General features: G+C 39.8%; 2 protein-coding genes and 1 long non-coding RNA gene across 4 annotated transcripts; 1 reads left to right on the top strand and 2 right to left on the bottom strand.

The window, feature by feature from the left end:
- Window positions 1-240: 240 nt before the first annotated feature.
- On the bottom strand, window positions 241-19,704 carry LOC120306823 (pulmonary surfactant-associated protein D-like). 2 transcript variants are annotated; one of them, XM_039340739.1, is made up of 8 exons: window positions 19,557-19,704; window positions 13,123-13,322; window positions 8,919-9,035; window positions 7,334-7,441; window positions 6,424-6,540; window positions 3,150-3,266; window positions 2,496-2,579; window positions 241-905 (listed from the first exon to the last, which is right to left on the bottom strand). In XM_039340739.1, the coding sequence occupies exons 2-8, from the start codon at window positions 13,310-13,312 to the stop codon at window positions 529-531; spliced, it is 1,110 nt and encodes a 369-aa protein (XP_039196673.1). In that variant the 5' UTR covers window positions 13,313-13,322; window positions 19,557-19,704; the 3' UTR covers window positions 241-528. The 2 variants fall into 2 exon arrangements, with proteins under 2 accessions (XP_039196673.1, XP_039196674.1); XM_039340740.1 differs by lacking the exon at window positions 19,557-19,704 and adding an exon at window positions 15,226-15,303.
- A 401-nt stretch (window positions 19,705-20,105) lies between these two features.
- Window positions 20,106-23,857, top strand: LOC120306769. Its single transcript, XR_005556382.1, has 3 exons — window positions 20,106-20,558; window positions 21,975-22,112; window positions 23,674-23,857. It is a non-coding gene; the product is annotated as an uncharacterized LOC120306769 (long non-coding RNA).
- A 9,894-nt stretch (window positions 23,858-33,751) lies between these two features.
- LOC120306824 (phospholipase A2 inhibitor A4/A5) lies at window positions 33,752-37,881 on the bottom strand. The gene is made up of 4 exons (XM_039340741.1): window positions 37,752-37,881; window positions 37,366-37,455; window positions 35,871-35,954; window positions 33,752-34,262 (listed from the first exon to the last, which is right to left on the bottom strand). Exons 1-4 carry the CDS (start codon window positions 37,864-37,866, stop codon window positions 33,919-33,921), a joined length of 633 nt encoding a protein of 210 aa, XP_039196675.1. The 5' UTR covers window positions 37,867-37,881; the 3' UTR covers window positions 33,752-33,918.
- Window positions 37,882-71,618: the final 33,737 nt, after the last annotated feature.

Raw genomic sequence — 71,618 nt, forward strand, 5'->3', positions numbered from 1 at the left:
GACAGTTAGAATAATTAACCAGTGGAATAATTACCAGTGGAACAGCTAGCCTTCAGAAGTTGTGGGTGCTTCATCACTGGAGGTTTTTAAGACCAGGCTGGACAGCCACTTCTCTGAAATGGTATAGGGTCTCCTGCTTGAGCAGGGGGCTGGACTAGAAGACCTCCAAAGTCCCTTCCAGCTGTAGTCTGATTAATTAATTAACAATCATGAGGTGGAAAGTACCCTGTACCTGTGAACTGTGCTTGATGGTTACTTTAATGTTATACATGAAATCAACAGTTCCCCCTCACTAGGATTTAGGGAGGATTAGCTAAAGTCATGATTTATTTAATGCCTAAAGATAAAAAGCAAGCATGGTATTAAAACTTCACAGCCTCCCTGGATCTAAATTGGAGGGTCTTCAAATTCGGCTCTTTTACGGCTCACACTGGCTGAGGAATTCTGGGATTTGAAGTTCACGAGTCATAAAAGGGCCGAGCTTGAAGACCCCCCCCCCCCGATCTAAACAGTGTCCTGACAGATGGTCTAAAATTCGCAGACCAGTAGCCTTTTCTCTCCGCAGGATTTGTCATTCCATTTTCCATTGGAGAACATTTCCACACAATTCTCCTTGCCCTGGTTATTATTGGGCTCCCCTTGCAACCAGTTGGAGTAAGTGATGGGCTGATCATTCAGGTACTTAAATGTCCCTTCGGTCTTTAAGTCAGTTATGCCAAGGAAGATCCCTTTGTTGTACATCACTGCAATCTTTTGGATGGCATCGTTCTCCGCAACGTTCCTCGGGGTCGCGAGCAGCCCTCCGGCCTGCGCACACTTGAGTCTCAAGTCCTCGAAGTTGCCTTCGTAGCTGTTGGTTATGAACACTTTGTTGCCCACGCTGCGTCCCCCTGGGAACATGGCAACTAGAATGAACAAAAAAAAAGGGGGTGCATTCTTAGGTCAGAGTCAACACCAGTCATTGTGTAGTAAATGATTACACTGATGTAAATTGAGGCAAGGTCAACCTGCTATAGGAAGAGAGTGACGGCTCATCAAATACTGCTGTTAGCAATATGTCATTTTCCCAATCATCCTAGTGTTGGAAAATCCCTGGTGGTTTGTCCAGAAATACGATGGACCCATAGTTATTATATGGATATCCTGCCCATCATGGCTAGAGGCACCTCTACATGGCTTACAACCAATTAAAGGCAGCAAATGCAGAGAATACATTAAAACAATAAATATTAACATTGACATCAACTTAAAATTAAACAAACATGGCAAGGATGGGAGATACATCCAAACCATACCAAAAACTGCAGAACGTTTTATCAAAATAAATAAAATAAAATCTAAGAGAGATTGGCCACTGAGCAGTGTGAAATAAAAATAAAAAAAAATAAAATAAAATTAGCTTTTTTTTTTAACTGTGTGTAAATCTTTGTAAATACTAGGATTATTTTCCCGGAAAGCAGCTTTGCAGTCTCCTTACAAATTCATTTCGTTCACTGTGGTTATACATTAGGGTAAGTACACATAGAGTATCTGTGGAGGTTCTCAGTCATCCCAGGTCCTAGTTGTCCCAAAGGTCAACCAGGAGGCAACTGGACTTTCTTGTTTTTCTTTTGAAGACATTTCGCTTCTCATCCAAGAAACTTCTTCAGCTCTGCCTGGATAGTGGGGAAGTCCTGTAGTACAGACTACAGGAACCATTTGCGCTTCAGTTTGAGATGCAGACAACACAGACTCTTCCCTAACAGCCTGCGCCTGTCTTCAATGGGGAAGGGACCCAGAGCAGAAAACATCCTGCAGCCAAGAAGACCTCACACCCATTTTCACCATTCAGGTGACCCTGAGGACGCAGGTAAACCTCCGAGTGGCCTCAATGATTCTCTAAAAGAAGGCAAATGACCAGCTGTCTGCAAGGAATATCAATCTTTCCATTCCCCACCATCCAGTCAGAGCTGAAGAAGCTTCTTGGATGAGAAGCGAAACGTCTTCAAAGAAAAACAAGAAAGTCCAGTTGCCTCGTGAAAAAGCATCTTTGGGATGCACATACAATATATGCACTAATAGGGATAAATGTAAAAACCTGGCAGGGCCTTGGAGATAATGCAGTTCTCCTAGTTGTGTTGTTTTACTTTGCCCATTTTTTTCTTCTACTTGCTGAAAATGCAAGAGACTCTCTTGAAGGGCATCCTTGCTCCGCGAAACAACCTGGAAGCTTCTCGTGAACTTTCTTTGAAACCAAGTGTCCCTTTCACTCTGAAAACAACCCCAGTAATTAAAGCGGTCGAGCATCTTCAACTCAGTGAACAATTTTCAAGTATGGGGCAGCAGTACCTTCCCAACTACTAGCACCTGCTGTCAAGCTTTCTACCACAGTCTGGGGCTTATGGGTGCTGCTGCAGTGCACCTGCCGATATGCCTGGTTCGCCTAACCCATCAGCTCTTTACTGGGAGATCAAACTCCTCCAGAGGGATTTGTGTATTCTGCACATCATTTTTACCTTTCTGGTACTTGGCAAAGCTGGCTTGCAGAGCTTTCAGCTGTCCTTCCAGGCTGCTAACTTTGGTCTTCAAAAGATTGACCTCTAAGAGAGAACAAGATGATCACAGTCTGCAAGACGTTGGACCGTAGCATCATGAATAGGAAGACACTGGCATAAAACCAACATAGGAGAAGAGCAGGCAGAACTGAGAGGTGGAGTTAAATGCATCAGCAGCAGAGTCATTACATTGCCACAAATGGTCTAAGTCCAATGGCTATTGAATTCCATTGACCTTTAGCTGGTGCCAATTTAGCATTGAATTTTAGTTTACTAGATTCTTGGGCATAAGTCTTTTTTGAACTTCAGTTCAGCATATGGACCTGATCCTTTGCACCTGACAGCCGTTGACTCATCCAAACACTGACTTCCTTTCCCATGTGCCTTTTCCTTGCTGAAAATATGTGTGGACCCCGCCACCCCATTACCAACTAATACATTGACCAAAGGTTGATGGAAACATCCGATGGGTTGATCAGAAATATTAACCGCATCCCTGCTAAAAAGGGCACCGGAAGGAAGTCACAATGACATGAAAAGGACAGACTTGAGATGTTCTCCTGAAGGTGGTTAATTGAAACTTCACAACAAGGAAGCAACATTCAACTCACTCACCTGAGAGGCCACTATCACCCTTTGTTCCCTTTTCACCCATGGTACCCCTCTCTCCTTTGGGTCCAGGAGAGCCAGGGTTTCCCTTTGGCCCTAGAGGACCTGGTGGTCCTTGCAGTCCTGTTGGGAGAGAGCAGATCAGCAAGTTATTGAAGGTGGGATACATTTTTTTAAAAAAAAACAAATTTTATTGGGTTTTTTAATTCTTAAGACAAAGTACTCAGGACACACCGTGGTGGTGGGGTAATCAAACATCCAAAAAGAAAACATATATATATATATATATATATATATATATATATATATATATATATATATAGATATATATATATATATGTTTTCTGAGGTTTTCGCGGGTATTTGTATATAGGTCTTTGGTTGTTCGGGTTTTCTCCCGCGTAAAATTGGAAGTGTCTTGGCGACGTTTCAATGAAGTCCCATTCGTCATCTTCAGGCTGGTGTTTTCAGCTTCGTGCTTCGTGCTTTGCTCCTCGAAGCAGGAGAAGCCAAGCCTCAGAAAACATATATATATAACCATCATGGTGATGGTTATATATGGCCCTGATGATGTTTGGAGTTTCCAAACGAAAGCTTGGCAGCTTTTAGTAAAGTATATTTTTATATTTATACTCTCCTGGTGTTCGTGTTTTATTTGTACCATAGACATGCCCAGGAGTCGTATTTTTATGCAAATTTTGGGATGTAAGATTAGCAACTTGTTAACATCATCAGAGCAAAGGGCTAAATGAGAAGGGGGAGTATGTGCATAAATTTACATAACAGTTAAAAAAAACTATATATATATATATATATATAGTTTTTGGGTTATTCGGGTTTTCTCCTGCGTAAAATTGGAAGTGTCTTGGCAGTTTATACGCAGGAGAAAACCTGAATAACTAAAGAACTACATACAAACACCCACAAAAGCCTCAGAAAACACACACACACACACACACACACACACACACACACACACACATATATATATAGTACAATTAATACATCAAATATTCCCTCTCTTTTCCCCTCAAATAGCATAGTATATTTAAAATAATCCAATTCTAGCTTAAATTTATTCAACCTGAACCTTTTAAAGCTTTATGAATTTAAAATACCGTAATCAAAATAACTTTAAATAAAAACATTATCAATTCAGGTTTCCCTTCCAAATATATTCCAGTTCCTTAATTTTAACATACATCTTATTTATTTCTTCTTCCAGTAATATCCCCTATTTAAAATAAAATATTGATCTATCCTGTACATACCTAATCCCTCAATTAATCAATCTCTTTAAGCTGACAGAATAATGTCAGATCTCAAATCATTTCAATCCATTGGACAGACTTCAAATTACATCCAGTTAATTATCACAACTACTGACATCCATGTCATCAAACAAACACATCATCTTGTTAAATTAACTCAATTAATGATTAATTCAATCCAAATCTAAAACATCTCTTCAATTTTCTTCATTCCATTGCATAATAATTTTCATACAAATAAATCTATCATTCTAAAAAATACATTCTTCTTCTAAATTACCTTTAATCCATTATATAATTAAAGTGACAAAATAATATTAAGCTTTAAATCATTTCAGTTCGTTAAGCAAATTTCAAATTTCATCCAATTGATTATCATGCCTTACCACATCTATATTATCATACAAAAACATCACCCACTAATTTAAAACACTCAATTGATTATTGAAACAATCCAGATCTTAAAAAACCATAAGGTGAGATACATTTCTAAAGAACACATGATGGGGGTGGAAGCGTAACTTTCTTTGGACTAAGTCTTCTTTGAGTCAAGCTCAATTCTTATTGCATCTTTCTCAACAAAGATATTGATGTAGTTTCTCCGCCACCTGCTGGGATGGTTTCCAACTTCTCAGTTCAGTCTGCGGACTAGGGATGTCCTGGTGGATGCTATCCAACTGCTAATTGGCCCTGACTTGGCTTAGCTTTTTGAGATCAGCCAATCTGCTGCCATCTGCTACAACTCGAAAATATAGTCCTCTTCAATCTCCAACTCAACCCCTGATGAATGCATGGGCACCTTAAGGTAGCTCCTTGACTTCTTAGAATTGGTTTGCTGTGGCCAAATTAGGTGGAATTCAATTAAGGGGTTTTTTTGATGGTTCCACCTCTAACTTGGCCAATTTGCTTAAAACAAAAATAAATAAATAAACAAGCAGGTGTCCAATCAGAAAAAGAGCAAAGAGAAGGAGCTGAAGCCAACCTCATTCTTAGATGAGAGCTCATTTCCCAGGCTGCAGGATTAGGGTCACAAAGCACCAATGGGGCTCCAGCATCTGGTATCTCACAGGAAAACTAATTATGGACCAAACTGCATATGGCAGCAGACCCTCAAGCACTGTTATTGCTCTGGGTTTCCTAGACCTGATCTGCAAAACTGCAGAGGATTGTGAGATGGAGCACAAAGATGTAGGGAGCTCCTTGCTAACTGGTCCTAGACTGGACGTGTTTAGGGGCTGGGTGGAAGACCATGAAGGAAGACCAGGATTGCAGACTAGAGAGTTGGGACGGGGAGAAAAAAAACTTGTCAAGAAGCAGCCAAGGACAAGTGCTTCTACAATCTGGTCAAGAAACCTGGATGACAATCACTAGGCATTTGGTTTGTCTCCCTACCCCATTCTTGATTAAAATGAATGAATGAATGAATGAATGAATGAATGAATGAATGAATGAAACCTCCCTTTTTACAACCCTGTAATCTCTTAATTTTGGGGTAGAGTTGTGGCATTCATGTCTGGAGAAATACATTTTCTTTCTTTCTTTCTTTCTTTCTTTCTTTCTTTCTTTCTTTCTTTCTTTCTTTCTTTCTTTTCTTTCTTTCTTTCTCCCTCCCTCTCCCTCCCTTCCTCCCTCCTTCCTTCCCCCCTTTCTTTCTTTCTTTCTTTCTTTCTTTCTTTCTTTCTTTCTTTCTTTCTTTCTTTCTTTCTTTTCTTCTTAGCTAAAACATCTATTTCTCTTTCCTGGTTTTGCAAGAATGGAAAAACTTTCCCAAGACTTTGCTTCCTGCCCCTGTTTGCTCCTTCTACCCTCCCCTTTTTTGTTCTCTAACTTCTTCTTTCCTTTTATCTTCACTTCAAAGCCCCCTCCCCTCTTGTCTCCTGCCACTTTCAGAAGCCGAGAGTAGGACAAACAACCTATTTGCCAATCAAATCAACCCAAGGGTCCTGCAAAAAGATGTTTTTCAGCCAAAGCAATGCTTGAAGTTCAATGTGGCACAACTCTTGACTTACCTTGGACACCCCGGTCTCCTTTTGCTCCCTTTTCGCCCATTGATCCTTTGGCCCCAGCTGGTCCAGGGGCACCTATTTTGCCTTGGGGTCCTGGAGGACCAAGGGCTCCTTTGAGACCTACAGCAATATTGAAGATGGGAAAAAAAACATTCAAAACAAGACAGGTGCTTTGCAAAAATAAAGATGACAAAACAAGAACGTCATTTTTGGTTTTGAGTTTTGCTTTGTTAATGCCCAATAAAAGACTAGGGCAGGTAGCCTCCTAATCTAATCCATTTTTTTTTTCATAAAATGAATCTGATACTTCTCAATTCATGCCCCCCAGATTCATCATGGCATTGCAACAAAACCGATCAGAACCGTAGAAAAACAGAAACTCTACAATTTCTTGCATCTGACGTTGATGTGAGCTGCCTCCTAGCAAATCTTCTGTTTTCTTAGTGTTTTGTGCCGGCCCCCCCACAAATTCTTGGATGCTTGATCTAGCTCTCTATTTGTTTAAGAATTTATTTATTACAATTACAAGCCTATGCAAATTCAAATCTAGGCTCGGGATCCGATAGCTGTAGATGCATAGGAGAGAAAGCATAGTGCTATTTTTATTTTTATTTTTGCCAGATATACCAACCCCCGAAGAAGGTTTGAAGACAGAATTTGGAAAACCGCTTTGACCTTGCTCAGTAGCTTCGATAAACTCACGGATCTTTCCAACCTCCTTGAAAAGGAGATCCCTTTGGGACATTACAGATGGACTGCCAATGATCTCTTAATTGATGTTTGAAAGAATACAGCCCCCCCCCTCATCGATCCATCGAACACCTTGTTACACTCTTCTTTGATCATTATTTTTTAATCCAATTCTGGAGCATCAGTAGAAGGAACTCAGTCTCTCTTAATTAAACACACTTACCCATTTCTCCTTTGACACCTTTCTCACCTTGTGGGCCAATGTTACCTTTCGGTCCAGAAGGGCCCACATTTCCAGAAGGACCTTGCAAACCCTGAATCCCACGTGGTCCTGGTCAAAGGAAATAAATGTTAGAAAAGAGAGAGCAATGTATTAGGGAGAACAGTGATCTATTGTGTCCAACCCAGAGCTACAGGATATAGAATGACATGATAGCAGGGTTCCAATATCTCAGGGGCTGCCCCAAAGAAGAGGGAGTCAAGCTATTTTCCACAGCACCTGAAAGCAGGATGAGAAGCAAGGGATGGAAACTGATCAAGGAGAGAAGTAACCTGGAATTAAGGAGAAATTTCCTGATGGGGAGAACAATCAACCAGTGGAACAACTTGTTCCAGCATTGAAAGCTTTTAAGAAGAGATTAGACAACCATTTGTCTGAAATGGTATAGGGTTTCTTGCCTGAGTAAGGGGTTGGACTAGAAGACCCCCCAAGGTCTCTTCCAACTCTGTTATTCTATTCTATTCTATTCTATTCTATTCTATTCTATTCTATTCTATTCTATTCTATTCTATTCTATTCTATTCTGTTTGACTCTACTCTACTCTACTCTACTCTGTTCTATTATCCTATCCTATCCTATCCTATCCTATCCTGTCCTGTCCTGTCCTGTCCTGTCCTGTCCTGTCCTATTCTATTCTATTCTATTCTATTCTATTCTATTCTATTCTATTCTATTCTACAGTAAACTACAGTATTGGAGATGCAGACCAGACATATCTCTGAGCAATGAAGCTGGCTGTCAGTAAGCCTTGATTAGATAGCTCAATGGTACATGATGATACAGGTCGTGTACTGTCAATTTACAAACATTTGTTTAACCATGGTTCAAGGTTATGATGGCACCAATAAAAGGGAGTCATGACCTGTCCTCAAAGGTACAACCATCGTACCACCCACATCATCACATGGTCATGATTTGGGGTGCAGCATTCTGTGGTCAGCTGATTGCAATTTGTGACCTTCCAGCTGGCTTCTGACAAGCAAAGTCAATGAGGGAAGTTGGATTCACTTTAACAAATGTGGCAAAAAAAAAAGTTTGTCAAATTGGGTGTGTTGGATGCCTCATTTAACAACTGGGAAAACTGGAAACCATAAAAGTGACGTCAAGAACAAAACTTGGGCAGCTACATGCCTCTTCATTTCAACTTTCCATTAGAGTAAGGGAGGGGGAATGTGTTGCTTTAGAATGGGTTAGATGGAGAAACGAATCCTCTACGATTCCACTAAAGACTATGACATCCTGAAAGCTTTCCAAGGACACCGCAGCAGGTGTGGAGAAGAAGCAGACGGTTCCCATAACAAAGTGAAATTGTTTACATGAACTACATGAGAGGAGGGGGGGTTGGGCCAGAGAAATTATTGTTTAATTCTATGAGCTGGTGTCTGGCAACCTCAAAGTTAGTTTTGCTTTGACTTTACCATGCTGTGCATTCAATAAACAGTAAAAATTTTCAGAAACAGAATGAACCTGGACTTTTATTTGGATCCCCAAGCTGGATATTGACACGTGACCTCGGATGCATCTTACCTATTTGTCCAGCATCGCCTTTTGTTCCAGGATTCCCCTGAGACCCTTTTTGTCCTGCTGGTCCAGCTGGCCCCATCTTCCCTGGAGGACCCAGGCTTCCTTTTGGGCCTAACAGTCCTTTAAACAAATGGAAGCAAGGATTAGTAATTAGCTGATGTTGAGTGCTTTTGGAAAAAGGCATGCAAATCTATGTGGCCCATGAGAAATTTAAAGTGATTAGCCCTGTACAGAGTAAGCCTAACTATCAAATCCATTTGCCCCACTTCTCTAATCACCCCAGGGTTCTAACTAGGGGCACATGTGATTGAGCTCAAATTATCCCGCTTTGGATACATGATGCAAAGACCCAGCTCTGTGGAGAAAGCTCTTAGGCCTGAAAGGTATAAGGCGGTGTTTCTCAACTTGACAATTTTAAGGCATGTGGACTTCAACTCCCAGAATTCCACAGCCAGCTTTGCTGGCTGTGGAATTCTGGGAGTTGAAGTCCACATGGCTTAAAATTGTCAAGGTTGAGAAACACTGGTATAAGGAGAGAGAAAAAGAGGAAGGTCAGCAGAAAGGTGGATGGGCTCTCTTACAGCAGTCTTCAGCCTAGTCTGGATAGTGGATGTGGCAGTACCTGAAGACAGCAGAAGAAAAAAGAGCTGGAGAAGATTAAAAAAAATACAAAGGTCTGCAAACAGAAATTAGAATGACTGTGGCAAATTCTAAAAGAAGGCAAACGACCAGCTGTCTGCAAGGAATATAAATCCATCCATTCTCCACCGTCCAGTCAGAGCTGAAGAAGCTTCTTGGATAAGAAGCAAAATATCTTTAAAGAAAAACAAGGAAGTCCAGTTGCCTCCTGAAAAATCACCTTTGCGACAATCAGGATTTGGAGGACTGAGAACCTCCATAGACATTGAGCTATGCACTTTGAGATGAATGCCCTGCAAAGAGTGCGGGAGGATGAACGCATTTCCAGAAAATATGGCAGACTCCAGGAACCATTTGCGCTTCTGTTTGAGATGGAGACAACACAGACTCATCCCCAGCAGTCTCGGCCTGTCTTCAATGATGAAGGGACAGAAAACATCCTACAACCAAGAAGGCTCCACACCCATTTGCACTACTCAGGTGACCCTGAGGACAAAGGTAGACCTCCAAGCGGCCTCAACGGCTCTCTAAAAGAATGCAAATGACCAGCCATCTGCAAGGAGTATAAATCCTTCCATTCCCCACCATCCAGTCAGAGGTGAAGAATCTTCTTGGGTGAGAATTGAAACGTCTTCAAAGAAAAACAAGAAAGTCCAGTTGCCTCCTGAAAAAGCACCTTTGGGACAACCATGACATGGATGATGGAGAACCTCCATAGATTGGCCCAAAGAAACTAAAAGTAGTATCCAATAGGAATAGGCGCCTTGGGCACATCTCAATCTGATTTAAACCTAATTTAAATAAAAGTCTAGTTCACAATTCTTGCTAAATTAATAATATTTGAAAAGCAGCTCTGAAAATTGATTCATGCAAGTCATGGGGTCCCATCCACCTTCCTTCATCAACTGAGCTTTGTTCACTTCCATGTTTAAAGTCATGATTATCCTGGCTTTTTTCCCCACAAGCTGTGTTCTTGGTATGTTGGACTTCAGTTCCAACAATTCCCAGGCAACAAAGATTATTTTGACTAATCATAATAGGAGTTTTTTTAAAAAAAATGTATTGAGGAGAAGCTCAGGGTTCTTAAGCCATGAGAGAGATTATACTAAGTGAAGCTCAACGGCCTTCAAGAAAGGTCTACTCAAATTACTTCCTGAATTATCTTAACCTACTTGGAAATTTAAGAAAGTTCTCCAAAATAGGAAGGTGGTCATCTTAGACTTTTAATACCCTCCTCTGATAAATCTTTGCTGGCTTCTCAGTATTCTCAGTTTCCTTCAAGTTACCCAACTTCAAAAGTGAAGAAATGACTCACCAAATAGAGAGCTGCATAACAGGTGCCCAAAGCTAAATTATAAATATGGGACACACCAGCCGGTATTACATAATTTACATAAAGATTTGATAAACCGATGAAACCAAGGAAAGCTCTGAACTTTCTGAGGGGTCGTTACTTGACCATCTTGATGCTCTCCACCAGTGGGTAACTTCAAGTCCTGATGCTCCCTTCACTTTGATTTGTAAGACTTGATCTATCGGGCTTGCAAACAGCAGATGTATTCTATTATCTTTTTTTCTTTAACTCTTGTGTGTTTGCACCCTATTGTTGACCACAGCTAGAAAGCAAGATACTTGGTAAGGTGAGGGAAATGTTTTAAATTTGTACATAAAGCATAGTTGATGACATGAGGTAGAAAGAAATATAAATAGAGTCAATGTAAGTAGGCCTCCCTTCCTCCCTTCCTCCCTCCCCCTCTTTTCTCTTTTCTTTCTTTCTTTCTTTCTTTCTTTCTTTCTTTCTTTCTTTCTTTCTTTCTTCCTTTCTTCCTTCCTTCCTCCCTCCCTCCCACTCTTTTTTCCTTTTCTTTCCTTTCCTTTCCTTTCCTTTCTTCATCCCTCCCTCCCTCCCTTCCTCCCTCCCTCCCTCCCTCCCTCCCTCCCTCCCTCCCTCCTTCCTTCCTTCCTTCCTTCCTTCCTTCCTTCCTTCCTTCCTTCCTTCCTGTCAAGATTGAAACAGGGATTAACAATACAAATCTTTTGGGTCAAACTCTGAGATTAAAGATCTGTTTAATCCATTTGATGAAATATGTGGATAAATTCAGATGCCTTCTATTCTTCCCGATCTCTGCATGTTCAGCCAGAAACCCGATGGGAAACTATATCCATGTTCCCCTAAATACAAAGAAAGATCTTCCATATAATCCAGAGTTACCTTCTGTTCCATTCTCCTCCAAACTGACTTCTGAAGAAAATCAGGGCAGAGCTGATTTGTAAATTCTACTCTCTACCCAAATTGAAGTTACTACACATGGCACTGAGCTCATTTTACTTATAACACAGAGTCACAAGCAGCTGTCAGAACATTGGTACAAAGGACTCCCGAGGACTAGAAAAGGGCGGTGCTAACCTACAAATCCCATTCTAATTTTCTGTGGTCCTTAGCTCAATTACATATTGAGTGGAATACATATTGAGTACATATACGGGTGGAAACTAATCAAGGAGAGAAGCAACCTAGAACTAAGGAGAAACTTCCTGACAGTTAGAACAATTAACCAGTGGAACTCCTTGTCTTCAGAAGTGGTGAATGCTCCAACACTGGAAGTTTTTAAGAAGAGACTGGACAGCCATTTGTCCGAAATGGTATAGGGTTCCTGCCTGAGCAGGGGGTTGGACTAAAAGACCTCCATGGTCCCTTCCAACTTTGCTATTATGGATCATCGCACAGTCAGCCAGATGTTCAGACTGGATTTGGCATTTTGTCTACCTATCAAGTCCTTACCCAGGAACTGGGATAGGTAGATGTGGATGTTTGATGGTATTACAGATATCATCGCAGGATGGAAGCAGTTCCTAGTAAGGCCGCCTTTTGCAATTGACTAATAGCGAATTTGTCAATGCCAATGGTGTTCAAGTGGTGCTCCAGTTGTTTTGGGATTGCACCCAAGGCGCCTATGACTATTGGTACTACCCTTGCTTGCTTTTGCCACAGTCTTTCTATTTCTATTTGTAGGTCTTTTTATTTTGTTATCTTCTCCAGTTCTTTCTCGTCTATTCAGCTGTCTCCAGGCACTGCCATGTACTACTACTACTACTACTACTACTACTACTACTACTACTACTACTACTACTATTATTATTATTATTATTATTATTATTATTATTATTATTATATAATCTTTCAAGTAATTGGTACAAATTTCTGTCCTGGGTTTTTGTGGAGTCGGCCCTAGGTGCTCTCTGAGCTTGGTTGATTTCCTTGTAGATGTTTCATTACCGAACTAGTTAACATCATCAGCGCATTGATGAGTTTTCTTTCTTTCTGCCTATTAAGAGCCAACTGGAGAGAGAGTGACAGGAACAAGTGAACAAAGGGAAGAATCAGTAGAAAAGAGAATTTTTGATTCCATGGGCATACACTTCACTCCCCCAATGGAGCAAATACACTGGAGAAAAATGCAAGAGGAAAAAAAAATACCTCTTTTAATGCATGTCCACAAAGCTGAACCCCCCCCCTCCAAAAAAAAAAAGAGAATTAAACAACACCAGAAAGGCATGAATTCCAGACCTTGTTCTCCCTTTTCCCCTTTTAATCCTTGAATTCCATCTCGGCCGTCCCGTCCTGGTATCCCTTTCTCAGCTGGTCCACACACCACCAAGGAACACGCATTCCAGCTGTGCACTTCTTGTTTTGGTGCTGGGGTGGATACTGACGACACTGCTGATGCAAAAGCACAAAAGAGCAGGACCACGAGCATTGCTAAGGACCTGGAGGGGAAAAAAAGTGTGAAGGAGAAATAAGTAAAAATATGGGGGTATAGGACATGTCAGATTCAGCTCTCAGCCGATCTAAGTTGACAGTTCGACACGCAAAGAGAGGTTTCCACCTGAGATAGAAATATAACATTTTAGGGCAACCTAATTCTACTTGATCAGCTCTGGAAGGCAGAGTAAAAATAAATATCTCAAATAAGATGCATCCAAGCAAATAAGATTAAAAAAAATGGCTGGAAGAAATATTAACGATAGAGGTAGAGTTAAAACCAGAACTTTTCCTATTGGGCAGAACTATACAGAAATATGACAAAGGGATATTCTGTCTGATGCTACACATCCTCGCTGCTGCTAGATTGGCGTATGCACAAAATTGGAGGAATAAAGAAACCCCAGCAGAGGAAGAGATACTATGCAAAATATTATCGTGTGCCGATATGGACAGGCTCACAATGGAACTGAAGGACAAGACTGAATCAGATTACTGTGAAATCTGGGACAAATTCTACTACTGGTGTGAATCAAGGAGGACTGTCTGGATTATAGTCTACTGTTAAGATAGAAATACACATAATTTTAGGTTAGTAAATAGAGAAATAAATTAGATATTGTATAGAAAAATATATATATACCGTATATTCCGGCGTATAAGGTGACCCGGAGTATAAGACAACCCCTGACTTTGGCACCAAGTTGCATGCCTAGAGAGTCGTCTTATATGCCAGAAACTACCATTATTTCCGGCATATAAGATGACTCAGTGTATAAGACGACTCCTGACTTTGGCACCAATTTCAACGCTTCAAAAAGTTGTCCTATACACCAGAAAGTACGGTATATAGAGAGATAAAGAACTGTATGTAAGAAGAGGAACAATTTGTTAGAAATATTTATCCTGGAATGTTACGGTATGTCCACTTTGTTTTAACTGTATTATAAATAAAAAAAACTTTTAAAAAAAGATGCATCCAAGCAGTTAACTTTTTCTCTTTTTTTTTTTTTTTTTTTACAAACTGGAGTGTTGGGAAGTGAACCCAGGTTGAATTTGTTACATAATCCTATACTTTCTTATTGCCATCAATCAGAATAGAGCTGGAAGGAACCTTGGAGATCTTCTAGTCCAACCCCCATTTAAGGACGAGACCCTATACCATTCCAGACAAGTGACTGTCCAGTCTCTTCTTAAAGACCTCCAGTGATGAAGCACCCACAACTTCTGGAGGCAAGCTGTTCCACTGGTTAATTGTCCTCCTTGTTAGGAAGTTTCTCCTTAATTCCAGGCTGCTTCTCTCCTGTCCATCCATTATTTCTTGTCCTGCTTTGTGGTGCTTTGGAATATAGGGTGACCCTCTCCTCTTTGTGGCAACCTCTCAAATACTGGAATACTACTATCATGCCATCCCTGTTCCTTGTCTTCTCTTGACTAGCCATACCCAGTTCCTGCAATCGTTCTTCATATATTTTAGCCTCCAGGCCTTTAATCATCTTAGTTCTCTTCGTTGCACTTTTTTTTTTTCCCAAAGTCGCAACATCTTTTTTGTAATGTGGTGACCCAAACTGGATGCAGGTATTCCAGTGTGGCCTTACTACGGCTTTACAAAGTGGTACTAAGACTTCATGTGATTTTGATCCTATGCCTGTTTCACAGGTGTCTTTTCCATAGGTGCCTTCTTTGTTTTTCTTTTGGTTTTTTTTCTTTTTCCTAGGTGTCTTTTTTACACCTACCTCTCCTGTAGAAATTTTTAAAAATGGAATTTTTTTTGGGTTGTGCCCCTTAGCTACTTGTGCTTGTTAGTAGCTAATTGATGATAGAATTCGTGCCTTGGTTGATGTTAAATTTAATCACAGCGGCAAGGTTCTTAGTAGGGCAATGTTGGAAGAAGGAATCTTTGCCTACCTTGCAAGAGTGGTTTTTTAAAGTTTCTTATTTGGCGGAAATGGCAAAGATTTCGGCTTTCTTGAAAGATCAATCGCAGGAGAAGTATTTTTTGGTCTGGAAAAAATGGATAGACTTTATACAATATAAGTTGGATATAAAAAATATTATTTAGCTTTTCAATAACTTATATTTAAAATTTAAGATATTTTATAGACTTTTTTCCTTTTTCTTTCTTCCTATTTTCTCGTATTTCCTTGTATTTTTGTTTTTTTTATACATATATTATTGTTAACTAGTTTACAAGTTCTTTAATTAATGTATTTAGATTTGTTTATGGTTTATATTTGTTTTAAGACTTTTTGAAAAAATATTAATTAAGCCTGTATTCAGCTCTGGGAAGGTTGGGGGAGGGCATGGGAGGGTTGGGGGGGTTTGGGGAAGGGAACTGTATTGTTTTGTAAAATTTAAAAATTTTCAATTAAAAAAAAAAAGAATTCGTGCCTTGGGAGAAAACTATATGTCTGTTGCACCACTTCCTTATCTCTCTTTGCAGTCAAATACCGGGACTGCTTGTCAGAATACCAATTAGAGCTTTGGAATAAGTCGCAAATCAAAGCCACCCAACTCCCTTGCAAGACTGTGTCTGCATTGTGCTTATGTTCCTGGTTTTTGATGTTGTGGTGTTTTTGTTTTCTTGTCAGTGGTAGCATGATTCTTCTGGGATCTCCATTAATGCATAGCCATGATCAAACTGTCTTTGATCAACATTCTGCATGTACGGCTACAGCTCTGGCCTTTTCTTCTTAGTAGAAGGGACCAGTGTGTCACTGTAACCTGTTTCCTTTGGAGAAACGAAAGGGTTGTCTGGATCTCTAGTCTAGAGGTTGGTGTTTGGGGAGAAGATTTTCCCTCCAAAATTGAATGGAATCAAGGTAGCGTGGTTGATAGGCCCCGTGGAGGACCTTGCCAAATCTAAGACACCATCAAGGGTTTTCCCTCAATCAAATTTTGAATTAATTCCACATTATGTTTCTTTTAGGACAGAGAAAGGGCAGAGATCTGAAACTCCAGAAAGAGTGCAGAGAAGAGCAACAAAGATGATTAAGGGACTGGAGGCTAAAACATTAAGAACCGCTGAAGGAATTGAGTATGTCTAGTTTAATGAAAAGAAGGATGAGAGGTGACATGATAGCAGCCTTCCAATATATAAAGGGCTGGCACAAATAAAAGAGGATCAACCTGTTCTCCAGAGAATCTGAAGGCAATGGATGGAAACGAATCAAGGAAAGAGCCAGCCTAAAACTAAGGAGAAATTTCCTAACAGTAAGAACAATCAGTGGAACAGCTTGCCTCCAGAAGTTGTGGGTGCTCCAACACTGGAGGTTTTTCCCAAGAGATTGGACAACCATTTGTCTGAAATGGTATAGGATTCCCTGCCTGAGCAGGGGGTTGGACTAGAAGACCTCCATGGTCCCTGCTAACTCTGTTAATTTGTTTTTCTGTCTTCTCTTTCCATTTGTGTCTCTGAGGTGACCCCAGATCAAATTTTGTGGCTTCTGATCACAGGATTTCCTAGTTATTTGTAAAGCTTAGATCCTCCTGGAAGAAACCTCTCATCACTGACCTTGATGGGTCCTCAGGATACACAAGGCAGAATGGACACTATGGCCTCAGAAGAAGACTACAGACTTCCTTCTTCTTTCTACCTTTTCTTCACATTCCTTCCTTCTGGAATACTGTAGCTTTGCTCCTACTATCAATGGGTTTTATGGGGATTGCCAAAATAGGTGGCAAGAGTAGTTCTTTTTGGGAAAAAAAATAACCTTCACCATTTCCAGGATCGCAGCACTATTTGTAACATCTTCTACATTCACCCACCCATCACTCGGTCAACATTATCTGTAATGTAGACAGGCGTTTTATCACTTGAGTGATGGCTGAGTGGAAGGAATGAAATAGTGCTAAGCCCCTAGGGCCGAACTGTCCTTAAATACCAAAGTTGCAGAAACAGGCTGGTATAATGAAATATGGGGCCATAGAAACAGGCAAGGGGGAGAGAGAGAGAGAGAGGGAGAGACAGAGGAGAGAGAGAGAGAGAGAGAGAGAGAGAGAGAAGAAAAGAAAGAAAGAGAAAAAGAGAGGGAGAAAGAGAGAAAGGAAGAGAGAGAGAGAAAGAAAGAAAGGAGAGAGAGAGAGAGAGAGAGAGAGAGAGAGAGAGAAAGAAAGAAAGAAAGAAAGAAAGAAAGAAAGAAAGAAAGAAAGAAAGAAAGAAAGAAAGAAAGAGAGAGAGACTGGCACTGAGCAAGTAGCCTTAATAGACTTTGACATGGCCCTCCTCTTTTCAGAAAGTTGGGCCCATAATGAATAATAATAATAACAATAACAATAGCAACAATAACAAACAACAGCAACAACAATAATAATAGAGTTGGAAGGGACCTTGGAGGTCTTCTAGTCTAACCCCCTGCTCAGGCAGGAAACCCTATACCATTTCAGACAAATGGCCATCCAGTCTCTTCTTAAAAACTTCCAGTGTTGGAGCATTCACTGCTTCTGGAGGCAGGTTGTTCCACTGGTTAATTGTTCTTATTGTCAGGAAGTTTCTCCTTAGTTCTAGGTTGCTTCTCTCCTTGATGAGTTTCCGTCCATTGCTTCTTGTCCTGCCTTTTGGTGCTTTGGAGAATAGCTTGACTCCCTCTTCTTTGGGGCAACCCCTGAGATTTTGGAACGCTGCTATCCTGTCCCCCCTCGTCCTTCTCTTCATTAAATATCTAACTCTGCACCAGTTTTAAAATCAGGTCAGCCTTGAACTCATACTGAATGTAAAATGCTGATAGGTTTGCTTAGTTCTTGGTTGTCTTGGCATGACTAACATGGAAGAAGAACAATCCAAGCCTAAATATCAGCCATCAGGACTAGAGGCTTAATCTTCCGAGATTTTGTTTGGAGTCATGCTGGAGCCCACCCTTAGGAACTTCTCTCTCACCAGAATGAGAGATCCTTTAGCTAAGGAAGCCTGAAGCAAGCTTAGTCTTGTCATCCCAGATACAAATCTGATATAGAGACTTGAACAAATGGATAAATCATATTATCTGGTGTGTGTGTGTGTGTGTGTGTGTGTGTGTGTGTGTCCTGTCAATGCGCTTGCAACATTCAACCTGCTTCTTCTCCATTTTCTCCACATAGGGAACTGAAATTGCCACATTCCGTCCAAAGCAGCAGAAAAGCCATCAAATCTTTAAAGTATTTGAGAAAGCTCTCCAGATGTCTTGGAGACACTGATTCACTGATTCCACTGCTTCAAAATGGATTCATTTGGTGAATCTACTTTGGGAACAGTGGTGAGATTCAAATAGGTGAGCAACCGGTTCTCTGTGTGGATGCCACTTCGGGAAGTCCATTCTGGGCCTGGGCAACAAAAAATTAGCTACCGGTTCTGCCAAAGTGGTGTGAACCAGCTGGATCCCACCACTGTTTGGGAGGGAAGGTTGATTGAAGCGTCATTGAATCAAATCCTCCATGCAAGGATTTGCAAAGTCCTACTTCTCAGTTATCTAACTGCCTGCTGCTGCTAAGTTGGGATCATCACTAAGTAAAGAATAAACCTTGAAGATGACACCATGACCTGATTGGCTTACAGGCTAGATGATATTAGAAATTCTTCAGGGCCCACTTGATCTTTGGGGTCACCGTTATAACACTGCAAACCAAACCAGGGATTGAACCAAGGACTTTACCTCTGCCTATAATCCTTCTTCATGATCCCAACTCTAAAGTAAACTGATTAAAAATTACAGCACGGGAATCTAAAACAAGTAGGGTCTTCATTTTGATCAGAGGGACACACTTCGTTCCTTGATTGATAGACAAAATGTAGCCGAACCAGCATGGTTTTGCACAGGAAGCTCTGCACGCTCATTTTTCCTCTTCTTCTGCGAAATTCTGAAAAGTTACGCAAACTCCAATTTCTTTTGCAGCAGACCTCCTAACAAAGTCTTCAGCTGGCCGGCTGTGTTTTAAATCAAGGAGTTCAACAAGGCGATAACAATACAAATTAGACTGTCGCTGGATGCAGAGCCGTGAAAGCTGAAGATAATTTTGAGATAAGCCCAGAGAGATGAAGAATCAGATATGGAAAGCACTTAGTAATCAAAAAGCAGATTTTTATCGACCTAAGAAGCCAGGAGTGGTTGAAATTAATCAAAGCTGTAGAGCACAGGCAAAAGATCAGCTTTTATAAGGAAGTAGTGGCAGTTATCAATATAATCTATTTCATGAGCAAAGTTCATTCTCCTGTTTTCCCCAAAGACCCACCAGAAAAAGGACAAAGTAAAACTGGATCCACTCACTTGGCAATTTCAGATGTTCAAAGAGGACCTGAATAAAGATCATGCACAAAGGGCTTAGCCGTCCTTTTAAAGAACATGAGTTAAGTAACACCAGCTCCAGTTTCTCAATCATATGACCTTACTGGAAACCTACAAGGAATTCATCCAAGTGGATGCAGATACAAAGAAAAGAAAATAAAGACTCCCCATTTCTTGCCACCTGAGAATAAGGTAGAATTAGTATTTTAGAGAACAACGATAAGAACTCAAAAATGCTATTTTGACTATGCTAGAAGACTGACTAAGCATAAATAATTTGGTCACTTGGGCACACTGCTTGCTAGGAACGAGATCCAGGCTCAGATTCTCTCCAGTGTATTAATGGTCCCCTTGGACTTAAAGCAAGAGTAGAGTCAACCCTGACTGCTCTTTAGAAGGCCAGATCCTGAAGTTGAAACTCAAGGACTTTGGCCACCTAATGAGAAGGAAAGACTCCCTGGAAAAGAGCCTAATGCTGGGAAAGATCGAGAGCAATAGAAGAAGGGGATGACAGAGAAGGAGGTGGCTGGATGGAGTCACTGAAGCAGTTGGTGTGAGCTTAAATGGACTCCAGAAGATGGTTGAGGACAGGAAGGCCTGGAGGAACGTTGTCCATGGGATCGCGATGGGTCGGACACTAACAACAACAGCAAGAGTAGCTTTAGGAAATGGCTACTAGCTTTCAGTTTCTCACTAGTATCTCATTTACTCATTAAGACACTACCTGGGGGACCATAGCTCCAGTCATGATCCAATCCATGAATTAAGGTTCAAGGGAAAGGTTCTCCAAAAGAAGATACTCATCTTCTGGCATTTCAGAGATGGATTTCTCCTGGATTGCTTTCAATTTAGCTCAATTACATATTGAGTGGAATACATATTGAGTACATATACGGGTGGAAACTAATCAAGGAGAGAAGCAGCCTGGAACTAAGAAAAAAACTTCCTGACAGTTAGAACAATTAACCAGTGGAACAACCTGCGGTGAGTGCTCCAACACTGGAAGTTTTTAAGAAGAGATTGGACAACTGTTTGTCTGAAATGGTATAGGGTTTCCTGCCTGAGCAGGGGGTTGGACGAGATGACCTCCAAAGTCCCTTCCAACTTTATTATTATTATTATTATCGATCATCGCACAGTCAGCCAGATGTTCAGACTGGATTTGGCATTTTGTCTACCTATCGAGTCCTTACCCAGGACCTGGGATAGGCAGATGTGGATGTTTGATGGTATTACAGATATCGTCGCAGGATGGAAGCAGTTCCTAATAAGGCCGCCTTTTGCAATTGACTAATAGCGAATTTGTCAATGCCAATGGTGTTCAAGTGGTGCTCCAGTTGTTTTGGGATTGCACCCAAGGAGCCTATGACTATTGGTACTACCCTTGCTTGCTTTTGCCACAGTCTTTCTATTTCTATTTGTAGGTCTTTGTATTTTGTTATCTTCTCCAGTTCTTTCTCTTCTATTCTGCTATCTCCAGGCACTGCCACGTCCACTATCCAGACTTTTTTGTCTTTCTTATCGACAATTGTTAAGTCTGGGGTGTTATGTTGCAGGTGCTTGTCTGTTTGAATTCTGAAGTCCCAGAGCAGTTTAATTTTATCATTTTCTATGACTTTCTCTATTTTATGATCCACCAGTTTTTGCTTACAGGCAAATGATATTTTTTGCAGATCTTCCAATGCACCATTGTTGCTACTTTGTCATGCCGCTGCTTGTAATCAGTTTGTGCAATCTTCTTGCAACAGCTCACCAAGTGGTCCACTGTTTCTTCAGCTTCTTTGCATAGGCGGCACTTACTGTCTGTTGCTGTCTTCTCAATTTTGACTTTGTATGCATTTGTCCTTAAGGCTTGGTCTTGTGCAGCCAGAATTAGTCCCTCGGTCTCTTTCTTCAATTTTCCTGATTATTATTATTATTATTATTATTATTTGGAAATAACAAATATTGAATCCAAAGGGGTTCAGGTCCAAGTAAATGCAAACACAATTGCACTCTCTGTCTTCCTTAAAAAGAAGCCCTGATTTTAGGAAGGAGAGCATTTTGCACATTAAATATGAGAATTCAACTGTGCTGTCACAAAGGATGTCAAGCCTTCCTTCAGGGTTTCCCAAGATGTTCTTCCCTCATCCGCCACAAAAAGAGTTTTGCAAGTTTCTGGTTTGGTTGCAATGGCTCCTTGGAGAAAACGGGGCTCACTTGAGTAAGCAATTCTTCTGCAAAAAATTGTGCAATTTGGTGTTCTTTCTGGAGGTCTTCGGGAACTCAAAGTATTTTATAATCACCAATGGGCAACTCTGTCCACCCACCCCCTCACCACTGAGACATGTCTGCCCATACTCATGTACCCTTCCCCATAGTGTTACACAATTATTTTCTTCAACAATACCATTCCAACAGGTATTCCTTCACAGAAGTCCTGGTCTGTAGAACTTTGGCTTCAAGGGCGCTGAACAGATTTCGAACAGATTTATAAACTGGCTGTTACCATTCTGCACAACACATGGACAAACTTACCATAGTTTCAACTGGGAAAGTGTGAGTATCCTAAACCAAGCCAAGTTCAAAGATGCTAGAGAATTCCTGGAGGCCTGTCACTCAAACAAATCAGCCATCAGTGGGCACATAGAAATAAACCACATTTACATACCATTCAAAAGAGAGAATAAAAAGCTCAGAAAGAAACAAACAAAAAAAAATAATAATCCCAAAACACTTCCTCACCAGCAATCAAAATCCAGATAAGCAGAGATTAATACCAGGATTAATAAGAGACCAGAAGTCAAGCAATAAAAATAAGAATTAAGTATCTTGCCCCTTTCAAGATGGCTGCTGCGGTCTTGAAGATTCCAATTTTGATCACTGGAAGTGATCAAAAAGTTATTGGGGCATATCCATCTTTCTGTCAAGCAGTTTCGTTTTCTAAGCATGCAGCATCAAGAGCGAATACGTGGCAGCTATGTGCCTTATTGTTTTCATCTTGTGAATTTTAATTCTCACTTTTTGACTTCATTTTTTTTCATTTTGCTTATTGTTTTAAAAGTTGACTAACGGTTGAGCGCTGATTTATTTCAACCTCTTGCTGGACTCTAATTGCTTTCTCTCTCTTTGTTTTTTTTTTCCCTTTTGATATATGTTGTTCTGGATCACTTTTGTCCCTTCCATATGTGTTGGGTGGGATGAAGAATTCTCAGACTCTCACCACTGGATTCTGTATTTTTTTTTTTGAATTGACAAAACATGTCAGTTATGGCTCTATTCAGGATTCAGACCCAAGGAATTCCCAAATATTGAAACACTGCTTTCTAAATATCTGATGGTTTACCAACCTCCAAGCAAATGGAGAAGCAGTACAGATTGTATTGCTGAAATTGGAAGATGTTATTTCACAATGTACAGCTCTAACTCTCAACATCAACTTTTTAGTTATCTGCAATTTCAACAAAAGTCTGGTTTTCTGATAGATACAGGGTCCAGTTGGGGAAATGAAGGATTTCATGGCAAGTTAGACTGTCAATTAACTAGGAGCATGCCCATTTCTTGCAAAACTGGAACTTGATTTTTTTTAACCTTCCGGACCAAATATATTGGCTTGTATAGGTAATGCTAGTTTTTTTAAATTCAAGTAGTGTCTCCAAAGTAGCCTCAAAGTAGTTAAATCAGAGGTGTTAAACCTTGGCAATCTTATCATAATCCAGGAAATGAGTTTATCAAAGAAATAAAATAAATAAATAACTTCAGCCCAGAAAGGATTCTTTGTCCTTATCATGTCTTGTAACTCTAATTGACAATGATCTTTTTGGGGTGATATTATAATTTACAAATCTTTGTTTTGGCAAATTGAAGAAGTTTAAAGGCGCCAGGGTGAAACTTAAGGAGCTAATAGATAAAGGAGCTATAATAACTCCACATGAGCAAAACCACAGGGACGTTGTTTCACAGGGCAAGTGTTCTGCCTTCCTTGATCTGGTTGTGAAACTAAGGAGATTTTATGGCTATGATAGGATGAAGAATGACAAATGGGGTGTATATCAGAGGACGGGCAATAGAATTAAGAACTAAATGTTGAACTTACACAGTCTTCTGCCTTGTTTTTTAGAGTCTTTTCCCAAAACCATGTTGACTGATTCATTTCAAAAGAAGCAATACACTGTATGTCTAAGAATCAGAATAGAGCTGAAAAGGGACCTTGGAGGTCTTCTAGTCGAGCCCCCTGCTCAAGCAGGAGACCCTATCAGACAAGTGGCTGTCCAGTCTCTTCTTAAAAACCTCCAGTGATGGAGCACAACGTCTGAAGGCAAGTTGTTCCACTTAATTGTCCTCACTGTTAGAAAGTTTCTCCTTAATTCCAGTTTGCTTCTCTCCTTGATGACTTTCCATCCATTATTTCTTGTCCTGCTCTATGATGCTTTGGAAAATAAATTGACTCCCTCTTCTTTGTGGCCATCTCTCAAATTCTGGAATACAGATGTGGCCTTACTGAGGCTTTATAAAGCGGTACTAACACTTCATGTGATTTTGATTCTATCTCTGTTTATACAATCAAGGGTTGAATTAGCTTTTTTGGATACTGCTGCACACTGCTGACTCATATTTAAGTAATCGTCCACTAGGACTCCAAGGTCCCTCTCACAGTTATTGTTTTTGATCCAGGTTTCACCTAATCTGTACTTGTACCTTTAGTGATTCTTGCCCAGGTGTAAATGCTTTTCTCCACATTAATTTTCATTTTGTTGGATAGGGCCTATTGCTCAAGTCTGTCAAGATCTTTTTGGATCCTGAACTTGTCTTCTGGGGTGTTGGCTATTCCTGCCAGCTTAGTGTCATTTGCAATTTGATAAGTTCCTTTCTATTCCCTCATCTACTTTAAGTCATTTATGAAGATATTAAAGAGTACTGGGCCTAAGACAGAATCTTGTAGTACCCCACTGCTTAAATCCCTCCATGTAGATGTAGTACCATTAAAGACTACTCATTGAGTACAGTTTGCCAGCCAGCTACAGATCCGTCTGGTGGTGATGCTGTCTATCCCACATTTTTCTAGTTTACCAAACAGTAGGTTGTGGTCTACTTTGTCAAAAGCCTTGCTGAAGTCCAAATATACTATGTCCACAGCATTTCACTGGTCTACTAATTTAGTCACTTTGTCAAAGAATGAAATAAGATTGGTTTGGCATGATCTGTTTTTAACAAACCCGTACTGGCTGCTAGTTGTAACTTTATTTGTTTCTAGATGTTCACAGATCTGTTTTTTGATTGTTTTTTTCCAGGGATTGAAGTTAGTCTAAAAATGTTGAATATCGTCTTGCAGGGATGCTAAGAGCTTTGGAAAACTGACAGAAGAGAAAATATGTAGCTCAGAGTTGAACTGTGGGTGCATTACCAAACTAGGTAACTGCCTCAGTGCACTGACAATGATGTCTAGTTTGGTAATGAAACATCTGCAAGAAAACCACCAAGCTCAGAGAGCTCCACAGCTTTAGAAAAACAAGTTTATTATGGTAACTTGAGCAGAGCTTTTTCAATACTGGTGCCAGCAGCTTGCATTCTTCTACAGCTATGGCATCTGTCAACGCTGCTAACCTCGGATGTTCTTGCTTTGTCAACAGATGGAGATGCAGCCATTTTCCTTCTTATGTTTTATTCTTAGAATTAGAGTTAGAATTAGAGGATACTGGGGGGAGGAGTAAGAATGTGCATGGGAGTTTAGTTAGACATAACAATACTGTAACTAGAGTGAGAACCAAGATTTTTGATATAAGAAATGATAAGAAATGGTGGGTTGAAGAACTGGAGGGAAAGCCTGCATTTCAAGATAATTGGGGAATGTGATTTATGACTGTTAATTAGAGGAGGAAATTGTGCTTTGATACGATGTGCTCAGGGGAGGGGAATTCAGATTTTGGTTTTGCCTATGTTAGTGCCGATGTTATGCTACTCGAATAAAGATTCTTTAAGGTAAACAATGCCTCAAAGATCTTTAAAGACTTTCATCTGTCAGAACCATGACATCATTTTTGAATGGCCTTTTGGCCTTCACTCAGAATGTGAGGTTGCCAGATCTATGAACCATCATTTTAAATGTCGAGGTGATGTCCTCAATTTTGAAATTATTATTATTTTTTTGGGTATATTTGGTGTCTCAGTTTGGTTTTCTGCAAGATAGAATAACAAGATGTTCTGAAAAAAAAATTCAGAACATCTTGGGACAGCAAATAACACAGGAAGAAAAATACAGGTACTCCTCAACTTACCAACACAATTAAGCCCAACATTTAGGTTGTTAAATTGGTCAAGTGAGTTTGATTCCATGTAATGACTTCTCCTACCACATTTGTTGAGTGGATCACTGCCGTTCTTAAATTAGTAGCATTGTTGTTTTAAGTGAATCTGGTTTGCCCATTGACTTTGCTTGTCAGAAGGTTGCAAAAGGGGATCACATGACATAAATGTGAGTCAGTTGTCAAGCATCCGAAAGTAAATCATGTGACCCTAGGGATGCTACAATGGTCATAAGTGTGAAAATGGTCATAAGTCACTTTTTTCAGGGCCATAACTTAAAATGGTCACTAAAAGAGAAAAGTACATCTTCCTTCCCCTGTCCTGACCACTTTCTACAGGGGGACGATTGAGAGCATCCTATCATATACATCACTGTCTGGTTTGGAAGCATCCCTGCTTCAGACAGGAAGGTGGTGCAGAGAGTGGTGAGGACAGCAGAAAAGATTATTGTCCATTCCCTCCCTTCCATCCAGGACACGACACAGAACTGTTGCTTGAGCAGGGTCCACAAGATTGCCTGGGACACTACACAACCTCTTCACAACCTGTTTTCCTTGTTCCCTTCTGGGAGGAGGGCGATTCGTGGTATCTGTAGCAGAACATCCAGATTCAGCCATAGTTTCATTCCATACAGCATTAATCTTGTGAACTCTCAAGCTTTTAAACCTCCCAACAATACTTGCTTTGTGATTAATATCAATCATTCTGAATAGAGCTGGAAGGGTTCTTGGAGGTCTTCTAGTCCAACCCCCTGCTCAGGCAGAAAACAATATACCATTTCAGACAACCTATACACCATTAAGAATGGTGGGGGGGAGGGCGGTGGGGATAGGATGGGTTGAAGCTTAAGTAGCTCAGATAAGTAGAAATAGTTTTATTGTATATAATATTGATGTTTTAATTTAGAGAGAGGAATTGCTCGGGCATTTCCCCTGGACTGCATCCGGAGTGAGAAGAGAGGAGGAAGGGGAGAAGCAAGTAGGAGGAGAAGGAGGAGAGGGGGAGAGTGAGGAGAAGGAGGAGAGGGGGGGAGTGAGGAAGAGGAAGAAGAGGGAAGTAGGTTAGAGGGTGGATGCGGTTTGGGGGGAAATGGGTGAGCAATACCGAAAGTTGTGTGTATAAATTTATTTTACTCTTTATCTGAAGTATTTTTATGAATGTAATGAAATGCAAAATTGAAAATGATTTTTTTTTACAAAAAAAAAAAGAATGTAGAAACTATAGAAATAAAATCTATTATCAAGCTGGATGTGTTGAAAAGCATTGCAAAAGCAGACTTTGTTAATAGCACCCGCCCAAATTAAGAAAGCTTCATTCAGGCGATTTAGGTTTTTTTCTTGCTAAGATACTTCAAGATGAAAACTGGCTATTAAGGATGGGCAAAACATTTCAAATTTCCAACATGTGATGCTTAAAATGCTCCGTTTTTGAGCTGGAAGCAATTGTTTTAGCTTGAAATGGGCAGTTCCAACTATTCTGGAAATTCTCCAACATCCTCTTTCTAGCCCCAAACACCCACTTCAACACCAGTAGCTGAGTTACTTAAACCCAGATGAAGCTCATAACATTTCTGGGAGATGAGATCAAACGTTTCAAATTCAAAATTTTCTGCACTACTTTTCCCTTTGGAGATGAGAGACGAGAGTAAAATAGCAGACCTTTTATTTCTTTGTTCTCCAGTGTTCCCAACAACATTCTCCACTAAGAAATCTGAAAAATTGGGAAACCTTCAGATTCAGCTTACAAAAATTGAGAAACAGAATAACAGAAGAAAATAAGAGAATAACATAGTTGGAAGGGACCTTGGAGGTCATCTAGTCCAACCCCCTGCTCAAGCAGGAAGCCCTACACTATTTCAGAGAAATGGCTGTCCAATCTCTTTTGAAAAATCTCCAGCGATGAAGCACCCACAACTTCTGAAGGCAAGCTATTCACTAATTAATTGTTCTCACTATCAGGAATTTTTTTCCTTATTTCTAGGTTTCTTCTCTGCTTGATTAGTGTCTATCCATTTCTTGTCCTGCCTTCAGGTGCTTTGGAGAAGAGGTTGACCTCCCTCTCAATATCTGAGATATTGGTAGACTGCTATCATGTCACCCCTAATCCTTCTTTTTCTTAAATTAGACATATCCAATTCCTGCAACTCTTCTTCATATGTTTTAACCCCAGTCTATTAAATATATATAATATATTATCTATAATCTATAAACCAAATAGATTAAACTGCTGGTGGAACATTTAGATTCAAACTGTTTTACTTTGTGTTTTGTTTATTACTTATTGGCAATCTTGGACTGAAAGTCACCATATTCAAGTTCTTAACACACACACACACACACATTCCCCTCTGGATTATCCTTGATGCTTGCTTGTGTAAGCATGACTCATAAGCATATTAGGTATTAAGCCTCACACAATTGCTCTTGTGTAGACTGGAAGATTAATTCTTTCTTTGTTAGCCACTTCCAGTTCCCCTTCTCCATCCCCACAACTTAGAGCAGGAGTGTCAAACTGCCGGCCTGCGGCATCTCCCACCCACAAGATTGGCTAAAATGTGTACCAATGTCTCCCCTAATTGTTGGAAATGTAATTTGACAAGTGGAACTTACTATCATATATGGTGGGAATGAACGCGAGCTTGTGATTTTTGGAACAGGATTAAAGTATGGTTGGAAGAAATATTAGAGCAAGTGGTAGAACCAAAACCAGAACTCTTTTTATTAGATTTAACTACGCAAAAGCATGACAAAGGCGTACTTTATTTAATGCTATACATTTTAACGGCTTCCAGACTGGTTTTTGCTCAAAATTGGAGGAATAAGGGAACTCCAACGGAAGAAGAGATCCTGCATAAAATTTTATCATGTGCTGAGATGGATAGGCTTACAATGATTATGAAAGACAAGACAGAACACGAATACTTCAAAATCTGGGGCAAATTTTACCGTTGGTATGAATTAAGGAGAACTGCTCGGACTTCAAGTTAATGGTAGAATTAAAAGATATATATATAACTGTACATATAATTGTATATATAATTGTATTGTATAGAAGATGAGGCTTATATAGAGGTTAAGAACGATGTGCTAAGCTTTTGTACCATGATAGGAACTGATAGGAAAATTCATTTTGGAATGTCATGTTTGTCCATTGTTGTTTTAACTGTATTATGAATAAAAAATTAAAAAAAAAAAACAAACTGCCGGCCTGCGGCCCCGACGTATCACATGAAAGTCACGGCCACCCCACTGCCGGCAATGGCAAAACAGTCCTGATACGTTGGCCGGCGTCATGTAATGTCACGAGTTTGACATGTCTGGCTTAGAGGGAGGACAATTTGAGGTAGGGATACTTCTTGCTTCAGATATCCCTTCACTCAACATGAAATAGTAAGGAAGGAACCAGCAGTTTTGTAAAAGTTTCATTCTCTTTAATTGGTTGCAATAATGGCTGATAGTCAATACTCAACCTGAATTTTGGGTTGCTTTCAATTCTGTTTGTGCACTTGAATGGATTTCTTTTGTTCAGTTGCTAAATTGTGCCTGTCTCTTCATGACCCCATGGACCACAGCACACCAGGTCCCCCGTCCTCCACTGTCTTCCAGAGTTTGTTCACATCTTCATTACGTCAATGACATCTCATCCTCTGCCCATCCCTTTCTCCTTTTTGCCTTCCATCTTTCTCAACAGTGAGTTATTTGTAATCTCATAATTATGGAGCTTCATTGCTTCATCAATTATGAGGAACAGTTGCAAGAATTGGGTATGCCTAGTTTAATGGAAAGAAGGACTAGCTGTGACATAATAATAATAATAATAATAATAATAATAATAATAATAATAATAATAGTAAAGTTGGAAGGGACCTTGGAGGTCATCTAGTCCAACCCCCTGCTCGGGCAGGAAACCCTACACCATTTCGGACAAATGGCTGTCCAGTCTCTTCTTAAAAACTTCCAGTGTTGGAGCATTTACTGCTTCTGGAGGCAAGCTGTTCCACTGATTAATTGTTCTCACTGTCAGGAAGTTTCTCCTTAGTTCTAGGTTGCTTCTCTCCTTGATTAGTTTCCACCCATTGCTTCTTGTCCTGCCTTCAGGTGCTTTGGAAAATAGCTTAATTCCCTCTTCTTTATGGCAGCCCCTGAGATATTGGAATACTGCTATCATGTCCCCCCTTTTCCTTCTCTTCGTTAAACTAGACATACCCAATTCTCGCAACCGTTCCTTATATGTTTTAGCCTCTAGTCCCCTAATCATCTTTGTTGCTCTTCTCTGTACTCTTTCTAGAGTCTCAACATCTTTTTTACATCGTGGTGACCAAACTGGATGCAGTATTCCAAGTGTGGCCTTACCAAGGCATTGAAGAGTGGTATTAATACTTCACGTGATCTTGATTCTATCCCTCTGTTAATGCAGCCTAGTACTGTGTTGGCCTTTTTGGCAGCTGCCGCACACTGCTGGCTCATATTTAACTGATTGTCTACTAGGACTCCGAGGTCCCTCTCACAGTTACTACTATTGAGCATGGTGCCACCTATGCTGTACTTGTGCATTTGGTTTTTCTTGCCTAAATGTAGAACCTTGCTTTTTTCACCATTGAATTTCATTTTGTTAGTTAGTGCCCAGTGTTCAAGTCTGTCCTAGCCCTAGAAATAATTGGCTTGGCAAGTTTTTGTTTTTTTTCCACATACGTTCAAAAATTTAAACTGTGCTGGCCAGTTCTCTCTTGGGCTGTCATTAAAATTTGACAGTAAAACAGTGTGGATTGTATTGTATTTTATTTTTGTTATAAATAAATCAGCTTGTTCAATTGTTGCTTGAGCTGTCAAGCAAAAGAGAGCTCCGGGAAGTTCCAAGAGGTCTTGAATAATGCATATGGTATAACAAAACAAATGTTTAGAAATTCTCAAGGGTCGATTACTTTTTAATAGGAATCTATCTCTATTTCTTATTAAACTATCTTAACTGGAAAGAATGCCTGTTCCCTGGTTACTTTTTTTTCTGGTCCCTAAAATGGTTGTAGATCATTTTTGGAAGTCCAGAGTATGGAAGATATTGCTTAAATATAACAGTGTTAATAGAAAAACGACACCTTGGTAAATACAAATAGAGTGCGGCATTTTTATTTCCCCATAGGATAAAACTGAACGAAAAGAATGAGTTGATTTGTTTGAAAAATCTCCACCCTAGAAAGTGAGATTAGAATAGAAGATAGAGTATAGAATAGAATAGAATAGAATAGAATAGAAGATAGAGTAGAGTCTACTCTATCTTCTATTCTATTCTATTCTGTTCTATTCTGTTCTATTCTGTTCTATTATCTTCTCTTCTCTTCTCTTCTCTTCTCTTCTCTTCTATTCTATTCTATTCTATTCTATTCTATTCTATTCTATTCTATTCTATTCTATTCTATTCTATTCCAATTCTATTCCATTCCACATATTCTATTCTATTCTATTCTATTCTATTCTATTCTATTCTATTCTATTCTATTCTATTCTATTCTCTATACTCTATCTTTACAGTATTCTATTCTATTCTATTCTGTTCTATTCTGTTCTATTCTGTTCTCTTCTCTTCTCTTCTCTTCTCTTCTATTTTATTCTATTCTATTCTATTCTCTATACTCTATCTTTACAGTATTCTATTCTATTCTATTCTATTCTATTCTATTCTATTCTATTCTATTCTATTCTATTCTATTCTATTCTATTCTATTCTATTCTATTCTATTCTATTCTATTCTATTCTATTCTATTCTATTCTATTCTATTCTATTCTATTCTATTCTATTCTATTCTCTATACTCTATCTTTACAGTATTCTATTCTATTCTGTTCTCTTCTCTTCTCTTCTCTTCTCTTCTATTCTATTCTATTCTATTCTATTCTATTCTATTCTATTCTATTCTATCTTTACTATTCTATTCTATTCTATTCTATTCTATTCTATTCTATTCTATTCTATTCTATTCTATTCTATTCTATTCTATTCTATTCTATTCTATTCTAAAAGGTCCTGAAGATAAGACTTGTAAGGGTGAATTCCATAGGAGAGAATGAAGGCTATTGTCCTATTTTCCTTCCACCTTCTCCCTCATTGTGAATGTATTAGCAATTGAGACAACCTCCGCTTTGCTTGCTGGATTCAGTGGACTTTTTTTCTCAGACAGCCACACAGAAAGCAGAACTATCTGAGGAATGCTTGTAAACAGGGTTGAGACGCATGGAGGTATTTTCCCACCCTTTGTTCCGCACAGAGCCCCAGTGAAATGGATAGAAAAGAATGTAACAAAACCTGTAGAAGTATATTTCGAGAAGATCAGCTTCAGACAGGACTTTTTTTCTTTCTCTCTTCTGCTCAGTCATGTCCAGTTCTCAGAGACTGCCTGGATGAGTCCCTGAAGTTTTCTAGGCAAAGTTTTTCAGAAGAGGTTTGACGTTATCTCCTTGCCAGGGCTGTGAGAGAAAGACTGGCCTAAGGTCGTCCAGCTGGCTTTGTGCCTTAGGTGGGACTCAAACTCATCGCCTCCTGGTTTCTCCCCTGGTGCCTTCACCCCTACAGCAAATTGACTCTCCTTACTTTAGGACTATCGATTTCAGGTAGCTGACAGCTAATACATTCACATCAATTGCTAATACATTCACAATGAGGGAGAAGGTGGAAGGAAAATAGGACAATAGCCTTCATTCTCTCCTATGGAATTCACCCTTACAAGTCTTATCTTCAGGACCTTTTAGAATAGAATAGAATAGAATAGAATAGAATAGAATAGAATAGAATAGAATAGAATAGAATAGAATAGAATAGAATACTGTAAAGATAGAGTATAGAGAATAGAATAGAATAGAATAGAATAGAATAGAATAGAATAGAATAGAATAGAATAGAATAGAATAGAATACTGTAAAGATAGAGTATAGAGAATAGAATAGAATAGAATAAAATAAAATAGAATAGAAGAGAAGAGAAGAGAAGAGAACAGAATAGAATAGAATACTGTAAAGATAGAGAATAGAATAGAATAGAATAGAATAGAATAGAATAGAATAGAATAGAATAGAATAGAATAGACACAGAGCATCCTAACCTTTCTTTGCCATCTTGTGCTCCTTTGAGTTGGCAGCTTAGATTTGGTAGCCATACCATTCATCTCGCTTTCCTTTGATGGAGGAGGAGGAGGAGGAGGAGGAGGAGGAGGAGGAGGAGGAGGAGGAGGAGGAGGAGTTCTTTTACAATCTATAGCATGGCAAAAAAAAAATCTCAGTAATTGGCAGAATAATGCAAAGTTGAAAACTTCAACTGATCTTTTTTATTGTGCCTTTGACTCACCAAACCATATCTCTCTCTCTCCCTCTCTCTCTCTTTCTTTTCCTCTCTCCTTTCCTCTCTCCTTTCCTCCCTCTCCCTCTCCCCTTCCCTTTTCCCCTCCCTCTCCTTTCTTCCCTCTCCCCTTCCCTCTCCCTCTCTCTTCCCTTTCCTTTCCCTCTCTCTCCCTCTCCTTCTCTCCCTTCCTTTCCTTTCCTTTCCTTTCCTTTCCTTTCCTTTCCTTTCCTTTCCTTTCCTTTCCTTCCCTTCCCTTTCCTTTCCTTTCCTTTCCTTTCCTTTCCTTTCCCTTCCCTTCCCTTCCCTTCCCTTCCCTTCCTTTCCTTTCCTTTCCTTTCCCTTCATCTTCATCTTCATTTCCTCCCTCCCTCCCTTTCCTTTCTTTCCTTCCATTTCCTTCGTCTCCATTTCTGCTATTTTTTTTAGTGCCGCCATAACTTCAAACAGTTCCAAAACAAGAACAGCGGTCAAGTGAGGCCTGCCTTAAAGGATGCCTGTGTTTCTAATTTATTCATTTTTAAATAAACGGATGGATGGATGGACAGACAAAAACAATCAAAGCAGAGAAGTCATATTTGCTTCATGCTTTTATTGAACATTCTGGAATATTCTAAAGGCAAGCGGGATCAGGCGTAGGTGCTCAACATTTTGACGTCTCCTGATTTGGTTGTGTTGCGTTCGGCTTGTTACGTCTTAGGTAGCTCCTCTCTTCAGCAGATCATGCCAGTCTTCCTTCTCATAAAAGGGTTAAAATGAAATAAAACTCACACACGACTAAGAGGTTGTCATCACAGGACGTAGAATGCCAGAATCCGTGTGTATCTGCTTTCACACAGGTTCCATCAGCCTTATTCGGTTGTCCCGCAGCCCAGTTGGTGAAGTTTGCTGAGTCACCCACGACAAGGAAGGCTTCTTTGTTGTGCCTCTCCAGAACATTTGCGAAGGCCTTGTTCTGATTTTCGAGTTGAGGGGAAGGGATATGGCCACCGGCTTGCTTACAAATGACTTTGAGAGCTTCAAAGTTTTTGATTTCCTTGTTGCTCACGTACAATCTTTCACTGCCACTCCCAAAGGATCGGGCTAGAAACACAAGGAAGAAGCAAATGATTGACAGCAAAAAAAAACGCTCCACAACTCATGCTATTTTTTTGTTTACTTTTTTGTTTTCCCTCTTCTATTAAACATAGTTTAGAAGAAGACAAAGCAAGTGTGATTTTTGGCCCTTAGTTCTGAAAGGAAGCGCCACAGAGAGCGGCAAAGAGAGAAAAAACGGGGTTTTGCCAATGGGCCAAACAGCATGAATCATTTCTGGTTGTTGTTGTTTTTTTTTAATGTAAAGAAAAATCTGGTCCTTTTTTTATTTGGAAGAAAAGCACTGAACCGTTCTGGACTTCCAAGTTGGCCCACTTCTGATCTGAAATATGTCTTTATTCTAGTTTTTTTTCTTAGAAATATTAGAGAAGGATTCATATTTTAATACAGAACATCCTTGAAGTAAAGATAAAGATGAAATCAGAAACTTTTCTTCTGGGCTTAATGGAAAATGACTTGCGCCCCCCCCCCAAAAATGGAACTTTGATCTTGTATATGTTGATGGCAACAAAGCTATTGTATGCACAAAAATGGAAGGACTTTTCATTTCCCACCATGGACGAATGGCTACAGAAGTTGATGGAGTTGGCAGAGACGGCTAAATTGATTGTTTTGATTAAAGACAAGAACAAAAAGCGCTTTTGTTTCTACAGGGAGACCGTTTCTGGACTTTGTGCTTGAGGTGGGGAAAAAATGAAACTTTGATTTTGGGTTGAACTGATTAGATTGAGTTGTTGTTGTAGAAATGGCTCCGTTCAGGAGATCAAGAGATCCTTGCTGTTTGGGGGCCATTCTCTGTGGGTTTGGAAGCTGCAGACAGAGGTACAAATCTGGAAACCGGGCTAAGAAAAGATGCATAGGTTGTTTCTGCTATTTTCACTCAATTTGGTCTCCGGGTCCAATTGCCTATTGGTCTCCGGGTCCAATTCAAGGTGTTGGTCATTACCTTTAAAGCCCTATATGGCTCAGGGCCAGGCTATTTGCGAGACTGCCTACTACCTCATAGTTCCCTACATCCAGTTAGATCCCACAGGCTGGGCCTCCTTCGGGCCCCGTCGGCCAAGCAGTACCATTTGGCGGGGCTGCGGAGGAGGGCCTTCTCTGTGATGGCGCCCATGTCTTGGAACCAGCTCCCCCCGGAGATTAGGACAGCTCCCACCCTGTTGGTCTTCCATAAGCTACTTAAGACCTGGCTTTTCCGGCAGGCCTGAGGTTTATAAAATCTGACCCCTGGATGAATGTTTTTGTATTGTTGTTTGTAATGTTTTATGTGTTTTTTTTATTGTTAGCCACCCAGAGTCCTTCGGGAGTGGGGCGGCTTATAAATTTTAAAAATAAATAAATAAAAATAAATTAGATGGCAACCCAGCAATCCACAAGAAGTCCACAAGAAAGGGTAGCACGTGTGACAAGCCTGGAAAAGATTGCACGCTCCTGCTCCCTATTTTGACCTCTGCCTCTACAGACGCTCTGGTAAGAGACAGGCAGCCAGTATTCAAACTGAATGGAACTTGAATTTGGCCAAGTGTGATTAGACACACAACACATCATTTCGAGGGAAAGCCAGGGTTTTTTATTTTTCTTCAAGTTTCTTACCTTTGTGGACTGTCAGGAAGGCATGGAACAGGTTGGTGAACTTTTTTTGAAGTTTCATTAAAGTTAACAACACCGAATTCAGCACTAGAAAGGAAAACAACACCACATTACAGGAATCACAGGAAGGCGAATTGACCAAACTGCCACCAAGTTGTTGGCATTCAAACAACCAGCAACTATACTTTCTTGGACTTGCCTACTTATCCTTCAGGTGAATGTTAGGCATCTCGGCTTAATATATATCGGTCCTCAGAAGAATGCATGAATGAAATGGCTTGGGCGGGGGGGGGGGATTAGATTATTACCTCATTCTCAAGTCTACTTGAACCTCGCCCTCTGTGAACAAGAAGGACATCAGCAAACTTGATTTCCTAATTATCCTGTTCCAGGTGGGAATTCACACACTGGAAAGCTCTTCCTTGCGTTAGACATCCTTGCATTACAAGCCTTGCTTCAGCCATGATGTGCTGATTTCCACAGTTATGATTGCAGGACTAGAGGGGACATGATAGATGGATTCCAGTATTTGAGAGGCTGCCACAAGGAGCAGGGGGTCAAATTATTTTCCAAAGCACCAGAAGGCAGGAGAAGAAACAATGGATGGAAACTGATCAAGGAGAGAAGCAACCTGGAATTAAAGAGAAACTTCCTAACAACAAGGACAATTAACCAGTGGAACGGCTTGCCTCCAGAAGTTGTGGGTGCTCCATCACTAGAGTGTTTTAAGAAGAGACTGGACAGCCACTTGTCTGAAATGATATAGGGTTTCCTGCTTGACCAAGAGGCTGGACTAGAAGATCTCCAAGGTCCCTTCCAGCTCTATTCTGATTCTGATTGGTTTGTTTTTGGTTTGGACTTAATCAGTAAAAAATTTCAGAGGAAATCTTTTACTAACTCTGCTCTCCAGGAGCCTTTTTACATTCAGATAACAGAATAACAGAATTGGAAGGGACATTGGAGGTCCCTGCTCAAGTAGGAGACACTATACCATTTTGGACAAATGACTCCCCAATCTCTTCTTAAAACCCTCCAGTGATGGAGCACCCACAACTTCTGGAGGCAAGGTGTTCCTCTGGTTAATTGTTCTGTCAGGAAATTTCTCCTTAGTTCTAGGTTGCTTCTCTCCTTGGTGAGTTTCCATCTTTTAGCTTCTTCTCCTGCCTTCAGGTGCTTTGGAGAATAGCTTGACTCCCTCTTCTTTGTGGCAGCCCCTCAAACATTGGAGCCCTAGTCCTCCTTTTCACTAGACTTCTTCTTCTTGTGCCATATCCGCTATCGAACGTTGGCTATCATGTTGGCGATTCACTACACTAGACATACCCAATTCCCACAACGTTCTTTATATGTTGTAGCCTCCAACTACAACCAACAATCATCTTTGTTGCTCTTCTCTGCACTCTGTGCTGCATTCAGATAACAGGAATAGCACAAACACACTCCTATGTCTGCCTATGTGCTAAGCTCCCTCCCCAGTCTCAAACATTAAAATTATTACCTTCTCCCTCAGGATCTGCATCATGTCCGTTGACCAGAAAGGTTCCCAAAAGAAGAAGACCGGAAAGCAGAATCAGACGCATCTTTAAACCTGTACAATTCGTAGAGACAGAGTTACTGTGTTTTTTAGACCCTTGGAATTTGACATTCACATTCCAGCTTGCCCGGAAAATGCATAGCAAAAGACACACTCCCACCCCAGTCTAAGGATACGTGATACATATCCGCACAAATCACTAATTTAACAAACTATAAGCATACACTAAGCATACTTTCTAGCCCCTTCATTAGATCTCAGGATGAACACCCAGACAGATGCCTCTTAGTAACGATACATTTCTTAATGAGTTATCCTATATGGCAAGCAAATGGTTTCTCTGCACTTACGCTGTGCTTTCTGCTGTTCTAGATGAGGCTCCAGAGAAAGTACTTTCCTTCCAGTGACAAGAGTTATTTTATATCCCTTGTGGATTGGGCAACGTGAAGGGTTGTGCAAACTCATTGCTCAAGGGGGTACCCCTTATCTTTTACTCTTCCTCCTCCCCCCCCCCAAGTAATTATGGCTGTTTATTTAAGAACACCCTGGACTTTCTGATTGAAGGTTTAGAAAAATTGGAAATTCTCCAGTGAAAAAGGGGAGGCAAAATAGGAAGACATATTGCAGAATATAGGGTGTACGCCTGCGAATGAATGTCCCTGAAAGATTTTGCAATGCTTGGCAATAAAAAATATGCAGAAAGATCTCTTCAAGGTTACACTAAAGAAATCCAGAATTTTGCAAACCACCAGAACTGCAGCTGAGACAGAAAGAGGTATCTGGAAAAAGGGCATTGTATAAATAGTCAACAACCCAGTTGAGGTGTTGCTCAGACCTGTAGAGAGATTGAGACAGAATGAAAGGAAGCTGAGAGGATAAAGTGGATTTGCCAGTTTGGGAAATAATATTTGTTGCATAGAATATCCCGCAATTTTATAGATTTATAGGGTGATTTTTAGTAGTTAGAATCTGTCATTTTTGATGTTTCTTGTTCTTTATCCCTTAAGTAAGATCTCCTTTAATGTCTATTTGCAGCTGTTTTGAGAAAGTGTGCATTTTCACTAATGCATATCCATATACCTTCATTTACAGGTATTGTCCACATTTTTCTCTCAACTGCTTTTAATCCCGTAAAATAGGATATTTCCTTAATATTATAACACACTTGTATGCTTTTGTGTGTGTGGGAGACACATAAATGTATAATTCTGGAAAATGGATTTGAAATCGCTCAGAGAACAAAACTGCAGATCAAGGGTTATATTTACTTTGAAAGGGGCATATTTATTCTTTCCTAAATACACATAGAATCTAATTTCACTTTATCCCCAGCTTCAGATTGCCTCTTTCTATTTCTGACTCCGATCAAAATAAGTCTGGGCATTGCTGTTGATGCATTTATGCCCATAGAGAAACAAAAAAATATACTGACAGAACCTAATGATTAAGATAAACCCATTAAAAGAAATGATCTACATGCTGGGCCAGGGATTCCCAAACTCTGGTCCATGGATTGGAAGTGGTCCATGGCCTTTTTGGAACCAGCCTGGGCAAATGAGTGAAGCTTCATCTGTGCATGTGCAGGATCTAGTTAACATGTGAAACCATCCCTCCCTCTGCCAAGTCTGTGGAAAAAATGTTATCCACAAAATTGGTCCTTGGTGTCATTTGGGGACAACTGTGCTTGGCAATCTCCAAATACATTGAATGATGGGATAGGATAGGATAGGATAGGATAGGATAGGATAGGATAGGATAGAATAGAGAGTAGAGAGTAGAGAGTAGAGAGTAGAGAGTAGAGAGTAAGGTAGGGTAGGGTAGAGTAGAGTAGAGTAGAGTAGAATAGAAAACAGATTGTAAAGTAGAGTAGAATAGAAAACAGATTGTAGAGTAGAGTAGAGTAGAATAGAATAGAATAGAATAGAATAGAATAGAATAGAATAGAAAACAGATTGTAGAGTAGAGTAGAGTAGAGTAGAGTAGAGTAGAGTAGAGTAGAGTAGAGTAGTGTAGAGTAGAGTAGAGTAGAGTAGAGTAGAGTAGAGTAGAGTAGAGTAGAGAGGGATTTGAACTGAATTGACAAGAGACACTTTATAACTTAGGCTGATTTAGTTTTTGTTAAAAACTAAATTGAAGAAGGAGACTATTCACTTAGGTGAAAAACATTTTTTCAAAATCCCGAATATTCCCTAGATGTTTTGGAGAATCAGTGCCTACAGATTTATATATCTTGTTTCATATTAAGTTTTTTTTCCCCCATCTCGGCTCTTATCTTTTTGTTCTCCATTCATCTCTTGGTGATGGAGGGAATACAAGGATAGTAAAAAGGATTATTTTTCTTTTTGAAATATGGAAGTTCTACTGTCTTTGTTTTTGTTTCTCAGTGGATATTTTGCTTTGCGGTGGGTTACCAGTAATTGAAATATCTTAGTGATATATTATAGTTTAATAAACCATTATATAACCACTCCTTTGGCAAGTCATGGAGATTCTCAATCCTCCCAGTCATGATTGTGTTTTTTCCAAAGTCAACTGGAATGTCTTGGTTTCTTTTCCTTGAAAACATTTTGCTTCACAGTTCTATGAAGAAGAAGTTTTTTTGGATATGAAGATCGGCTGCAGGACTTTGGTTTGGCTAGTCTAAAGAAAAGAAGAAACAGGGGCAACATGATAGCAGTATTCCAGTATTTGAGGGGCTGCCACAAAAGAGGGGGACATATTGTTCTCCAAAGCACCAGAGGGCAAGAGAAGAAACAATGGTTGGAAACTGATCAAAGAGAGAAGCAACTTGGAATTAAGGAGAACCTTCCTAACAGTGAGGACAGCTGGCCTTCAGAAATCCTGGGTGTTCCATCATTGGAGATTTTTAAGAAGAGATTGGACAGCCACTTGTCTGAGATGGTATAGGTTGTCCTAATTGAGGACAAGGCTCAACTAGAAGACCCCCAAGTTCTCTTCCAGCTCTATTCTCTGCATGAAAAGTGAAACCTTGTCATGGGGGGAAAAAACCCAAGAAAGTTCAGTTGACTTTTGGAACAGCACCTTTGGGACGTGCGCAAAAATAACATTGAAAGGGGACTGTAGGGTGACCTTTCCAAGCAGAAACTGCTAAGGTTGCTTCACCGTTCCTCACCCTTCCTGTTTCTATGGTTCATAGCTGGATTTTATGAGGACAAATATAGCCTGACAAATTTTATTTGTTAGTGGAACATGGTGTCTTTCCTTTGGGGGCTCAAAGTGGCAAAGAACTCAACTTTTCCCTGCAAAATAACCCTGTGGAAGAAGCTGAGAGAGGAAGACTGGTTCAAAGCCACCCATGGAACTTCTGTGGCTGAGATGAGAACTTGAATCTCCTCACTTCTTGTCCAACATCTTCACCTCACTGCATCTTGAGTTAGGCTAATATTCTGGGAATTCTTTCTGAAAGTGACGTATCAACACATTCTGGCAATGTTGCGCACTCCTGCCTAGAGGAAATGAACCAGACTTTACCCCCTTTTATGCAAATTCCCATCTTTCCTAATTTTATACTTTTATTTATCAACCAGACAACCCATGTCTTACTGGGTCATCTTTTCAGAAATATTTCCTTACCTCAATTGTGAAACAGAATGACCACGGGTGCTGTGGGGGTGGGAGTGTTTTTGGACTTCCTACCAGCTTCTACAACATATGTCTATACAAATGTTGTATGTAGTATGTTTTAGGTGTGTGTCATCTATGTGTTTCACTTTGAGAGCAGGCAGCTAAATTTCATTTTTGATTGTGCGGTTGTGCCCACAGTAAAAAAAAAATGACAATAAAGGTTATCTTATCTTATCTCTTACTGAGTTCCTCTGTAGGAAGCTGTCAGGGAGCCTCAAAAAATCCTCCTTCCTTCCTTCCTTCCTTCCTTCCTTCCTTCCTTCCTTCCTTCCTTCCTTCCTTCCTTCCTCCCTCCCTTCCTTCCTTCCTTGCTCCCTGCCTCCCTCCCTCCCTCCCTTTCTTCCTCCCTCCCTCCTTTCTTTCCTTCCTTGCTCTCTCCCTCCTTCCCTTCTTTCCTCCCTCCCTCCCTTCCTTCCTCTCTCCCAACCTTCCTCCTTCCCTTCCTCCCTCCCTCCCTCCCTTCCTCTCTTCCTTTCTTCCTCCCTTCCTTCCTTCCTCTCTTCTTCCCTTCCTCCCTCCCTCCCTTCCTCTCTCCCTCCCTTCCTTCCTCCCTCCCTTCCTCCCTCTCTTCCTTTCTTCCTTCCTTCCTCTCTCCTTCCCTTCCTCCCTCCCTCCCTCCCTCCCTCCCTTCCTCTCTCCTTCCCTTCCTCCCTCCCTTTCTTCCTCTCTCCCACCCTTCCTCCTCCCCTTCCTTCCTCTCTTCCTTTCTTCCTCCTTTCCTTCCTTCCTCTCTCCTTCCCTTCCTCCCTCCCTCCCTCCCTTCCTCTCTCCTTCCCTTCCTCCCTCCCTTCCTTCCTCTCTCCCACCCTTCCTCCTTCCCTTCCTTCCTCTCTTCCTTTCTTCCTCCCTCCCTTCCTTCCTCTCTCCTTCCCTTTCTCCCTACCTCCCTTCTTTCCTTCCTTGCTCCCGCCTTTCCTTTCTTCCTCCCTCCCTCCCTCCCTAATTTCACAATATTTTATATCTACGGTGATCCCTGTTCCTCCGTCCTTTTCGACTGGAAAAGAAACTAGTTTGCTAGGAACCGGTAGCTAACACATTTGTCGAACAAGGAACAATGTCTCTTTGTTTTTCCTTTGACTTATGACTTTAGGAGAAAAAAATTAGTTCCTTTCTTAAGCTTTCTATAGGAGAGAAAAAAAAAACAACCCAAAACCAGTGAGTTTCCTGCCTTCTCAAGTCCTGTTATTCTTCCCAAAATATTTGATTTTATTCTTTTCCTCTCTCCTCCCCCCCTTTTTTTTACACTGCGTCAGTAAGTAGTTTTATCTTCCTCAAATGTGGCATTATTCTAAAGTACCTGCCATTCTGGCTTATGGGGACCTTGGCAACTTGCCTGCCCCTCCTTAAAATTTTAGTGACAGGAAATTAAAATTAAACGTTCTTCCTTCAGAAATGGGCGTGGAGACAGTCGATTATCTGAAGGCGATCTATTTACTTCTGAAGGATTCAACTATTAGAGAACTGCTATCTTCCAGATCAGAAGAAAATTAGCAAAAGAACAAAATTGACATAGGCAGTTCTAAAAATAAAGAAGCCTGAGTTATTTTCAGCCGGGCTAAGTTTTTGTTTTCCATCTATTCCATTCTTAGTTCCTCCGGAAAGCTGTAATTATAAATTATTCAAATCCTTAGAAAATCTCGAGGGTGGGGGAGGAAGTGTATTTATTAGGTTGCACCTGACTAATAGCTGGATGCAATATTGGGATGCAATAGAGAAAGGCTGAGATATTTTTTTTTAAAAAAATATGCAAATTAGGCAATTACAAATATTGTTTTGCATCATTGCCAAGGAAATAGCACGATTGCGTCTCTGTAGTTGCAAGCTTGGGTGAAAGATGTCTGTATTTGTTTATGTTGTTGTTGTTAGTTGCAAAGTCGTGTCCAACCCATCGCAACCCCATGGACAATGTTCCTCCAGGCCTTCCTGTCCTCTACCATCTTCTGGAGTCCATTTAAGCTCACGCCTGCTGCTTCAGTGACTCCATTCAGCCACCTCATTCTCTGTCGTCCCGTTCTTCTATTGCCCTCCATCTTTCTCAGCATCAGGCTCTTCTCCAGTGAGTCCTTCCTTCTCATTAGGTGGCCAAAGTATTTGAGTTTCAACTTCAGGATCTGGCCTTCTAAAGAGCAGTCGGGGTTGATCTCTTCTAGGACTGACCGGTTTGATCACCTTGCAGTCCACAGGACTTGCAGGAGTCTTCTCCAGCACCATAGTTCAAAGGCCTCCATTCTTTGGCGCTCAGCCTTTCTTATGGTTCAGCTTTCACAGCCATACATTGAAACTGGGAAAACCATGGCCTTGACTATATGTACTTTTGTTGGCAGGGTGATGTCTCTGCTTTTTAGTATGCTGTCTAGATTTGCCATAGCTTTCCTACCCAGGAGCAAGCATCTTTTAATTTCTTGGCTGCAGTCCCCATTTGCAGTGATCTTGGAGCCCAGGAAGATAAAATCTGTCACTACCTCCATTTCTTCCCCATCTATTTGCCAGGAATTGAGAGGGCTGGATGCCATGATTTTGGTTTTCCTAATGTTGAGTTTCAAGCCAACTTTTGCACTCTCCTTCTTCACTTGCATCAAGAGGCTCTTTAGTTCCTCTTCACTTTCTGCCATTAGAGTGGTATCATCTGCATATCTTAGGTTGTTGATATTTCTCCCGGCAATCTTAATTCCAATTTTTGATTCATCTAGCCCTGCCTTTCTCATGATGTGCTCTGCATATAAGTTAAATAGGCAGGGCGACAGAATACAGCCTTGCCGGACTCCTTTCCCAATTTTGAACCAATCAGTGGTTCCGTGTCCAGTTCTCACTGTTTATTTATTTATTTATGAGACTTATATACCGCTTTAAGTGCAAGCACTCTCTAAGCGGTGTACACCAGTAAGCAATGTATATATATATTTACATTGCCCCCAACAATCTGGGTCATCATTTTACCTACCTCGGACGGATGGAAGGCTGAGTCAACCTTGAGCCGGTGAGATTTGAACCGCTGACCTGCTGAACACAGTCAGCTAAAGTGGCCTGCAGTACTGCACTCTAACTGCTGCGCCACCTCGGCTCTTTGTTGCTTCTTGACCCGCATATAGGTTTCTCAAGAGACAAATGAGATGGGTTGCACCTGACTAATAGTTGAATGCCATATCAGGATGCAATAGAGAAAGGCTGATATATATATAAAATATGCAAATTAGGCAATTACAAATATTGTTTTGTATCATCGCCAAGGAAACGGCACGATTGCGTCTCTGTAGTATTTGTTTGTATTGCTCCATAAATTCATAGCACAAAAGAAGAGCAACTAAGATGATTAAAGGCCTGGGGACTAATACATAGGAAGAACCGTTGTAGGATTTCGGTATGGCCAGTCTAGAGAAAAGAAGGATTAGGGGGGACATCACAGCTGTATTCCAGTATCTGAGAGGCTGTCCCAAAGAAGAGGGAGTCAAGCTATTCCCCAAAGCACCTGAAGGAAGGACAAGAAGCAACGGATGGAAACTCATCAAGGAGAGAAGCCACCTAGAACTAAGGAGAAACTTCCTAACAGCAAGGACAGTTAACCAGTGGAACAGAAGTTGCCTTCAGAAATCGTGGGCACTCCATCACTGGAGGTTTTTAAGAAGAGACTAGACAGTTACTTGCTGAAATGGTATAAGGGTCTCCTGCTTGAGCAGGTGGTTGGACTAGAAGACCTCCAAGGTCTCTTCCAGCTCCATTCTGATTGATTAGTCATGTTCTCTTTAAATGATCTAATTTCTGGAAGTATCCCATGAGAAACACAGCTTCTGAATTTGCAAATGAACCACTAATCCCATTTTGTCAGTGTGATTTCAGAACTTTATAAGAACAAAAAGTGCATGTTTTAACAACTGTTTCATGAATAAATAGAATGCAATCCCATAAATCCTTTAGCAAATATTCGGAAAAAAAAAAAACACCAGAAGGATTCTCTGCCAGTTTTAATGTCCTAGTCTTTAAGCTCTCATTCATGTGAATGAAATAAATTCACATGCATTTATTTAATATCTTGATTTCAAACCTCTCCAATAAATCCCTTGCAAGGTCTTTCCAGAATAAGATGTAAACAAGAATCTCCTTCAAGCATTAATAAAAACAGCAAGAGCAGCAAAACGTTCAAAACCGTCTGTTTCCTCAAAAAATATTCAATCCAAAATAGAACTGAACTAAATAGAATCTACCTTGTATTGTCTTTTGGGGGGAGGGGGGAGGGGAAGAGAACTCAAAAATAACTCCATCTTTTAGAAAAGTATATTGGTTCTTGGATCCTTCCTTCCTTCCTTCCTTCCTTCCTTCCTTCCTTCCTTCCTTCCTTCCTTCCTTCCTTCCTGCCTGCCTGCCTTCCTGCCTTCCTTCCTTCCTTCCTTCCTTCCTTCCTTCCTTCCTTCCTTCCTTCCTTCGTGTGGTTCAAGAGTCTCTTGAATCAGGGATTAATGACATGAATCTTTTTGGATCAAACTCTGAGATTAAAGTCTGTTTATTCATGTAGATAAATTCAGATATCTTCTCTTCTATCTTTCTTTCTTTCTTTCTTTCTTCCTTTCTTTCTTTCTTTCCCTCCTTCCTTCCTTCCTTTCTTCTTTCCTTCTTTTTTTCTTTCCCTTCCTTCCTTCCTCTTTCTCTGTTTCTTTCATTTCCTCTTTCTTCTTTCTTTCTTTCTTTCTTTCTTTCTTTCTTTCTTTCTTTCTTTCTTTCCCTCCTTCCTTCCTTCCTTCCTTCCTTCCTTCCTTCCTTTCTTCTTTCTTTCTTTCTTTCTTTCTTTCTTTCTTTCTTTCTTTCTTTCTTTCTTTCTTTCTTTCTTCTTTCTTCCCTGGGAGAAGTGAATGGAAGCTTTAATGTACCTTGCCATATTGATTGAAATGAAAGGGTCCTTTCAAGGTATGTCATTTTGTTGGTTTGTTTCCAGCCTTTATTGTCTGTTTTGCATAACCCATCATCTTGCCTCTGTGTGCACCGTGTTTGAAGAAAACACTGCAGTTTACTTGCAAATCTGCTACAGATTATAATTGATCCAGAGAGGATTAAAACCTGTTATTCTGCTTACTCCCAATACTTGAAAACAATATCACATTTCAAAAGGCTTAGTATCTGTGCATAGATTGCCGTGCACCTTAAAAATGTTCATGAGAAACTCAAACAAAAAAGGATGTCTTCATAATCCTTAAAGATTTGGCACTTTAGTTTGGGTGAGGGAAACAGAAAGAATAATAGAATAAGAACAGAATAACAGAGCTGGAAGGGGACTTGGAGGTCTTCTAATCCAAACCCCTGCTCAAGCAGGAGACCCTTTATCATTTCATATTTGTCTGATCTCTTCTTAAAAGCGTCCAGTGATGGATCACCCACAACTTCTGGAGGCAAGCAGTTCCACTGGTTAGTTGCTCTCATTGTTAGGAAGTTTTTCTTTAGTTCTAGGTTGCTTCTCTCCTTGATTAGTTTTCATGCCTTACTTCTTGTCCTGCCTTCTGGTGCTTTGGGGAATAGGTTGACCCATAGGTTTATGGAAAATGTAAGAATATATTTGGGATATATATGAAAAGAGCTAAAGAGTTCGAAATAGCTATTCCAGTTCTCCCTTAATTCTTTGCTAGCAATCCAAATTTTAGAAATGTATATGATGTCACAGTTGTGGCTGCTGCCTGTGGATGGCTCTAGTTTGAGCTGATACAAGGCAAAAGATTTCTCTCTCCCATATTTGTTTGTTTTCTGAGGTTTTCGCGGGTGTTTGTATGTAGGTCTTTGGTTATTCGGGTTTTCTCCCGCGTCAAATTGGAAGTGTCTTGGCGACATTTCGAAGTCTCATTCGTCATCTTCAGGCTGGTGTTTTTGGCTTCGTGCTCTAGTCATCTTCAGGCTGGTGTTTTCAGCTTCGTGCTTCTAGGAGCACAAAGCCGAAAACACCAGCCTGAAGATGATGAATGAGACTTCGTCGAAACGTCACCAAGACACTTCCAATTTGACGCGGGAGAAAATCCAAACAACCAAAGATATATATATATATATATATATATATATATATATATATATATATATATATATACATACACATATATCCTTCCTGCATAGTGCCAGAATAATCTATTAGCAGTCAAAAGCTTCATAGTAATAATTAGTGTTATGGCATTCAGCGTCACAGGAGAGCAGACAGTTCCATGGGGAAGAATGGGTTTTTAATGTCCTTCCCGTGACTTTGGGTTGGTCATCCTGGTGCCTTGATCCATTCTCATGTTCTTATCTGGAATCCAGGTTCTTAGGAGGCAAGGAAGGAAGAAATTAATTTATCTTCTGTCAGTGCTGAGTCAAGAGGAAGGGGGGGGATGAAAACGATGGAGCGGGGAAATGGGTGAGAACATAAAGGAATTTTATATACTAGGATAAAATGAGTTCTGTGATTGTTTTTACACACCGAGGGATTAATATTGGGTTTGCTTTTGTGAGAAAAAATAATAATCCAGCTGAAATACGGATCATCGATATATTTGGAATGAAAACAGAATAGCTCAATGTAATTTCATTTATTTAGGAGGCTTTGAAGTGACGTCAGAATGAGCCACAGATTGAGCCCAGTTTTGATAGCAATTAATTACTTTGATTAAGCTATTGCAGCAGATGATTAACTGAGTCCTCTAATAGGTTGCTGGAGTTAATGAATAAGCTTAAATGCAGCGTTTTAAAAAATACTGTATATTGCAAATATCCAAGTTAGAACAGTGCAGCAAATTCAGAAACAGCGTTTCATCAAACGTGATTTGATATGATTTGCTTTGGATATGATGACATGAAACAGCGTTTCATCAAACGTGATTTGATATGATTTGCTTTGGATATGATGACATGAAACAGCGTTTCATCAAACGTGATTTGATATGATTTGCTTTGGATATGATGACATGAAGCCGTTGGTGGTATTTGCGCGCGCGCGCGCGCGCACACACACACACACACACACACACACACACAAAGATATGCACACACAGAGAGAGAAGTATAACTATATAAATGTAAATACAAACACACACAAACACTCTTATGCTCACAAACATATATTATTCTTAATTAAAAAGGGGTAAAATTTCATTGGAAATGTGGCTAGTTATAGTTCAGTTCTAGGAAGGCAGACTCTGATGGCTTCTTTGGGGGGATGGTGTATGTGTGTGTGGTGGTGGTGGGGGACTTTCCTAAGAGAAGAATACTGTTACTCAGTGATAGTATCAGTTAGCAAAATTCATATATCTTTCTGCCCCTGTGGCTTGCAATGTGGCCAAAATATTTTTTTAAAAAAACAGCAATGCATGAAAATGAGCAATTCTTAGTGTTTGCAAAGAAATGTAGTGTGGCATTCTTTGCTGAATAATGGAGAGGAGGAGGAGGAGGAGGAGGAGGAGGAGGAGGAGGAGGAGGAGGAGGAGGAGGAGGAGGAGGAGGAGGAGGAGAAGAAGAAGAAGAAGAAGAAGAAGAAGAAGAAGAAGAAGAAGAAGAAGAAGACGAAGAAGAAGAAGAAGAAGAAGAAGAAGAAGAAGAAGAAGAAGAAGAAGAAGAGGAGGAGGAGGAGGAGGAGGAGGAGGAGGAGGAGGAGGAGGAGGAGGAGGAGGAGGAGAAGTCAAGTCACTAATGTTGCAGTTAAAAAGATAAAATCTCCGTCAGATCGAATGTGAGACAACTACGCATTTTCTTGCCCGTAGCCTGGAAGCAACTTGTAACAAGAGACCAAGAATTGAGTGGAACCACTAGGGGGCATTTTAAACCAAATATTTTACGAGATTTCATTTGGAGAGGAATTGCTTTTTATCTGTTTCTCTTACCTGAGCGTATCTGAATCAGCTTCTGTTGACAAGCTGATCGCGCTTCCTTTGTTATCCCTATTGTGCGCGCTTGAAGCCTGGGTCCTGCTATCTGGCTCCATCTTTCTCCGCTAAATGCCTTTTTCAAAAGCAATCATTTAGGAGCCCAGATAATAGGCCTCATATTCCATTCATTTCGTTTCCACGGAAGAAAGGAAGGGGAAGGAACGATTGAAACGTGTTTCGAGGGAAAGCTTTTTCCCCTGCCCTTCACTAAAGAGTTTATTTATATAAAGAATGGAGTTTTCAGCAGCATATTGAAGAATATGGAAGAAGGGGGAAGGGGGAAGGGGGAAGGGGGAAGAAGAAGAAGAAGAAGAAGAAGAAGAAGAAGAAGAAGAAGAAGAAGAAGAAGAGGAAGAGGAAGAGGAAGAGGAAGAGGAAGAGGAAGAGGAAGAGGAAGAGGAAGAGGAAGAGGAGGAGGAGGAGGAGGAGGAGGAGAACTGAGATGTTTATTAGTGTTTGGTAGTTTTCTTGCAGACATTTCATTAGCAAACTACATCATCAGTGCTAGAAGGGATTGTGGTTTAGGAGCAGGAGGAGGAGGAGGAGAAGAAAAGGAGGAGAATAGAGCCCCTCATATCTTATGTATTAGGAGACCAACCAATGGTCCTTCCTCCCTTCCTTGATCTTCCTTCTTCTCTTCCTTCCTTCCTTCCTTCCTTCCTTCCATCCATCCTTCCTTCCTTCCTTCCTTCCTTCCTTCCTTCCTTCCTTCCTTCCTTTCTTCCTTCTTTCCTTGTCCTCCCTCCCTTCCATGACCTTTGGACTGAGCTCCCGAACTCTCTTAACCTACCTTCCTTCCTTCCTTCCTTCCTTCCTTCCTTCCTTCCTTCCTTCCTTCCTTCCTTCCTTCCTTCCTTCCTTCCTTGACCTCCCTCACTTCCATGACCTTCCAATCTCCCTCCCTCCCTCCCTCCCTCCCTATCTATCTACCTTGACCTTCCTTCCTTCCCTCCTTCCTTCCTTCCCACAGCTTCCCACCATCTCTTCTGGCATGATGGCAATTCACAAATGATGGCAAGTCACATTCTGTCATTTGTTCATCTAAAATGGCATATACTTCCAATGACTGTTCAATATGGTTTTGGTTCAAATTTCATGGTACGTGGCTTTGGGTAGCCTGTTATTCAATGCACATCATTTGCCTGGGTGGCTATCGCGCATGGGAATCGTGTAAAATGTACATAATTGGTGATGATTTTGAAAGCACTACCAATAATAACAACAGCGAAACATACACTCATGAGAATAATCTAGGAATATAGGAATGAACATCAACAGGCAGAAGATAAGATTTGATCCAAATGGGGAGGAGAGTGCCTCTTTCTGGTGGCAGCAAGCAAAGGCTTCAAAATATTCAGCTGCCTCTGAAAAAAGATATTGAAAGTGGAAGATATATAGAAAATGTCTACAGAAACATGCTGGGTGTCAGTGCTGCTAACATCAGATGCTTTTGCATTGACAACAGATGGAAATGTAGCCATTTTTTACCTTTTGCTTTTAGAGTTTGATGATGCTGGGAGGGGCGGGGATGTGAACGAGAGTCCAGCTAGACATAACAGCACCAAACCTAGAGTGAGAAGCAAGGTTATTGTAACCAGAGCTGATAAGGATTTGGCAGGCAGGAGAACTGGAGGGGAAGCCCGCGCTTCAAGCTAATTGGGGAATGTGATTTATGACTGTTAATTGGAGGAGGGAATTGTGCTTTGATACTATGTGCTCAGGGGAGGGGAATTCAGTTTTTGGCTTCGATTATGCAGTGCTGATATTATGCTACTCAAAATAAAGATTCTTTAAGGTAAATAACGCCTTGAAGTTCTTTTGAAGAGTTTCATCTGTCGGAACCGTGACACTGGGTTTCCTGTAATTGTCTGGATCGGACAAACCAACTTAAAACGCATCCATTCCGAGAGACGTCAACAGTTTCCTGGAGGCACAATTCTCTCCTTCCTGTTTGATGTCTTCTCTGAGGAAGAACAGGAGAGCTTGAAAATATGCAATATTGATCCCGACTCTCTGTTGCCAATAGTGAATATGATCAGAAAGCAATAGGAGGCCATTTTGCTTTTGCCTTTTCCTCTGGCACAGATAATGCTGTTTCAAACTTGCCAGGAATGGGGAGGTGAAGATTTCTTTCACCACTGACCGAAAGTTTGCATTTCAGAGAATTAATTCCTAGTTCAAAACCTGCCATTTTGGTCTCTGGGTTGTTATTGCTACTAAAACTTACGTTGGTCAGATGTAACAGACTCTTCCTTGTAGTAAGATAAGAGGATTATAAGCAAATGTTATAAGCAAATGGATTATAAGCAAACAGTTCCTGGGATTGGGTATATCTAGTCCAGACATGTCAAACACAAGGCCCAGGGGTCGGATGCGGTTTCATGTGGCCCAGCTGGGCATTTGACCTCTGCTGCCCAGGGCTCCAGGCAGCCCGCACCACCATCCAGCCCCCCCACATGGCCTGAGAGGAACAGTGAGGCTCCTCCAGTGGACCATGCCTTGGCACTTGCCCTGGTCTCACCCCCTTCTGCCAGAGACCCTCAGTTCTGTCCCACTCCTGCCCAGGCCCCCACAGGCACCCTTGACACAAATGATGTAGAGCTGGCCACACCCACTCAGTAGGCCACACCCACTCCATCCATGACCACCTAGTAGGCCGCACCTACCCTGGCCACACCCATCTGGCCCCTGAGGGCAACCACAATGCTGATACAACCCTCAATGAAATTGAGTTTGACAACCCTAATCTAGTTGAATGAAAAGAAGGACTAGGGGTGATATGATAGCAGTGTTCCAATATTTGAGAGGCCCCTACAAAGACAAGGGGGTCAAGCTATTTTCCAAAGCACCATAAGGAAAAACAAAAAACAACGGATGGAAACTAACCAAGGAGAAAAGCAACCTAGAACTAAGGAGAAATTTCCTAACGGTGAGAGCAATCAACCAGTGAAACAGCTTGTCTTCAGAAGTTGTGGGTGCTCCATCACTGGGGGCTTTCAAGAAGAGACTGGACAACCATTTGTCTGAAATGGTCTCCTGCTCAATGAGAGGGTTGGAGTTGAAGACCTTTGAGGTCTCTTCCAACTCTATTATTCTAAGTTCTATGTCTTTTGGCAGTGGTTGAGTAATGGAGCAGTTGCCGTTATACAACGGCAACAAACATTTTGCATCCAAGAAAAGGCAATGGAACAAAAATTTGGACCCTGGATTTATACCAAGTCACTTAACACAGGACTGATTGATTATATTTCCAAGCAAGTAGGCTCATTAGTACGTAAAGCGAGTGTGACAGGTAATTACACTCACCTTATCTGTGTGTATCCAAGAACAACAAGAGCAGCATATCCTTAAGCTTTTCTTAGGAGAACAATACAAAAGCACAACTTAGAAGAGAAACAAGCAAATAGTGGAAAGGCACGAAGCAGATAAAAGCTTCCCAAAATATCACATACCCTGCAAGGGTAGAACAATGAAGACAAACAAGTAATCTAGGATAAATTTTGAACATTTGTTAGTCTCCAGTCAGCAAGTATTGTTATTGATTGATGGCTGCAGATGTCCAGCTGGTGGAAAGAGCACAAGCAATTGATGCCTGAACATCAACAGAAAGAAACGACAAAATATGCAATTCCATCTTCACCTCGCTTTGAATGCTGAGTGCCTTAAAGATTCCCTTATGACACATTGGGGGGTACAGTCTGATTAGAAGCTTATGGGAAGTTCTCAAGGTGAGCAGAAATGGGATGATCCTCACCCAGTGATTCTTCCTCCTGCTTTATCTATTGGTTCCAACGTTTACCCAGTTTTTGTTAATTCTAAATGCTGTCGTTTTTAAGGTTTGAAGGTTTTAATACTCTTAGTGTTTTTTTTATGATGTTGCTCAGCAACAGTGAGATGGATGGCATAGAAGGAAGGAACAGAGGGAGGAAGGAAAGGAAAGGAAAGAATGAGTGAGAAAGGAAGGAAGGAGGGAGGGAGGAAGGGAGGGATGGTGAAAGGAAGGAGGAAGGAAGGGAGGGAAAGAAGGAGGGAGGGAGGAAAAGAAGGTGGAGGGAGGGAGAAAAGGAGAGAGAGAAGGAGGGAGGGAGGCAGGAAGGAAGGAAGGAGAGGGAGGAAGGAAGGGATGGTTAAAGGAAGGAGGAAGGAAGAAGGGAGGGAAGGAAGGAGGGAAAGAAGGTGGAGGGAGGGAGAAAAGGAGAGACGGAGGGAGGGAAGGAGGAAGGAAGGAAGGAAGGAAGGAAGGAAGGAAGGAAGGAAGGAAGGAAGGAAGGAAGGAAGGAAGGAAGGAAAACAAAGATGGAGGCACAAAGTTTACTTAGTCTTGTGTTTTCTATGCAGGCGCCTAAGGCCATTGAGTCCAGACCTGTAGGTGACCTCAAGATTTGTGATGTAGCCCTTAGGTTTCTTCGTATATCTTAGATATGCTTCCAGATTAATGAAGATAGCTCCCCCCCCCCTCGGATTAATGACAGAATGGAGAAAAACACACCGAACTATCCTTGACATTTTGATTCCCAATAAGAATAGATTTAAGCCTCTCCTTCAAGTGAGACCTAGGAAACCAGATGTATTTATTTATTTTCTTTCTTTCCTCAGCCAGCCTTCAGGTTTTACTTTCTGGTTTTGCTGGGTTTCGATAATTGCTAGGCAACAAGGTAGAACTGACAGCATGAGATGTGATACAGCACTTTGGGGGAGGGATCAAGACCCAATGACATTTAATGAGAGGAAGGTTCCACTGGGGAAAAAAACATGCATGAACCAGTTTCTAAGAAACACAAGGAACATCCAAAGTCTCCAGAGGGTATTAAAATAAACAGTTAGTGTGCATTTCATATCTCAGTATATATTTCATTTTTTTTTACACTGGGCACTCCCTAATTTTCAAAGCACAGGCAGACAGAAGGAGGAAGCAGAAAAAGAGCTGCAGAAAAAAAATATATAATGAGGGTGAGAAGCAACGCAGCATTCTTCCTGTATAACAAACACTGATTGATTAAAACTGGGAATATGTACAATATACAGCTTAAGTGCAATTCATCATAAATGCAAATCACGCCATAATTTGCTATTTCTCCTTCAGCTATTCTCAGCATGATTATTGATTTCTATTTTGGTTTTGTCCTCTCTCTTTATCCTTATCTCCCAATTTGCATATTTTGTATTTTAAACTGTACCCATGATCGTTTTTCCCACCATCCTGTTTTTATTTAAAGAGTGCAACCCCAAACAAATTAAAAAGCACAATAATGAACAAAAACAAAAACAGCACAAGAGCTAAAGAAAAACAGACAATTTGGGAGAATAAAAAGAATACTTATAATCTTGAGGACAATTTGCAATTTTAAACATCCATAGGCTTTTGATTCCAAAATCCTTTTGTATGGGCACATACAAAGAATTACTGTATTAATATGATAATATGTGAATTAAATGATCTTTAACAAAAGGTTTCTTCACTACTTTTGCTTTAACTATTCAGCCAATGCTATGTCCCATTTTTTAAATTTCACCGAACCTAACAAAGATGTACTTTAGTTAGCCAATAACAAAAAATGAATACTTTCTCACATAGACTCATGCCATAAGTTTAGAGGAAAAAATTAACATTGTTAAAATTTGAGGAAATGAAGACTTCTTTTAACCAAAGACACTTTGGAGTTTTTCAAAATCTTTTGCCCAGGGGTCATCAGCAGGCAAAACTTTGAGTATATATCCAACTTAATCATCTGTTATAACTACTCTGTGTTGTTGTTTGGTTGCTAAGTTGTACACGACTTTTTGTGATCCTCATGGACTGTAGCACTCCAGGCCCTTCTGTCCTCTACTGTCTCCTGGAGCTTGCTCAAATTCATGTTCATTGCATCAATGACACAATGACAGCCAGAATTCTCCAATCTTTAGGAATAGCAATAGCTCAAAAACCTACAGCCAATTATCCAGAACCAAAGACAAGACACAGAAGGATGAAAGAAACAAAGAAATCTACAAAATCAACTGTAATGATGGCAACCAATTCTACGTGGGACAAACATCCCGTCAATTAAAAACCAGGATCCACAAACACCGGCTGGCAGCCAAATGCCACAATCCCAAATCCTTAATCTTTATCCCCACTGACACCAAACAACACCAATTTGATTGTACCGGCACTAAAATCACCACCCATGTTACCATCCACCAGCAATTCCATCAACAGACACATTGACCTAACAAAGAATCTAACAGAAAAAAAAAATCAACGAACAAAAAACAACAACAACCAAATCTTCAAATAGTTAAAAAAGTTAAATATTTGGGAATTTATCTAACAGCAAGATGTGTAACAATAAAAGAAGATAACTATGTAAGACTGCTAAAACAAATAAAGTTGATGTCAACGCTGCAAAGATTGTATATTCTTACTTTTGACAATATGCAGAACTGTCTGGTATTTTTGGGGTTAATACAGAGCTTAGAGGGTGGGGGTAAAGCCCGGGAAAGAAAGAGGAAGGAAACCTTTGACCTTCACACTAATTGGATAATGTGATATATGACCGCTAATTTAGGGAGGGAACATGCTGATAATTTAACTGCTCAGAGGAAGAGAACTTAGATCTTAGCATCCCTCCATTGTGCCTGTGCTGACATTTTGAAGTAATAAAAGACTTTTAGGGAAATCAATACCTGGAAGTTCTTTGAACTTAGCTGGAACCATAACAGTTGAATTTGGAAAAGTGGAAAAATTTCCAACTTTCAATGTTAGGGAGAAAAGCAACAGTCAAATGAGTATCTTACCAAAAATACTCTTTTTATTTCAAACGATTTCTGTAAGACTGGGAAAAGCCCTTTTTTTTTAATGAACTGAATACAACAATATTAAAATTTATCTGGCAAGGAAAAAAATCTAGAATTAGAGTGAAAATTCTACAAGAAGCAAAAGAAAGTGGAGGATTTGGACTGTCGGACTGGAGGTTATGCTACCAAGCAACTATTTTAACATGGCTTAAAGAATGGATAATGCTTAGAGACAAAAGACTATTGTACCTAGAGGGGCATGACCTACAAGTTGGTTGGCATGCGGTTCTGTGGCATGGGAAGAATAAAATACATAGATATTTTCAAAACCATTTTATAAGGAATGCACTTCTTTCGGAATGGGAAAAAAAATTATATTAAGATACCTGAATGGCTTTCAACAATGGAAGCTTTTGCTTGCCCAAATTTAATTAACTACGATAAAATTGTGACTTATAAAGATATTTTGGACAATGAAGGAAAATTGAAAGAGAGAAGATTTACAAGAACAAGGTATTGATCTAGCATAGTGGCCATATCTGCAAATTCAAACGAAATATGAAAAAGATGTTTAAACAATGGGATTTTATAAAGAACAGACAGAATTTGATCAGATACTGCTAAAACAGATGAAAAGTTGATTAAGAAACTCTATAGATTTCTGTTAAACTTAAAGATGGAGGAAGAACAATTTAAAAAAACAATGATAACATGGCAAAGAACTTTGGATATAATATAAAATTAGAAGAATGGCAAAAGTAATGGGAAAGAAATATTAAATTAACTAAAGCAATGACACATAAAGAAAACTTACATAAAATGTTTTAAAGATGGCATATGACACCAGTGAGATTAGCAAAAATGTTTGAAAATACTTCAAACAACTGTTGGAAATGCAAACAAAGACCAGGTACTTATTATCATATCTGGTGGACATGTCCTAAAGCAAAAAGATTTTGGGTTAAAATACATTTTACGGTTGGAGAAAATGACTAAAAAACAAATAAACTTTAAATCAGAATGATTTTTATTAGGAATAATAGGAGCACATTATGAGAAAGATTGCAGATATTTAATGCTACACGTACTATCAGCAGCAAGAATTGTATTTGCCCAGCTATTGGAAAACATGAAAATTTACCAGCTGAAGAAGTACTAATTAAGAAAATTTTAGAGTGTGCAGACACAACACCAGAAAAAAAGAAACAGAAGCTTTGGGCTAACCTCTATCTGATAAAGAAACACTTTGGGAGACTCACAATAGCATAAATAAAATATCAGTTTGTTCCTGTGCCATTTTCCTAGCTTTTACCATTCGTGCATCAGATTGTTGGTGGGAGGATTAGAAGAAGTACTCGTCACATGTAGAATGATATTTTGAACTACTGCTTTAATAAACTAGTTCACTTTAGTGCCTCTTATTGAGGTAACTCAATGGTGCAGCAAAAACTAATGTTGTATTCCAGGCAACAAATAAGCTTGGGATGTGCAGAATGCCGTGATTTAGCAACTGAATTTTCTGGACAGCTATACCATCCTTCCTTCTCTTCTGGACCTAAGAGGAAACAGAACATTCTGATTCTGTTCCAAATTTGATGACTTTTGGCTGTCTCTACTTGAAATGATAGAACTTTGGGAGAAATGATTAATGCAAACTGAACTTAACAAAATTGAAGGTGAGCGTTGATGCTTCGGCTAATTTTATGGAGATAGTTGGAGATGGATCAGTTCAGACGTAACTGTACAAACCTTTTATGCTTTGAAATTAGCCCGTTGGTAAGTAAGTTAGGTTAAATCATGATAAGTCGTTTTCTGTAAGAAAGCAATACGAGTTTGCATGCTGGCACGTTAAAATATTTAGGTCTTTGAGCAGTACCCACAGTGTATACAGCTTCATGAAAAAATAGGCTCTGGTTACTATCAGGAATTAAAGAATGTAAATATAGAAACTGATAAAATTAAACTGGATTTAAAACCTTCACCTGGTTCTGGATTCCTGAAAAACTTCCAGTTTCTGCTCAACTGATTAAGGTCTGAATCAGAAGGCAACGGTTGCAGTTGATAATCTCGTGACAAAAAATAAGGCGTGTGACCAGAATCATTATTAGTATCCTGTAGTACTGGCAAATGTGCTGAAAGAGATTTATTTCTGGAGTTAAACTCTCTGAGTAAGCTGCCCAGGGCTTCTGCAGCCCCTTCGCACTCATTTCACGCCTGTCTTTATCTGCCTCAAAATATTTACCTGATAGATCTAAGAAATCCGATTAAAGGTCCCTCCTCGCCTGCATTTCATTCTGCTTTTTTCTCTTCAATCTTTCTAGCTGTCCCCTTTGGTTTATTTATTTATTTTTTGCATAGCCGCCTCTTAGAGACAAGCAGCTCTTTACACAAAGAGTGAAAAGCCATTCCTTGGATTATTTTGGCAGGCCTCTGGTGCTTAGAATAGCTGGTAAGGAAGCGTTTCCACCTGGGGTGCCTGCACAAAGTACAGTCCGGTTGGCTGAGTGGATTTGTGGATCTGGACAAAGCGAAGGTGTAAGAAAACACCAGCAGAGTTGAGAATAGCCGTTGTAGCCACTGTCCAAGAACCTTTCCCTCTAACGTCAATCAATCAAATTTTTCAAAATTTACTGTGTACATTATATGACATCGTTGGGCAGGATATCAATGTATATTTTATACTTTTTTATTAACTTGGGTGCCGTCTATATTTTTTCAAAATAACTCAATGGGATGAACATATCCGACATACCTTCCTCCTCCTCCTCCTCCTCATTTCCCCATCACAACAATCCTGTGAGGTGGGTTGGGTTGAGAGAGAGGGAGTGGCCTAATTTCATCCAGCTAGTTATTATGCTTCGAGCGGGACTAGAACTCACCATCTCCTGGTGATTGGCTCAAATGCACCCAACTGACTTTCATATCTCTAGCTTGCAGCCTTAACCATTAGACTAAACTGGCTCTCAAACTGGCATATAGTATCAATGGTATATGGTATATGTTATACTGGTATATGGAATAGAATAGAATAGAATGGAATACAATAGAATGAAGAATAGAGTAGAGTAGAGTAGAGTAGAGTAGAGTAGAGTAGAGTAGAGTAGAGTAGAGTAGAGTAGAGTAGAGTAGAGTAGAGAGTAGACTAGAATATGGAGTGGAGTGGAATGGAGTGGAGTGGAGTGGAGTGGAGTAGAGTCGAGTGGAGTGCAGTGGAGTAGAGTAGAGTAGAGTAGAGTAGAGTAAAGTAGAGTAGAGTAAATAGAAACTAGACTAGAATATGGAGTGGAGTAGCATAGAATAGAATAGAATAGAATAGAATAGAATAGAATAGAATAGAATAGAATAGAATAGAATAGAATAGAACAGAACAGAACAGAATAGAATAGAATAGAATAGACAGAGTTGGAAGGGGCCTTAGAGGTCTTCTAGTCCAAGCCCCTGGTCAGGCAGGAAACCCTACACCATTTCAGACAAATGGTTGTCCAATCTCTTCTTAAAAACTTCCAATGTTGAAGCATTCATCAATTCTGGAAGCAAGTTGTTCCACTGATTAATTGTTCTGTCAGGAAATAATCAGTGGATATGATGCAATAAATGTGATGTGATGTGATATGAATACCAACTGAACTGATCTGTTTCAAACAGGGACAGTATCAAGATGATATAGTCTTCCAATATTTCAGGGGCTCAGTCAGAGAGAAGAGGGGGTTCAACCTATTTACCAAAGCACCTGAAGGCAGGATAAGAAGTAACGGATGGGAACCCAAAAGACAATTAAGGAGAAATTTTCTGAGAGTGAGAACAAGTGCTCAGGAGAATGGATTGTGGATGTGGGTGCTCCATCACTGGAGGTTTTTAAGAAGAGATTGGACAATCATTTTTCTGGAATGGTATAGGATTCTTTCCAACTCTATTATTATGTATTTTATTCTGCATCACTTCATTTTTTAAAAGATGAGTTAACAAATTATCTTTATGCAAACTTCCATGACTTATTGTCCTCCACTTGTGAAACTTCAACCCATCAAGGGATTTACCACATCTGGAAGAATATGGGGAAGATACCAAATGAGTGTGATTCCAATCCAATCATTTAAATCTCTATCCCCACTCAACTCCTCATGAAGAGTAACAGGGCATCCAACTCATTTTCCAAAGTTATCTAAATAATATTAATCATTAATTAATAGCATGGGCATTTCTCAATTGCTGGTGCTGATAGGTCAATAAAATAAAACGCAAGACGAATATGAAGTTCCTGAAGCTGCAATCAAGATTTTTTTAAAAAGAATTTTTTAAAAACAGTGAGAACAATTAACCAGTGGAACAACCTGCCTCCAGAAGCGGTGAGTGCTCCAACACTGGAAGTTTTTAAGAAGAGACTGGACAGCCATTTGTCTGAAATGGTATAGGGTCTCCTGCTTGAGCAGGGGGTTGGACTGGAAGACCTCCAAGGTCCCTTCCAACTTTATTATTATTATTATTATTATTATTAGAAGAAGAAGAAGAAGAAGAAGAAGAAGAAGAAGAAGAAGAAGAAGAAGAAGAAGAAGAAGAAGAAGAAGAAGAAGAAGAAGAAGAAGAAGACGACGACGATGACGTCAGGATAGTGGATGTGGCAGTGCCTAAAGACAGCAGAATAGACGAGAAAGAACTGGAGAAGATAACAAAATACAAAGACCTATAAATAGAAAGACTGTGGCAAAAGCAAGCAAGGGTGGTACCAATAATAATAGGCATCTTGGGTGCAATCCCAAAACAACTAGAGCACCACTTGAACACCATTGGCATTGACAAATTCGCCATTAGTCAATTGCAAAAGGCGGCCTTACTAGGAACTGCTTCCATCCTGCGACGATATCTGTAATACCATCAAACATCTACATCTGCCTATCCCAGGTCCTTGGGAAGCACTTGATAGGTAGATAAAAATGCCAAATCCAGTCTGAACATCTGGCTGACTGTGTGAATAATAATAATAATAATAATAATAATAACAACAACAACAACAACAATAATAATAACAATAATAATAATGTTGAGCATCCTGCAAGGGAACTCTCTAATGTAAACCAATGTTATCTTTAATATCTTCAATCAATTTTTTTAGTATATAGTTTTTGGCATTAAGACGTGAGAAAGATCAGAATGTCAAATGAACTAGTGTCCAAGCATGCTGTATCTCTTAGCTGTAATGATTCCCAAAGGACAAATGTAGAAGAATCTCTGGAAATCTGCTTGTAATGAATGATTTTTAGGGCTTACTAAGTTGTTTTAAGAAGCACAATCTGGAAAACAAATGCCATATCATGTTTGCTATGAAAAGACACCCGCCGTGGGGGGAAAAAAATGAGGGATAAATGAAGGATTCAATCTTCCTGGAGGAAAAAAAAGAAGCAGCTTAATTATGAGATAAAGTATCAAATTAAGTCAAAGAAAATAAGCAGTGCATCTTTTATACACCCATTTATTCACGACAATTGGTCATAATCTTCAATGCGGAAACCTGTTTATCGTTCATATAATTTTGTTAAGGTACCAGATGGTTCCCTGCAAATAAATGAATCATCATTATATACTCCAGGGAAATCCAGCCCTTGAAATATGTGTGTGCGGGGGAAAAAAATCTGCCATGGATTTCTATGGAAACCAGTTGGCACAGCTCAGCAAAAACGTGAACGTTGGTCTGCTTGCCTCTCTCGTACGCAGTCCAAACTTCAAACAAGACAATTGGTCTTTGCAGAAGATAAATGCAAAGGAAAAAATACTTTTCAGGAATGCATTTTAAGAGTAATTATGTTAACTCCTCTTCCTCCCACCAAACAGTTAAAGAAGGAGAGACTAGATAAAAAAAAGCAATCAAGCCAAACATATTATATTTAAAAAGATATCATCATGCATCTTTGAGAAGCCTTAGTAGATTAGGAAAATTTGCAAATTATAGACAGATGTAGAATAGAATAGAATAGAATAGAATAGAATAGAATAGAATAGAATAGAATAGAAGTTGGAAGGGACCTTTGGAGTTCTTCTAGTCCAGCCCCCTGCTCAGACAAATAGCTGTCCAATCTCTTCTTAAAAACTTCCACTGTTAGAGCATTCACCGCTTCTGGAGGCAGGTTGTTCCACTGATTAATTGTTCTAACTGTCAAGAAGTTTCTCCTTAGTTCTAGGTTGCTTCTCTCCTTGTTGAGTTTCCATCCATTGCTTCTTGACCTGCCATCAGGCGCTTTGGAGAATAGCTTGACTCCTTCTTCTTTGGGAAGACTGCTATCATGTCCCCCCCTTGTCCTTCTCTTCATTAAACTAGACAAACCCAATTCCAGCAACCGTTCCTTATATGTTTTAGCCTCCAGTCCCCTGATCATCTTTGTTGCTCTTCTCTGCACTCTTTCCAGAGTCTCAGCATCTTCGTTAATAATCTGCTTGAAACAGCTAACAAGCTGGAATGATACCTTAGTAAGAGATGCATCTTGGTGAAGTTGCTTGTTGACCCAGGTGATGTCAGACATTTTTTACAGGTGAGATTAAGAAAGGGGGGTACCCTTGAATCTTGAAAATAATGTCTGATGTACTGTATATCTGAGGCTCCCTATTTCCATGATTGGACATTCTAAATGCAATCAGAGGCATTCATGGGAGATCAAAATGTGCAGGACGCTGGGCCTAGCATTGTGATGGAAGGACCACCTCTCTCGTACATGCAGATTTTGATCCTCATGAATGTCCCTACATGCATTATATACTTGTTGAATGTAGAATCAGGACTCACATCTGGGATGCCAAATTGTTGAAAGAAAATTCTTCATCATGGTTCATCCAAGCTGGGAATAAACATGATAACTGCTTTTCGAAGAAGGTTGTAGTTTATTGGAGAGGAGAGCCAGACAGGAAGATGGTTCTGGCAGCAAGAGAATTGAAAAAAGGGCTGAACACATGTAGCGAGTGGATTTTTATACCCTCTGGAGCCTTTTGTTTGGAGCTGTTCCTGTGGCATGAACTTTGATCTGAGCCTGAGTGTGCCTTTCTGGTATTTTGATGGTGATGGGTCAATCTTATTATGTCCAAAGGTCATATCCTGCTTCCCTGGGGCTGATGACTCTTAGAGTTTGGATGAGGGTATGTAGATTTTAGGTCTTTGTCTTCTTAATCTCCTGGCTTCCTGGATTTAATGCTTTCCTGCCTCTTCAAAATCCTTTGAGAAAATATATTTTCCTGCCCTTTTAATATTTCCTTCTCTGGAGAGGCTGACTTCCCACATTCCCCTTGGCTAATACTGCCAAGCTTAACTAGAAGCGCGTCTCTACCGGAAGGCAATTTTACTAGCTTTTCGGTGGTTGTCTATGGAGATTCTCCAGCATCCAGGTCATGGTTGGCCCCAAAGATGCTTTTTTCAAAAGGCCACTGGACTTGGTTTTTCCTGGAAGACGTTTGGCTTCTTCTCCAAGAAGCTTCTTCAATTCTGAAGAACCATCCAGAACTTCTTCAGAACTTTGGAACCGAAGAAGCTTCTTGGGTGAGAAGCAAAACGTCTTCACAAGGAAAAACAAAATTCAGCACTTTTGGATGGTCAGTGGTTGAATTCAAGATGGGCTCTTGAGAGACATAACTTGGAATAGAAGGGACACGTGGAGCTGATGTGGGAAACAATGAAGTTGTTGCCATGCTTTATGTCAAAGCAAGAACATCCAGTTAATTTTTGAGAAGCAGCCTTCTTCCTTTTGGCAACTTATTGTTTTGTGTGTGTGTGTGTGTGGTGTGTTTGTGTGTGGGAAACAGACTGCCCAGTCTGCAAATCCTCACTGCTTCAGTATGAAATAGCAAAATATTAAATCAGATCTTTGATAAGATGCCATAAAGAACCGGTATTGTAATGAAAAGGAACATTTGCTCACATTACATCTGCCACTATATATTACATCAACCCAGCTACAGGAAGGTGTGTTAGGACGACATTAGTAGCCGGCTGATTTAATTTCATTTTTTGTTGTTTTTTTTTTAAAGGTGGACATGCCATTTTAATTCCATTTATTTTGGCTCGTGCCAATTTCAACTTGGAAATGTGGGGGAGAGAGAGAGTGGGGGGGGAAGACCAGGGCAAATGAGGTGGCCCTATTGAATATTGATAAGCCGTTTTTTAATTTATTAAGGTTATAGAAAGGTGCTCCTACGTGGTCTGCATCCCGGGAAGGAGCCTCAAGAGAAATGGTGATGCACGCCACATGCAAAGAGGTACAAAATAGCCAATTCAGCATCTGGAAAGTGAAAATGGAAACTCTTGTTTAATAACCAAATGTGGCAATTCCATGTCCCACTTGACTCCTTCAGGATTATTACAGATGAAAGAACCTGGCCCATGGGGGTCACTTACAGTGGCCCTGCGTCCTTTATTTCAGGAAGCTGTCCTTTCGATTTATTTATGTTTCAAAAACTCACTTCTGTCCTTTATTTTGGGCACTTAAACATTTACTGTGCAAAAAAGGACCATTTATGGCACAGTCTTTCACATTCGGGATGCTTAATTGCCTTTTTCAAAAGGAATTTACGTCTACTGTTTGATTTTATCTATTTTTATTAGAAGAGGCATCTTTGTAGAGTGTTTTTTTTCCCCCTTGGGTTTGCTTTTGAATTTTCCTTCTGAAAGAAAAGTTATAAACATAAACAATGTGTTGTTGTTGTTGTTTTTCATTCGTAGGAATGAATCCAGAATGATCCCCAGATACTACTTTCAGCTCTCAATACACCATATTTAATATTAATTTCAAGTTAAGTCTTTGTAAGTCACAACAGAGTTCACTAAAAGTAATTCCTTCCTTTCTTCATTTCCTCCCTCCCTCTTTCTTTCTTTCTTTCTTTCTTTCTTTCTTTCTTTCTTTCTTTCTTTTCTTCCTTCCTCTCTCTTTTCTTTCTTTCTTTCTTTCTTTCTTTCTTTCTTTCTTTCTTTCTTTCTTTCTTTCTTCTTCCTTCCTTCCCCCTCTCTCTTTTTTTCTTTCTTTCTTTCTTTCTTTCTTTCTTTCTTTCTTTCTTTCTTTCTTTCTTTCTTTCTTTCTTTCCAAATTGCCAGACAGCTGACAATAGACGCATTCCCCATATTTAAAATGCAGAATAAAACAAATATTTTAAACGTGGAATAAAACCAAAAGTAAAAAAAAAAAAAAAATCAAAACAGTGTGAACAATGCAAAGGTACGGGCAACAGATGAAGAGAAAACAAAAATTCAAACAGCCCCTCTGGTATAATGGTCAGAACATGCAAACTACTGTATAGAAAATAATAAGAAAATGATGATATATTTTCCTGGCAGTGGAACTTAACCAAGTTGGTTACAGATATACTTTGCTGGAAAGACTCTAGCAGTTGAGGGTTTCCACTGAGCAAACACAACATTGGTTATTTGTTAATGAACAAAAGAGGCATTGTAATATTGCTTCATATTTTTCCGTGTCTCTGAAATGTTAAGTGTGCTCTCCTGGGTCTTTCAGCTACTAAGTACATCACATTAACAAATGCCCCATGATGGCTCTTATTGTTTTGGAAGCAAGTGAAGTTCTGCCAAGTTAAAAGTTAAAAAAAAAAATGAAGTCTCATAAGTACCAATTATATAAAGTAAGGTTTCTGTTTGTGCCAAAGCTTGTTGATGAACAGCCATCCTTCCTTTCACAATATGTTTAAAAGGTTCTTCTTGTTAAGTTCTGTTTGTCCTGAACGCAGTTGAAAGCATTAAGAGAAAGAAAAGCACTGAAGAAAAAGGAGACCATCTTTCTAATATATTTCTTGCCTTTTCTTTTTGCACAACCTTAAAACACACAATAGGAGAATAACAAATCTCTTTGTACCTTGAACCGTGGCTTTCTCTCTTGCCCAGTTTTAGCAAATCTGCACAGCCACTCCAGAGCAATCTGAAATTTAATATAAAAAAAAACCCCATGCATTACAGCTTCACGGTTCTGGGTCCAACTGATCTACTACTTATTCAGTCTTCACTTCAATCCTTGTCAAGAATAAATCTAACTTGCTGGCACAAAAAAAAAAGAAAGAAAGAAAGAAAGAAAGAAAGAAAGAAAGAAAAGAAAAAAGAAAAAAAAAAGCTCCTTAAGGCACAACAAATAGAATATTTTGTACTTTGAAGAATTTCCAATTGCTTTAGTTCAGACAGTTATGGCGATACCTGGGACAAGGATGGAGAATTTATGGCCTCCAGTTCTCTGTGCTTGTTTAGTGGGCTAAAAAACATGAGTGCGATTTCCACACCCATTCAGAATTGAGGGACATACAAGCCCCAAATAGGAGCATCCCAGTTAAAGGAAAATCCCAAACTCCAGCTAAAAACTTCAGCTACTTTGTGGATCTGAATTCCCCTCAGAAATTCAAAGGCAGTCCTCCATGACTGAAAAGTTATTCCTCCATAACTGAAACGTTATGCATGTAATCATGCTTCCTCTGTTAAGATACACAATCTTAACAATTAAGATAGGCAGTCCTGCTTTTCCCCATTAAGATATATTAAATCATAAAGATTTTACAATTAAGAAGATAGGGTATCTGGGTGGATTTTTAAAGAACAAATCCAACGCTGAAATTAGGTTCAACAAGTTTATAACTATATTCTCTGCCTACCCATTAGAGCAGTGTTTCTCAACCTTGACAATTTTAAGGCATGTGGACTTCAACTCCCAGAATTCCACAGCCACCAGCAACTGGTCCGGACAAACAAGCAAAGCCCCATCTGTGGGATGCAGGCAGCACACAAAACCACATACCCTCCGGTCCATGGAAAAACCTCTCTTCACGGAACCGGTCCCTGGAGCCCAAAAGGTTGAGGACCTCTGCATTAGAGGGATGGGCATAATGAGATGAGATATATGGTGTTTCCATAGAAGCTTGGTGCCCAACTTGTTTCTTTTCTAGACAGTTGTGGTATTAAGATTTTTAAAACATTATCAGAATGAATTGGTCAGCAAGCTTAGGGGACAAATGTCATGGTTCCGACAGATGAAACTCTTCAAAGAACTTCAAGGCATTGTTTACCTTAAACAATCTTTATTCGAGTAGCATAACATCGGCACGTACATAGGCAAAGCCAAAATCTGAATTCCCCTCCCCTGAGCACATAGTATCAAAGCACAATTCCCTCCTCTAATTAACCGTCATAAATCACATTCTCCAATTTGTTTGAAATGCAGGCTTTCCCTCCAGTTCTCCAGACCGCCATTTCTTATCATCTCTTATTTCAAAAAAACTTGGTTCTCACACTAGTTACAATATATTGTTATGTCTAACTAAACTCCCATGCACATTCCTCCTCCTCCCCCCAGTATCATCTATTTCTTACTCTAATTCTAAAACATAAGAAGTAAAATGGCTGCATCTCCATATGTTGTCAAAGCAAGAACATCCAATGTTAGCAACATTGACAACAAATACAGTGTGATGACAGGTTTTATCACTGAGCTATATCTTTTGAAAGCTGAAGAGATGTCTCAGTACATACACATGGACAAATGTAATGGATTTTTGCAAGCTCAGAAGGTCTACATAGATATAGATCTTTTCAACTCTCAAGTCAGTGCTAGATGATGAAGTTACCTACTTTAGGTAATGAAATATCTGTAAAAAAATGACCAAGCTCCGAGAGCACCAAAGACTCCTAATATCATGAGTACACTGTTGATGTTTCCTAGTTTGGGTAATGAAACATCTGCAAGAAAACAACCAAGCTCAGAGAGCACCAAAGATCATGTCTTGACTCCAGGAGAGAAGGAACATCCTCTTCACAACCTGTTTTCCTTGTTACCTTCTGGGAGGAGGCTTCATGGTATCCGTAGCAGAACATCCAGATTCAGCCATAGTTTCATTCCATACAGCATTAACCTTGTGAACTCTCAAGCTTGCTCCTTCCGTTATATATTCAAGATGGACAGTATTTAATATTCATTTGTTATGTATATATAGGGGTGTGGGTCTATACATATGTTGCATATTGTATGTTTAGGTGTGTGTCATATATGTGTTTTACTTTGAGAGCAGGCAAGTAAATTTCAGTTTTGATGTGAGCCGTTGTGCCCACAGCCAAAAAATGACAATAAAGGTTACTTTAATTTTAATTTAATCTTATCTAAAGAGATAGGAGTGTAAGAGTGTTCCTTGTCCACACAACTCAAGAAAAAAATGTTGCAATACTGACTTTCCAACTTTTTCTTTGAATATGTCCCCAGGACTTACAGTACAATGAGAATGGTGTGTCAGAGCATCAATCCTGAACAGGCATCACACATGGAGCTAGATTTATGCACTTCAGATCATTATTCATAAATAGAGATTCAGTGTTCATGTAGGCATAGAAATGAGATGCGAATTCGTGCTTCACCCCCAATAATCATAATGTATTGCAGAGAGAATTGTGTCTGGAGTTGAGAAAGTGCCTTTCGACAATTGATGGATGGGACGAACAAATGGCTTGAAGGCCTTAATGAGTTTAGAAGCAAGGGAAATGCACTCATTTAAAAGTTATGAACTCTCCTGTAGAATCCCAAAAGCAGAGAATACACTGTGAATACTTTCCATGGAAAAAGATCTGCAGTAATTAATGCGGCATCACACTATCCCAATAAACAAATTGAGGCATCAGATCACATTTACATTTGATGCTATTCAGGCCTGCTGTTGGAATTGATCGTTGGAATGTATTTCAATGAAACAACTACAGTAGTGTTCAGCCAGAAGATGGCAGTGTTTACAAGTTTGGATCTATGGTATATAGTACTCTATGCTCTTTTCTTCTAAGTAGAGTTTCCTGTTTCCTGTTACAGTTTAGACAGTTGAGCAGTAAAGCACATGGTGACTGTACTTTTGTTTGCTTTGTGGTACTATATATAAACAGAATTTCTAACATCTGCTCTGTGACAATTATTAATCTATTAATGAGGAATTGGTCCTGCAGCATTTAAGGAAGATTGGCAGAGGTCATTAAACTAGGTTCCATAGAACGAATATTCTAAGGAAAATGAGAATAATGTTGACCTTTAGGGAAGGCATGATTATTTTTGAAGGCATCGACTGTAATTGTTTTAGATGACTCCACACACAATGCAATTTACAGGAGAAAATATGAAACTTGGCATGAAAATGTTCTTTAAGACTTCATTAGAAATTCATCTCCAACCCAAAAGCTTGGAAAGGGTTCTCCTTTCATACCAATGTGATAATCAAATGATATTAGGTCCAGAATCAATGAAACTTGAGAAATATATATATTTCTGATGCTCATTAAAAAAAAGTTTTAGATAGATTGTTTTAAGATGAGCTTAACTTTTGGTTGATGCAGCCATGTGGGAATTGTATACCAATGCCATTTTTGGAGACTCTCCACTATAAATTCAGTATTCAGCAAAATGGCATTTCAGAATTGTAGTTAAGGCTTTGGGGGATGACTATTGCTAGCCATTGTTGATTTTTGATCAGATAGAAAACATAAAAACAAGAAACACAGATTTTCTGAAGAGATCAGAAAGTGATAGCTAGCATGCATTATTATTTTTTTAAAAGCTTTATGAAGTATATAAAAAACATAGAAAATAAAGCATTTTCTAGCTTTGTGTTTTAATTCTATGCACTGTCCAGAGTCACAAATGGGCAGCTATATAGGTTCAATAAATAAATTAATAGATCAATAAATACTTTGAGGATACCTATGAAAGAATATATATAATGGCTAGTTTGAAGGAGAAATGAATAACTTTCTTCATGCACCTGAAATCTTGAGAGGAATTTTACAATAAATTCTTTTCATATTCTACCAGAACATTTTTTTTAAAAAAAAAAAAACAAACCCTATGCACAGAAGCGAATTAATTTTGCTCCAAGCTTCCATCAAGATTTTCTTTTTTCCATTTCACTTCAGTTCATCTGCCTTCTGAGTTCCACCTGGCCCCAGTACAGAAAATAATATTCAGGATGAATTCTGAGTCTAAATGAAAACTCGTATTCCAGCTTTCTCGTTGGGTCTATAAATACAATTCAAGCTAATATACCTGAGATTTCCTAAAGGCATTTTTCAGACTATTTTCCTGAAACCCAAGGCGGATGCTACTGTACATTTCTAGATAAAACTCAATCTGTGATGCTTTTATCCGTATGAAATAAAAATGAAATTGTGCCGTAATTGAAAGCTGTGGGAAGGAAAGAACTTATATTAAATTGTACTGGATTTTCAGATCAATCTGGCTAGTACACTTAAGGACAGAATAAAACATATATATATATATATATATATTTAAGAAAATACTTTTGCAGAAGTGTGGACTTAGAATGATGAATTTTAAGTAAAATACAATTCTGTTTTAGAAATGCTTCTTTCATTTTCTAATATAATTTAAGCTACCTGAATATGTTGTGACATTCCCTAAAACTAGCTGGACATTTGAATCAGCAACTTGAGTAGAATGAGATTGCATTTATTTTATTTTATTTTTGCATTAAGTAAAAGTATTCTTGTTCTCGAAATGTTGCATTATTACCGCAGGCAGGCTACATCTTCTTGGTAAAACCTATATTGACAAAATGGATGTAGATTACAGGGCTGTGCAGTTTTCAGAAATGCTTTAGAGAAGGTGTGAAATGCAGTGGGGACTGAATATAGAGTCTATCTGCAACTCTTTAAAGCAGACGTGTCTTTTCATAACCAAACTGCTGATAAGTCCCGTACCTTAATCAAGGTGTCAGGGGTGTGAAGCATCAGGATCAGGATGTTACCAGTTCAGACATTTTATTGCCCAAGTCTATATACAAGAATCTGATCAGCACTAAATTTCAGCACTAAATTGGTGCTAGATAAGTTAACCAATATTTGGGGGGCTGGATTTGGAGCATTTGTGGACATGTAATGATCCTGGGGCTGAGTGCTCTCTTGACTCCACCCCAGACTCTGCCTGTTCTCCTACAGCCAGAGTAAATTTTCTGAAGAATTACTTTTTGTTGTTGTTAGTTGCGAAGTCGTGTCTGACCCATCGCGACCCCATGGACAACGTTCCTCCAGGCCTTCCTGTCCTCTACCATCTTCTGGGGTCCATTTAAGCTCACGCCTCCTGCTTCAGGGACTTCATCCAGCCACCTCCTTCTCTGTCATTGTCCCCTTCTTCTCTTGCCCTCCATCTTTCCCAGCATTAGGCTCTTCTCCAGTGAGTCCTTCCTTCTCATTAGGTGGCCAAAGTCCTTGAATTTCAACTTCAGGATCTGGCCTTCTAAAGAGCAGTCGGGGTTGATCTCTTCTAGGACTGACCGGTTTGAACGCCTTGCAGTCCAAGAGACTCGCAGGAGTCCTCTCCAGCACCACAGTTCAAAGGCCTCCATTCTTTGGCGCTCAGCCTTTCTTATGGTCCAACTTTCACAGCCATACATTGCAACTGGGAAAACCATGGCCTTGACTATACGCACTTTTGTTGGCAGGGTGATGTCTCTGCTTTTTTAGTATGCTGTCTAGATTTGCCATAGCTTTTAAGAATTACTTAGTCCTATAATTAAAAGGCTATAGGCGTGTGCGTTCTTCAGTTCTTGCTATAAGTGGTAGGAATACATGCAGAGTCCAATGTAGAAGAAAATGAGGAATGTTTTTTTTTCCCTCTAGATACCTCTAGTAAAAAAAAAGTGAGTTACATTTTGAAACTCATGTAATCACCAGGAATTGGGCTAAATTCATGGAAGGTTTTATCTTTCAATGGCGATGGACTGCTATAAGTTCAATTTGCACAAGGGACAATTTTCCTCTTTCTCAACAGCCTAATAAAAATCAAATTAAGGATTAAAGCTCCTAGAAGTCTTCATTTGCAGAAAATGAAATATGAATCTGTGTCTCCTTTGCCAACTCCTTCTGCCCTGCCTGTATTGGCAGGTTGGGGCTTCTTAAAAAAAAAAATTGGGACCTTTCAAATAATC

The sequence above is a fragment of the Crotalus tigris genome, unplaced genomic scaffold, assembly GCF_016545835.1.
Source record: "Crotalus tigris isolate CLP2741 ecotype Arizona unplaced genomic scaffold, ASM1654583v1 scf7180000017753.6788120, whole genome shotgun sequence".
NCBI lineage: Eukaryota > Metazoa > Chordata > Lepidosauria > Squamata > Viperidae > Crotalus > Crotalus tigris.

Coding starts and splice junctions, on each gene's coding strand:
- LOC120306823 (XM_039340739.1), bottom strand. CDS start 13,312: ATGCTCGTGGTCCTGCTCTTTTGTGCTTTTGCATCAGCAGTGTCGTCA. Junction 7,442..8,918: donor AGGCGATGCTGGACAAATAG/GTAAGATGCATC, acceptor TCCTTTGACCAG/GACCACGTGGGATTCAGGGT. Junction 2,580..3,149: donor GGGTGATAGTGGCCTCTCAG/GTGAGTGAGTTG, acceptor GTTCTCTCTTAG/AGGTCAATCTTTTGAAGACC.
- LOC120306824 (XM_039340741.1), bottom strand. CDS start 37,866: ATGAGTTTGCACAACCCTTCACGTTGCCCAATCCACAAGGGATATAAA. Junction 37,456..37,751: donor AGAACAGCAGAAAGCACAGC/GTAAGTGCAGAG, acceptor CGAATTGTACAG/GTTTAAAGATGCGTCTGATT. Junction 34,263..35,870: donor CTTCCTGACAGTCCACAAAG/GTAAGAAACTTG, acceptor TTGTGTTTCTAG/CCCGATCCTTTGGGAGTGGC.